This window comes from Cupressus sempervirens, chromosome 7 (assembly GCF_028749045.1).
Source record: "Cupressus sempervirens isolate cs-2001-9-10 chromosome 7, ASM2874904v1, whole genome shotgun sequence".
In the NCBI taxonomy this organism is placed as follows: Eukaryota; Viridiplantae; Streptophyta; class Pinopsida; order Cupressales; family Cupressaceae; genus Cupressus; species Cupressus sempervirens.
Window position 1 is genome coordinate 199,078,108 of NC_143124.1, and position 72,089 is coordinate 199,150,196.

Consider the following 72,089-nt stretch of genomic DNA (forward strand, 5'->3'; position numbering starts at 1 on the left):
AGGAGCACTAAGGATTGTGAGGTCCACTTTGTAAAAGGATTTACAAACATACAATGAAGTATGCACTCGGTTAAGAGATTTAGCAAAGACTATTAAGTCTACCCTGTTAAAGGATTCAACTGATTCACCTATTAGGATGAACCAGTGGTTGATCTCTGATCTACACGTCTAATTTTTTGGTTGAGATTCCTTGTATTCTAATGATCACATGACTGTACTAGATAATATTTTGTTGTCCCTTATACTGCTTGTAGACTTCTTCAATTTTCACTTCTGCTTATCATATATTCTTCTTATACATTATTTAGATATGATACAATACATTTCATATATACTAATCCAAATTACAACTTACTGGAATTGGCTATAATACCAATTTCATCATAATCCACAAAGCTAGCTCAATTGTTGTAACTCGGGTTCTGAAGACAAACTCGGTGATATTGTCAACACTTTGCAATCTTTGGCACTCAATTGAACTTTAAGCTCAATTCATACTACTTACTTCCAAGTAGCTTGAACTCAGTTAGCATTGTGTGACTCGGTGAACTTTGAGAAACTTGGTAGCAACTAGATCACTCAGTTGACACTACATGACTCAATCAACAATAGATCCACATTGTTAATTGTGTGATCTTGGTAGACACTGTTGGACTTGGTTAACACTATAGAGCTCGGTTAACACTATGACCTTCTTCACTTCCACTGACTAACTTAGTAGCCTCTACTATGCTTGGTTTGCATTGAACTTTGTATCTAAAGCTTGGTAGCTCAGTAAACACTGAAAACTGACTACTTAGCTTAGTAAACATTGCGTAGCTTGGCAAACACTAGAAATTGACTACTTAGTTCGATAAACACTACAAACTAACTACTTAGCTCAGTAGACACTATGTAGCTTGGAAAATACTACAAACTAACTACTTAGCTCTAGAACAAGTGAAGAGATTAGTAACAATGTAACCAATTGACTAAGTGTTGAGTCATTGATAGACAAATTGACTTTTATGTCAAAATTAACATAATGGCTGAATATATTGATTCCCTAGATGGTTTTAATGTTCTACCTCTAACTCAAGCCCCCCAAAACTTTGATCCTACAACTTCTAATAGTAAGAGGTTGTTGAACAAAATTCAATGTAGTAAATCCATAGTGGTAGCCATGGAAAAATGGGTGGATGGTACAATTAAGAAATAAAATGGATTCCTTCAATAATGTGACATAGTTTTCAATGATGTTGATTCTTTGTTGAGTGAAGTTCAAACACAACTGCCCATTTGAGAAATGGAGGAGGGTAAGTGGTCTATTGTAGTAATGCAAATCTCAAATGTGGAGTAGTACAATGTAGAGAGGTTCCTAGCCAAAACCCCCTCAAAATGGTGGATCCCTATGTGATGTATGTGAGATTTACTAATGCTTAGAACATTAAAATGGAGAGTAAACACATGTAAAATGGTCTCACCAAAGACATGCAAATTATCAGTCCTAGTAGTGTAGCTTAGTTTGATAAAGAGAACCTTGACATTGAGCCATTAGTAAAGTCTTTTGAGGAAGATTTGAAAGTGATTAAGGAGTCAACTCATCCTAGTACAACATACCTCATGAAAGTGGTGTAGATTGAAGCTATGTTGAGCCTTTACATGGAACACCTCCCAGAATAAATAAGATGAGTCACCAGGATGAAGTCATATAGGGACATTTGGAAAATGCAACTACTGAGCTTAAGGAATGAAAGTTCCAACACCCTTCAAGAATTCATAGGTGTTAGAGAAAAAGGTTAATTTAATCTCATTTGTTAAGTTACCTTTTATCCCTTCTTAAGATTTCAGTTTATGCACTTTTACATTCACATTTAATAATTAATTAGTAATTATTAAATGGATTTTATCTTTTAGGTTACCCTTTTACCTTTTAGGTTACCCTTTTTGGGTTTCGATCTCTTTCTATAAGGGTAAATCATTTGTAATTATCTCACATCTTTTTCATTTATGAGAATACAATTTTCAGATTTTTAGAGAAAAACCCTTGCCTCCTCTTGTCTTTTTCTTCTATGTGATAGATTTTTACATATAGGTATTCTATGGGCTTTGTGGATTTGTATTGCTCAAATCCTACATGGTATCAGAGCTCCAAATCTCATGCCCCTATTTTGTTTATGAGAAGTTTGGCTTGGCTTTCAAATCTATGCCCTTTTTTTAGAGGGTTTCATTTCTTAGAGTTTTTTTGTAATGAATTTGGGGATTCACTAATTTTTTGTGTACTTTGAGCCCAAACAGACATGAACGTTGAGCTTGGAGCACCCCAAAACCCCTATTTTCATATAAAATTTGTCCAATTTGGACACAATTGGAATTTGAGATAAAATAATATTGCTTCTAGATTGGGATGTTTCCTTAGGCGACAATTTTCTATTTTTTTTGGCATGTTACCTGAGGCATCAATTTTATTATTGTTTTGGAAAGCAAATCAAGATTTTCTATTTGAAAATTGTGATTTTTTGATATGATTCCTGAGGTGGCAATTTTCTAATCTTTGGCACACAAATTGAGATTTTTAGGTTCAAAATTTGAGATTCTCGCATGTTTACCGAGGCATGCAATTATCTACTTTTTGGCACACAAACTAAGATTTTTGCATGCAAATCAAGAAAATTCTATACAAAACTGGCATGCTTCCCAAAGTAATTTTTGGTGCTAGTCGATATGCTTCTCGGTGCATTTTGGCATACCTACCTATGGTTTTTTGGCCGTAACTTGCTCATCTAGACTCTATTTTTCGCAAACAAAATATTGTTAGAAAGCTAGTTTTGAGCCCCTCATGATGGTGTAGTTTATTTGGACTCTTGATGTTGTTTGTTTTTTGATTTATGCTGTCAAAGTCAATGGTTCTATTTTTCACTCTAAAAGACATATTTTGAGACATTCTATTTTCCAGATTCTACTCTAGGCACATCCCATTCAATTATTTTCTTTTTTGCATTCTAGTGGATATCTTGGTTGCTCTAGGTCTGGGGATTGATTATATTTCTTCAGATTATTTTTTCATGGGTTATACCATCTCTTTTATCAACCTTATGTCTCTTTTGATGTTTATTGACATCCGTTTGCAGTATTTTTTCAAACGCACTGTGATAAAATGTCACTCTATTGTATTTTGGGATCTTGCACATCTTTGTGTGTTGTTGTAATCACACTACATTATAAAGTGCCTTAGGAGGTTTAATGTTGGCCATATTCCTTTGTCAAGTGAGTGTTCCTTCCATGACATTAGCCTCATGATGTGTCGATGACACGTGCCATTATAAGTGTTTCTACTTCTTTTTCACTCTCGATGTTCCTAGTTCTTCTTTTTGGAGGAGATATTGTATCCAGTTTCAATGTTCAAGTTTTACCTCTTAGCATTATAGGGGGGGTTATGTTGGTTCTATTTCTTTCTTTGTTATATGGAGTGAGCTATGTATTCAATATTTGATCCTATATACTACATGATTATAGTGACTGGATACCTACGCACTTCGATGAGATGGATCACTTACCATATACACATTCTTTCATTCCTATTTTTGGAGGCCTTGAAGATACCTTCCATCTTCAATTAATCAACTCTTTAGACTTACTCTTCTCTACCTAGTCATATTCTATATAGTGGAGACTCTTCAAATCAATAGTTTGGTAGTGTTTGTAGCTTCATGCTTTAGTGGTGTTCTTCATGATGATCCTTTTGTTCTTATCTTTTGAAATATTCTTTCCATCTCTTTTTGTAGTAGGGTTTTTCCAATGTCATTTTTTCTATTTCTTCTCTTTACAGAGATTTGGTTGTGCTTGGGTACCTCATTAGGCCTTGTTGTTGGGACCCAAATTTTCTTTTAGCAATAGTTTCTAGGTTTTTAGCTACTCCCTAAGTTTATCTTAAGGGGGGGTGTTAGAGTAATAAAGTATTTTATTATTAATTAAACCATATTGATTTAATTATTAAGTCACTTATTATCTCTAGTTTACTTAAGCTAAACTTTGGGCATATAATAATTAATTCTTTTATTATTTATTATCATGCAACCTAGGTTTTACCTATTAAGATTTTGATCTCCTTTATAAGGATAATCTCTCTTTGTAATATTCATTCACTTTTGATAATAGAAATTTATCTTTTTTCTCATCAAGAATGTCTCATCTATGGATCTAGAAATTCTGGCCTCTGTAGCTTTTGCTTCTCTCTTTTTGTGATAGGTGTTTGCATGTAGGAGATTCTTAGGAGTTGTAGGGTTGACCTTTCATCAACTTCAACATGTAGGAGAAGCCTCAAAAGAAGAGAATAGATCCGAGAAGATGCCATATGATGTGAATCACATGATTACTCTTCAACATTGCCTACTATTGCAACTCTAGTCATCGAGCCACCTATTGTAGTTGTTGAGGATATATCAGAGGACACACATCTCCTCTTAGATGGAAAATTCAACACACCTTTTATCCCACCTCCATTGGAGATTCCATTTTAGGATTCCCATGCTTTCTCCTTTGAGCATCAGCTAGGACTTCTAGTTGCACCTTACATACATGAGTTTTATCATCCTTGTCCACTACCTTTTTTTCCTTCAGATTGGATCCACATTGTTATATTCATCAACATAGGAGTTCTACCATTTTGGGTTGGCTATGGAGTCTCAAGCTTCTATCATGGAGGCTTTCATTATACTTATGGTCTTGAGAAATTCTCTTGAGATGTTTCATTTATGCATCTTTTTTCTATCTCTTTTTGGAGTAGAGTTTTTCCCACTGGGTTTTCTCTATTTCTCTATTTCATAGAGATTCAATTGTGATTGGATACCTCATTAGGCCTTGTTTCCAAGACCCAAGTTTTCTTTTTGCATTGTTTCTAGTTGCATTGTTGCTCATCTTAAGGTGGGGGAGGGGGGGGGGGGGGGGTTATAGAAAAAGGTTAATTTATTAAATTACCTTTTCTCCCTTCTTAAGATTTCACTTTATGCACTTTTGCATTCACATTTATTAATTAGTTAGTAATTCTTCAATGGATTTTACCTTTTAGGTTACCCTTTTTAGGTTTCAATAGCCTTTTATAAGGATAGCTAATTTGTAATTATCTCACATCATTTTCATTTCTAAGAATACAATTTGCATATTTTCAAAGAAAAACCCTTGCCTCCTCTTGCCTTGTTCTTCTTCGTGACAGGTTTTTACATGTAGGTATTCTTTGGGCTTTGTAGATTTGTATTGCTCAAATCCTTCAATAGGTGTATATTACAAATGGAAGCTAGCATCGATGATGACAACTAAATTGAAGATGAAGGCTACAATTCACCTGTATAGCAGGATTTTCCATATTTATTTTATTATATTTTAAACTCAAAGGACACATGTCCTATTTAAACATATCTTTTATAATAACTTCTGTTGTTAACAATTTGGGGATATAGGACTATATAGGACTAATATGGTCCTATGTACTAATATGGTCCTATATGGTCCTATGGACATTATGGTTTTTGCTCTTTGTTAGTATATCTTGAATGTTATCTTTTTGATGGTGGTGTTGAAGCTGAATTAATATTTGATACTTGGAAGACCTTTTTTATTTAACTTTGAAGAAAAATAAGGCAAAATGGTAATGTAGAGGCAATCCAAACCCATGTTATTTGATGTTGCATTGAAAGGCATTACTTAGTGAATATTTTCTTCCAAATTCATGCGTCTTTTTGATTTCTATGGGTTAATGGTTTGATTTACTTTGATGTTGATATCATCTTATAATGAAGTTTTGAATTGTAAGGATCTTAAAGGGTTTTGTTATCTTCCTATTCTATTCATCATTCTCATAAATATTCCATTATTGGCCACTCATCCAAGAATGAGTTGTGTTACCTTTTTATGTTTTTAGGTTAAAAGCATGTGCATATGTTGTAGTTTAAGGATTCATTGAATATCCAATGAGGGAAATCTAGCTCACATGATTTAGAGGGAGGTAGTTATTGAACCCACCCTACTGTTATGAACTCTTGTGTCTTCATAAAAGAGGTAATAAAGTTTGTAAATAAATATTAATACAAAGACTAATCTGTTCAGTAGTATATGTATATAAATGAACAACTGACACAACACTATACAAAATAGACAACTACCAAAATACTAACAATTAAAAAAAACAATTTGAACCTCATTCATATGAATATGTCAAATACCTTTAAGTGTGTGAGTCTTCTCAAATTTGTGGTACTTTGAAATACTTTGACCCTATATTTGTAGGCATAAGTTCAACACATGAGAAGGTTTATGCATAGTTTTTAGGCAAGTTTAAAATACTAACAAAAATAGATACTTAAAAAAAAAAAAAATTCTTTTTGAGATTTAGGAATATTATTATTATTTATTCTAATTTGGTATTTTTATTTAAAAAATAGATTAATTTTGTTTGGTTTTATTCTCAAAATTATTTAATTTTTTTTTTTGCAATTAATATAAATATGTTTTATTTAATACAAATATATTTTATTTATTATTTTAAAGATTTAGATATCTTATTATTATTTATTTTAATTTTGATATTTTTATTTAATAGAAAAGATAATTTATATTGATTATTTTAATTAATAATAAATATATAACAAAAATATTTTACTATCAAAATAAAAATTAAATATATATTTCTTTAATTAAGATTAAAAATCTATTTGTAAATTATTTTTTGATAGGAAATATTTTATATTGTATTAATTTAAAATGATCTTACAATAATGTGTTATAGTATGTAGAGGGCACTATAAAAGCCCTGCATTTGACCCCTATTAACAACAAAAAGTTAATGCTTACAAGTTGCAAAAGGCATTAACACCTTCAAACTACACCCAACCCATTACATTTGAACAAAAAAAAACTTGTAAAGCCACCATACATGTTGTAAAATGCCCTGCTGATTCAAGCCTTAAACTAGTTTGTAGCTTCCTCCTCGGTGAAGTTTGAGATGGAGTGATCATCCTCCACTAAGTGTCATTGTCTATGAGAGCCATTCATTTTTGCCTCCCTTATGAGAGACATGCCAACCCACATCCTAGCTCTCATCGATGCCCTACTAGCCTCCTATCTTCCTTTACATAACTGGTGATGCAACAACTCACTCGGTAGCCTCACACTCTTCCATGGAGTTTTCTTCATGAAACCCTACTTCCCTTCCTCTAGAATCCAAATCTTCTCCTGCAGAAAGTTAACCAATTTCCACCATTCTTCTATCACTTTTGGCACATGCACCTCACAGGGATTTTTAGTTGACCACACAACCAAAGGCTGCAATGATGAGTCTCCTCCTCTAATTTGACTCTAAGGTTCCTTCCCCATATCTAACCCTTTTTCGAACTCAATCATGTCAATAATCTCATTGACTCCCAAAATCCATTGTGCATCAATACACATAGCTATGACTTGTCAAATTTCCTCTTCTCTCTCACCAACAAGAAAAGATAGAGAGACAAAGAGTGATACTATGTCCAAATTGGTCCTCCTTCTCCAGTAGGAATCCAAGTACTCTAGGCTAAACATCTCCATAACACACCTTATGAATTCCTAGTCCTCAATGAAGAAGATTTTCTTCAGGCACCACACCAAAATTTTGCTTTCATAAGCCTACATTTGGTTATTTGACTCCAAGGCAAAATTGGCCTCCATTTTAAAAAAATCAACTCAACTGCATTTGAAAATGAGGCCCTTCTCCTACTTAAAAACACTCCCATGAAGGATCTAGAAGCACACATTTCAAAATCCTCCTGCATGTAGATCCTTTGTCACACGTATTGGATCGATTATTAATAAGTGTCCTCGATTGAGGGTTTAGAATTATAATTTTCTCCTTCAAAGGGAGGCACATAGATATGATGACACTAAAAACACACCATCTTCGATCAAGTTTGAGAAGACCAAATTCTTTAAAAATTTCTTTATGTTTCCCAAAAGGGGAATTCACACCCAGGTTGTCCAATTTATCGGTCATCACATTTGCCTCTCTGTAGACATGGGAAACTTTGTAGTCATCAAACTCCAATAAAAGGTATTTAATTTGGTTAATGTACTTGTCTAGATGCCAAGACTCCAGTTTGTCTTGTTTGATACCATTGATGATAATCTCTGAGTCTCCTTTTGAGTGTAGTCATCTAATGCCTAGCTTGACTCCTGACAAAATGGTCTCTTTTGTCTCTTCACATTTTTCCATGTTATTAGTTCCATCCCTTAGTCTTTTTGTAACAAAGGCCACAAAATTTCCTTCATGATCCCATGCAATACATCTGCATCCAAATATACTTGGGTTACCTCAGGTAGCCCCATAAAAATTAATTTTAATCCAACCTTCCTCTGGTGGCTGCCAAAAACATATTTCTTTCCTTTGTCTAGGATTAACCCTTGAAGACCTATTAATAGGCCAAATCTATTTTATTTATTATTCTAGAGAATTAAGAATCTTACTATGATTTATCTCAATTTTAGTATTTTTATTTAATAAAGAAGACTATTTTTACTAATTATTTAATTAGGAAAATGTAGATAACAAGATTTTTTAGATTTTGTTTTCACTATATATATATTCAATTAATAAAAATCAAATTTATTTATTATTATAGATATTATTTTAAGACTTTTTGAATTAATTAAATACATAATTTTTTTAATGAAAATAGAAAATATTGATCTTTTTTATTCATACAAAGTTTTTAAAAATTAATTAAATAGATGATTTTTTAAAATAAAAATCAAGTATTGAGAAATTATTTATTTAATTTTTAATAAAAAGTAATCTTAAATTTAAATACATTAAAAAAAAATTAAATTAAAGAAGAAATAAACTTGTTATACCATCATTTATCAAGAAAACATGCAAATATTTTTATACCATCGTTTCACTATAATTTTAATACTTTCTTCGATTAATACATATCTCTTTCACACATAAAACCATAACTTTTAGATTTTATACACTATTGTAATTATTTTTAAGTTTCAAATTGATTTTAAATTTTCAAATTGATTAATAAAAATATGTTTATACAATCATTCCATTTATACTTTTAATACTTTATTTGATTAGTACATATCTTTTTTACATAAAAAGTCACAACTTTTAGGTTTTATACAATATTATTATTTATTTTAATTTTGAAATTAATTAGTCAAAAAGGTAATTAGTAATGATTATTTTAATGAGTAAAAAATAGACAAGAAGTGTTTAAAAAAAATAAAAATAGAAATATAAAATGTTGAACATCATTTTCTTACCATGAACATATTTTTGATTGTTGTAAAATGGTTTTATGGTTTCATAAAAGTTATTTTGTGGCTTTTAAAGTAGTTCACGACATTAGATTATTTTTTTGGTAAAAAAGTACAAGGACAGCCACACATTAAAAGCCTATCATCTAGTTACATAATCAACCATCAATTCTTTAACATTTGACATTTTTAAAGCTAACAAACCAAAAAATCCATTATAGCTCACCCAAACGACCTACAGGTCATCATTAAAAAATGCTAAACAATATAAATCAAAATCAAAAGACCAACCATCATCAACACAAAAAAATAATTTCATTGAACAAAATGGTGCTAAGACCAAACAAAATATCTCCTTTATTTAGGTTCTCCTTCCATATTGTGATTGTATTGCTACCTTTATTGTATTGCTGCCTTTATTGTATTGCTACCTTTATCTCAAATTCACATCGTCTTATATTTAGCTTTACCCTCTTCCATTAAATGATAATTTATAACTTATATCCTTCCTTGTCAACTTTCCCCATTCACCTAATGAAAGGGATTATTCCAAGCTGCCTTACTTCCTCATGATATGTAATCTCTTCTGATATGTTTCTTCATATACACACACAAAAGAGTACACTTCTCTAAGTCCTTTTATCCAAGGTATCTTATAGATTGAGAAGCTTGAATGATGAAATAGAGCTCCCTAGTCATGACATACAAATGTTGTAAAAGGAATGTTGTGGCTCTAAAATGAGATTAGATATGAAACCCCTTGCAAGGTGCACCATGAAATGGGAGATTCAAAGACACAAGAAATGGTGCTATTGTCGAAGAACCAACATGAAATTCTATGCAAGATGAAACTAAGCTAAATGGAATGTAAAATGAAAACTAGCTAACAAGAATGAGAGTGTTACAAATCCTTCTACTTAAACTAGATGAGCTAAAACTAAAGCATAAAGAAAAATACACTAATGTAGGTATGAACTATGATGCAACAAGTCTTCAAAAGCTCCAAAGAGTACCTAGAATTCTTGCAACATAAGGTTAGTACAAAAATGAGTGGTTTTGATATGAGGAGAGAGCTCTCCCTTTTAAAGAATAATAGATGATGGAGATCATGAGGCAAGAGGGATCTAACCAAGGGTGGAGGATAAAAGTGAAGTGATCCAAGTACACAAGCATTTCCACCAATCATAGTCAAGGGTTGACTTTTGTGCCCCATGTGAGACAAAAAAGGTTATTCTTTTATTTTAAAGTGGGAATAATAATTTATGTCCACACAACTTAGGATAAGTGGAGAGTGGGGTCTTTTATTTAGTAAAAGGGGGAAATATTCCTTTTAATTAAATAATGACTTAGGACATACTGGTCAAACTATAGGATAAAATCAAATAAATTATTTTTTGAAGATTTGATCAAGAATGGGTGATTAATAATTTTAGCAAAAAATGCTAGAAAGGGAGCTAATAGTCTAGGTGACCATTTTTATGGTGATTAAATTTGTCCCTCTTTGAATAATGTATGATCAATCTAGGAACACATTACATCAAAGAATGAAGAAGTCAAGTTGATAGTAAAAATTGACTTCGAAGAACAACATGTGGAAAGATATAGAAGATCCTGGATGTGCAATTTGTTAGCAATAGTACTGAACATTAGGGGGGGGGGGAGGGAGGGAGGGAGAGAGAGAGAGAGAGAGAGAGAGAGAGAGAGAGAGAGAGAGAGAGAGAGAGAGAGAGAGAGAGAGAGAGAGAGAGAGAGAGAGAGAGAGAGAGAGAGAATCAGAACCTAAGACAAGTAGTAATTATTGGAAATATAAGAGGAGTAATTAATAGGGGAGGGATGAATTAGTTATTACAAACATAAATCCTAGATCCCTTAGATGTCAATACAAAAAAAAATCTGATTAAAATGTATTCTATTGTAACTTGACAAACACACATGTACTCAGTTTACTCTAGCAAATACTGAAACTCAACATAACTAAATAACAATAGTAACTCAAAAAATGCAAATCATAAGATGTTTTCTATGATTAGCCTTATTTAACTTAGTTGCAAACACATAAAAGAAATAACATGAACACAAGTGACACCAAGATTTAATGTGGAAACCCAATGTAGGAAAAACCACCAATTGCAACTAGTTACTATTTTCACTCTTCTAAAGTGAGCCCTGTTAGAAGTCAACCCTAGTAAAGGTTACAAAACACATTGTTAGGTGTGACCCTATTAGAGGATTTAATCACCCTATTAGGAGTGGCCTTGTTAGAGGTCTTTAGACACTTTAAATAGAAATTCCACCTTGTTAGAGAATTTACAAATAGTTGTTAAGACAACTCAATTAAGAGATTTAGATCACTGCTACAATGGTTAGAAAGTAACAATGAGATGACCTAATTTTTTTATGCAACTGAATTTCTGATTATAGATCTTAATTCTGGCTTGTATACTTGATCCTTCCTGATCAAATGTGTGTTTGCAACTCAACAAGGATATTCTTCTTATCCTTCTAATTTTTTTCCTCTAAGCATCATCAAATCTTCTATTCACTTCTTCCACACATTCAATCCTCAACTTGACCTTATATTTATATCTTACATATTGTCAAGCCAACTTGAAGATAAAATAGAGTAGTTAATATTCATCTCCTCAATTGGCTAGAACCAACAACTAAATCAATTGAACTATTTATGTCAAAACAAGAAAATCCTTCGTTAGCCGACCATGCTCAGTAGACACTAACTCAGAAATGATTTTTCTATGTTAACCAAGTGAACTTAGTTAACAATGCATATTCATAAAGTTCCTTTGGTAACCAAGTGAGTTTGATTAACACTGGTTCCATCTAAAATTTTCTTCATTAACTAAGTGAGCTTAGTTAACACTCAACTTCTGCAAACTTTCCTTTGACGATTGAGTGAACTCGATAGACACTATCTTCTGAACTAGGAAAACTCTAGAATGCTTGAAAAACACATAAAAATGTCTTCATTTCCCAAGTAAGCTCGGCATACACTAACTGGCAATGATATGACATTTTGTGTTACATCAAAGATAATACACAATTAATTAATTATTTTCAACAATCTCCCTCTTTAGCATTGATGTCAACACAACATGTCATAATTCAATGAAATTTTTAGAGAAATAATAAAGTAAGGAACATATCCTTAGTTTCATTCTAATTCTTATCCATGAGAACTCCCTCTATCAGTGTGAACTCCCTCTGACTTCAGTTTCTTGCTCTATCAACAAAACTTTTTCTTCAACAACTTCTTCTAATATATCTAAAGTAATAAAATTTCTGTGAGATATAACAAAAAACTTCTCCCTCTTTGACATCTCATGCCAAAGACAATATTCAATGAATATCAATGTACCTCATATATTAATTCATATGCAATGTGCCTTTGTCAATACTACATCAACTGTATGATCTTCAATATGCTTTGGTTGATGCATCACTAAATTGCATTTGGTGAGCTTTAGATAGGGGAATAACCCCTAACTTACCTCTTAGATACAAGAATGCATCCAAAATTATAGTGTGATTTGGATCACATCTCATCTCTTGAAGAGCAAACACTCTGATTGCATAGATAGGAATAAGGGTTCTGAGTACCTTTCTTACCACTGTTACATCATCAATTGTTCCTCCAAAGCCTTTGATAGCACTAACACTAGCTTTGATTCTATCAACATATTTTGCAATATTTTTATCCTCTCTCATTTTCATTTGATCAAACTATCCTCTAAGACTTTTAGCTTTGTCTCTTCTTAAATTTTAATCTTCTCCATAGATTTCTTTTAGCTCGATCCACATTTCATAAGAAGTTCCACAATATTTGACCTCATCAAATTCGACATAGTTGAGAGATGAAGCAATATCAATCATCATGATATTATGACTCTTCTTCTCTGCAATTTCTTCAATAGTCATAGATCTAGTAGGAGCCTTGTATTTGGCATCTAGATTCTTTAGCCCTATATCTCTAATGGTTTCCAAGTGTAGCCTCATGAGTTCTTGCCATGCCTTGAAGTTATCTTTGTTCAAGTTTGGAATCTCCCTTTTGTAAGACATCTTGATCTTTAGCTTAGGTTCTTGAAACCTTTTCTACAAGCACCAAAAGCTCTGATACCAATTGTTGGAAATATAATAGGAGTAACTAAGAGGTTAAGGGTGAATCAATTACTGCAAAAATAAATCCTAGATCCCTTACATGTCAATACAAATCAAAACTCCGATTAAACTATATTCTTCCATAAATCGACAAACACACATACACTCAATTCACTCTTGCAAATCTTGAAACTCAACAATAATTGAATAACAGTAGTAACTTGACAAATGAAAATTATAAGATCTTTTCTGTGATTAGTCTTATTTAAGTTAGTTGCAAACTCATAAAATAAATAGCATGAAAATAAGTGACACTAAGATTTAACATGAAAACCCAATTTGGAAAAAACTACCAATTGTAACTAGTTACTGATTTTGACTCTTTTGAAGTGAGCCCTACTAGGATCCAACCATATTAAAGGTTACAAAACACATTGTTAGGTGTGACCCTATTAGAGGATTTAATCACCTATTAGGAGTGGCCTTTCTAGAGGTCTTTAGACACTCCAAATAGAAATGCCACCTTGTTTGAGGATTTACAAATATTGTTAAGCCAACTCGGTTAAGAGATTTAGATCATCGCTACAATGGTTAGAAAGTAACAATGAGATGACCTGATTTCTGATGCAATTGAATTGCTGATTATATATCTCAATTATGGCTTGTATACTTGATCCTTCTTGATCAAATGTATCTTTGCAACTCAACAAGGATATTCTTCTTATCCTTCTAATTCTCTTCCTCTAAGAATCATCAAATCTTCTATTCACTTCTTCCACACATTCAATCCTCAACTTGACCTTATAGTTATATTTTACACATTGTCAAGTCAGCTTGAATACAAATTAGAATACTTAATATTCATCTCCTCAATCGGCTAGAACCAACAACTAAATCAATGAAACTCAATATGCCAAAACAAGAAAATCCTTTGTTACCCAACCATGCTCGAAAGACACTAACTTAGAAACTATTTTCCTGTGTTATCCAAGTGAATTAAGTTAACACTGCATATTCACAAAGTTCCTTTGGTAACTATGTGAGCTTGGTTAATACTGGTTCCATCCAACATTTTCTTCATTAGCCAAGTGAGCTTGGTTAAACTCAACTTCTATAAACTTTCCTTTGATAACCGAGTGAACTCGGTAGGCATTGTCTTCTAAACTAGGAAAACTATGGAATGTTCAATAGACACAAGAAATTGTCTTCATCACCTGAATGAGCCCAGCATACACTGATTGGCAATGATATGACATTTTGTGTAACATCAAAGGAAATAGACAATTAATCAATTATTTTCAATGGTAATATGTCAAGCCAACTTATATATCAAGAGAAAATGGAAAGGTCAAGCATATGCTCTTGAGAAATAGATAACCATGGCAGAAAAGAAATTTATGATGAAAATATAATATTCCTACTCCCTTGGGATAGAAATCAAAATGAGATAGATAATATGTAGAAATCAGTTGAATATGATCAAATCAAGATAAAAGGAAGGTCTGTGATGACAAATAAGTGATTAAAACCAAAGAGTGACCACCAAGAAGTGATATTATGCCCTAGTTTGACTAATTTTGACCAAAGAAGATGAAGCACTAAAATCAGGTCAAAGTGAGAAGAAATATGAAAATGTGGTGAAATGGGATGGATAAAGAGAGTATATGAGAGTAAAAATGATAAAGGAATCAAGAAATGATGATGCCTCAATGAGATGTAGAGATTAGGCCTAAAAAGGTCAGCCAACTATGTAGAAGGAAGAAATTTTTAAAATGTGATTTTAACCATCAAGATGAACTTGGATTTCGATTTCAATCTTGAAAATGGATCTAGGACATCAAAAGTAGCTAGGGGTGCAATTTTTGCACAAATCTAAGTCAACCAAAAATGAGGTCAAAAGGTATAAAAGGGGCCCAAGGGGTTATTTTCAATTTATTTGTCTTATTTGGTTTTTGATAGCTTAGAGCACCTAGAGAGAGATAGTGATGGCTCAACAGGGAATTCTAACCCACCAACACCAATTCAAGCGCAACTAGTTACATAATTGGCCTCCACAACATGGAGCACTGATAAGTTTTCATTTTTTCAAACATTTTGAGTGTTTTTATGAGTATTTTAGCACATTTTCCTAAGTCAAAATAGGTTGTCATCAAAAATTCATGTGAGAGTTTAGAAAGTATTACATGATGGTTTAGAAATTACCATGTAATACTTCTAGCATGCATAAAGTATCACATGTGTTGTATACAAACTATCATATGAGCCATGCCCATATATCGCATGATAGTGTGCGAAGTATCACATTGAAAGATAGTATTGCATGACTATAGTAGAAAGTATCACATGATACTTGTTCAACATCTTGTTGAGTTTTATGCTTATTTCACATGTTGCATTAGATTTGTGTGCTTGAGTAGCTGAATTATGATCGATTTAAGACTTGTGTGATGGTTAGATGATGCTAACAGGGGTAACAAACCATGGGGTTTGGATGGTTATTGTAGATGCCCCATATCTAGGAAAACCATGGTCTCCTTAAAATCCTCATAGAGTGGGGGCACAATGAACATAACACCTTTCACTTGTCAACTAGAGAGGCCACCATTACACTAGAGGATGTGTATCATATCCTGTGAGTACCATACCATAGAGATACAGTGAGTATATTGAGTATGTTTAGCAAGTGTATCGTACTTAAGAATATTTTGTATGAGTACTAATATGAGCTTATGTGTCATGGGTGTATTACAACCACACCCCTAAGGACGAAAGAGCAAGACTACAAGCATTATTCTAGGAAGTGGCAATCTTGGATAGACACATCAGATGGGATTGACAGATCAAAGACTATGGAGATTAGTATCGAGTGGAGTGTATAGTGTGCTCCCTAATGGTAGATGAACTAGTTACCGATAAGAATTAGAGAGGCTTCCCTTATGGCTGGGGTAGACTGGTGATAGACTTGGTAGGGAGGCCATAATAGATGGCATGGGTTCCTACTATACTAGTAGATATGTACCATGACCTACACGAGATCATGTACTGAGAGGGATAGACCTAGGCATGTGGGGCCATCTTGGCACAGATATATGCATTGGATCACATTGTAGTGATATAAATGAGAGTACAACTAAGGGAGAGATGATATCCATACATCTATAGGTACTGTGAGTTTATATAACAACCACACATTGGGGATGTGACATATTATCGACAAATTTTTGACAATTTGGGATAAAGTGGTCAAACTATAGGATAAAATCAAATAAATTCATTTTTGAAGATTTGATCAATAATGGGTAATTAATAAATTTAGCAAAAAATTCTAGAAAGGGGGCTAATAGTCTAGGTTACCATTTTTTGGTGATTACATTTGCCCCTCTTTGACTAATGTGGAGCGATTTGTGATTAGTCGGGTATGGAGGTAGTTTGGGTAGAGACATCGGCTACCGATAGAAACCACTATCTATGTCTAGGTACAAGAGGACAAGGACATGGGTTGGTTTTTGATGTTGGATTATGTAGCATGTCTCTAAGAGACACATTGTAGAGGCAGGTTGGGACTATCTAACTACACAGACAAATGTAGGGATGTCACCAAACAATTTGTGGGAGATGAGGAGACATTTTTTTTCCTAGGTTCACAATACGATATGAACTCCCTAGTGATGATAAAAGGGAGAAGATGATAGGGTAGATGGGGGTGATGGAGGAGGAGGAGAGGTGAGAGGAGATAGGCCTTGTAGATCTAGCAGAGGGGGAAGATGAGATAGGTCTAGCAACTTTAGGGGTCCATTTGGTAGTTAGATGAGGTCTAAGAATTGGGCACATAGGATAAAGGAGGAGAGGTTGGTTAGAAGAACTTGGGTGGATATCCAACAACCAAGGAAAGAGTTGAGACAGGTGCCACATGTACTAGATGGATGGGGAGATGATCTAAGGGACCAATGCATTATAACATTGGAGGTGGAGCTACAATATGCTCATAATATTATTGTTATGTGAGACTAGCAACTCATAAATGAGTGAGCATGGAGTAAGGATCAGTTAAGTTAAGAACAAAATATGGCTAGAAAAGAGTCAAAGCATCATGGAGTGAGGTTAGACTACTACACAACTTATAGAAGCATTGTGCCACAAAGGTAGGGTTTACTTGACTATCTAAGAGATTCAAGAGGTCAGAGGGCATCGTATAGCTGCCATATAGGACATAGGAACCATTGTTGTAGCCTCCTCCCACACATGAGGGAGGGAGTCAATCCTAGGTCTAGGTCCAAATCAAGTTTTTGGTTTCCATGTGACATTTGATGTATCATTTTTGAGAGACATGGATCTAGATTTTGGTCTCACAGTGTATTTGTACTTCTTCATGATGGATATGAGATATTGATCTTTCACATGTGATGGATGTTCATTTTATTTTTGTATACTCATGGATGTGTAGATATCTCTCTCTCGTATATTTTTTAGCTCTCATGTTATGATATAGAATTATGATCTAAAACTTAACACTTGGATAGATTAGGCATGATGATGAGATTAACCCCTTGTGCTGGTAGGAATTACATAATCATTAATTTGATAAGACTAACAAGGATTGAAAGGCATGATTAAGAGGAAATGAGAGGAGGTGAACACGGTTAACTGGCATGTCTACGAAAGATAAAGAGACAACTCTCTCATCATGAAAAGTGAAAAAGATAAACTAGAATGACCCTTAGAATGCAAGCTAGTATAAAATGTAAAATTGCAAGGGACAGATAAATAAGCCCTAGTTTTCATCATTGATCTTTATTAGGGACATCAAAAGATTATACAATCATCACTAATATAACTATGAGAATATGAATATAATCTATATTAGACTGAGATGTGGGATCCCAACCTAGGCATCAAAGACATAAAGGTCAAGATGACTAGTGTAGTTAGATTCCCTAAGTTTAGTATAGCAAGATTACACCTGTACCAAGGCATGAGCACCAAGATAACCCCCAAGTATGGTCTTGCAAAAAAAGGCAATGACGATACTTTGTAGATCCCAAATGTGAAGTAGGAAAAGTATGAATGCTCATGAAACTTAAGATCAACAAAGTATACCCACAAGTAGAAAACAAGAGAAAAAATGCCCCATGCCCCTAGTCCTCTAGTTCATGACATCCTTGAGAGACTATTAGGGAGGGAACACTTAGCAAAGAAACCATCATAGATAAAACACAAAGAAAATAATGTTAATTAGTCTCAATGTGTGTGTAAGTCACATGAACGTCTCTTTAGGACTCAAATCTACCAACAAGAAATATCATAACATCCTAGACCATAGATAAGGTATCTGATAAGTGTTGAGAAAAAATCAATGTCGAGGGGATGTTGAAAAACATTGTTGAGTAGGTTTCCAAAGAAACACCTACACACAAAGAGACTTTAATAAGCCAAGAATTTTGTGCCCCCTAGACCTAGATGATAGTCAGTTCCAAGCCAAACAAGGAAAAATAAATATGAGATGAATGGATCATGAGTGTAAAGCATGAAGATGATATACATAGATACAAGGGTGTCAAGAAGCACATGTTTCCAAGTTTTCACTACTTGACAATTATGAATAGCTCTCAAGCATGATCACATCATTTTGTCCCAATGTCAAGAAAGGTGAAGAGTATGATGAAGTAGAAAGTTGGTAGATAAGAAAAGATGGATAGGCAAGGAGTATGAGCACAAGTGAAAGACATCTTAAAGGATAGAATCCAAATAAATTTTGGGGCAAGACTAATGACCCCACTGTCCAAATGATCTCTATATTATTCCTTGCAAAATAATAGAATTGAATTGTACTTGTACTTCCTCTTCCTCTATCCTATCAACTAAAATTCTCTGCTTCTTTTGATCTTGATACCAAATCACCAACTTCACATCCAATAATCTCTTGGATCACTTACACCCATTTACCAAACACTCTACTCTTGTTTGCACTTCTTCACAATCAATTCACTACACTCAAATAAGGAAAACATCTTTCCTTTATACCATGTCCTCAAAAAGATTCCTTGAGTCAGCCTTGAGGCTTTCCCAATTAATTATAATAGGACCACATTAAGATAATTAATTATTTCACAATCATACAACATTGTTGGCTCACAGTCTTTGCAACTTCTCACATGTGTGACTCCATAACTTGCACACTTGTTGATGTCATCATCAAAATATCTTCTATCATTGTATAACTTTACATATCATGATTTTATATATGTTAGGAGATACTATTAGAGTAAATAATTAATAATTAATAATTTATTCTATTTACTTAAGCTTACTTAGGTTAATGCATTTATTTATTAGTTGTAGTCTAAGAGTTTGTTATAAGTTGTTGACAATATAGGAGTTTGTTCTCTCCTAAGTCATACTTATCCTCTCACCTTGTTCAAGGACTTTCCACCTCATGTGGATGTATGATTAGATATCACACTTATCTCCTAGCATCTTCTAGCTTGTTCTAGGAGATTCCTTGAGCTCTTTATATTCGGGCTCCCTCATTGTATTTTCACATCAAGACATTTAGCATATTGTAAATACATATTTTCTTATGTTGCAATATCTTCTTCTCTCTCATGTCCATTTAGGGTTTTTCCCTTGCTCCACGCTCTTCCTTCCTTGGCTTCTCTTTGATAGGTTTTCCCATGCAGGTTATCTTGGGCATCTTCAGAGTTGGATTTCATCAACTCCAACAGATACAATCCAATCATCAAAAACTTCTTATCATGCACTTTAGCTCTATATTGCTCTCTATAAACCACACATATCTTCTGTATAACTTTGACTTACTCAATGTGCACATAACCTCATCATCAAGATATCATGTAGAGCACATCCTTAACCACACTTCACTTTAACATCAAACCTCTATTTGTATGACCATGATCTTTGTTTACTACTCTTCCAGTCTTCATAGAAAACACACTATGTTGTCATTAATGACAAACATAGTCATGAATGCAACATGTCAATCATGCCACATGATCACAAAGACCACCAAACTCACAAAGACCATCAACATTCATCCTAACAAAGACCACCAAACTCACTATCCAACTGGCCATTATATTATTCCTTTCAGAATAGTAACATTGATCAATTGTCCACTATCACTCTCTACCAAATATAATCATTGTGTTTATTCACTGTGTCTTTGTTGCACCAAATACTTCTACAATCTCAATCTAGATCAAAAAAATCACATCACATTAATCCCTTAGATTGCTTACTCACATATATTTTACATTTACAATTCACTTTCTTACTTCAACACATCACTTGCATATTCATCAATCATAAGAAAAATAACTTTCCTTTATACCAAGTCCTCAAATTAATTTATTGAGTTAGCCTTGAGGCTTTCCCAATTTAGAATTTACAATAAGACCTCATTAAGATTAAAAAAAAAATATTACATTACATTTTTTCATAATTACATAACATTTTTGGCTCATAGTCTTTAAAAATATTTCAGATGTAAAACCTCAGAACTCATACACTCACTACTATCATCATCATGATGTCTTCTATATTTGTACAACTTCACATAACTTGATTCTATCCTTGTTAGAAGTTATAACCCAATTACCAAAAACCACTTCTTAAGAACTCTATATGTATATTGTTTTCTAGAAATCTAAAAAAAAATTACTAGTCTTTGACTTTCTGCATGTTCTCTTAACCATAACATTATGACACTTTGTGGAACATGTCCTTAACTACACTTGACCTCATCCCCAGTACTCAAACCACACAATCTCAATCTCTATCTACTACTTTATCAATCTTCAATATTATGAACACACAAACAATCTCCCAAATACTAGGATACTCCCCCATAGGAATATCATCAACATTCATGCTAACAAAAGGGTGTCTCTTTATACCATTATCTTCACAAAAAATATTAATATTTAAAAAAATAAATTCTCCACCTCTATCGAATCTCAAGCATTTAATATTCAAACCATATGTATTCTCAACTCTGCTCTTAAATATCTTCAATTTCTCAAATTATTTAGATTTACGTCTAAGAAATGCAATGTTTGGTCTACCATGGACAACATACTATAGCTTCCCAATAATAGGTATGTGTAAAGTTTGATCTACTTCAATAGTAGTATCTTCCTTTGATAATTTGACTCCAGTCACCATAGGTGTACTAACTAGCTTAGACTCATCCATCTCAAATGTCTTCAATATTTCCTTCACATACTTGGATCGAGTGACATAAATACCTTTCACTATATGATAGACTTGTAATCCAATGAAAATACTTGTAATCCAATGAAAATTTTAATCTCTCCAAACATTGACATTTAAAATTCAATACTCATTTGATTAGAAAATGTCTTACTCAAGACATCATTTCCCCCAAATATTATGTAATCGATAAATATTTCAGCAATCAACACTGTATCTTCAAATTTATTCTTCAAATATATATTAATATTCTCACTTGTTCTAACAAAATTTAATCTATATCATTTAAGAGTGTAACCATTCATACCATGCTCTCGGTGCTTATTTCAATCCATATAGGAATTTTGTTAACTTGCAAACCATGTTCCTCTTTTCAAGTTCAATGAATTCTTTAGGTTGTTCAATGTGGCCTTCTTCTTCAAGTATTTCTTTTAGAAATGCAAATTTAACATCCATTTGATATACTTTGGATTTCTTGTATGTAGCATAGGATAACAATGTTCTTACTCCTTCCAATCTAGAAACAATTGCAAAAGTCTCTTCATAGTCAATTCCTTCTTCTTGTACATATCCTTTGAAAACTAATATTGCCTTATTTCTTACCGCTTCTATATTCTCATTCAGTTTGTTTTTGAAAATCCATTTTTTTCCAATAACATTTTTATCAGTAGGCCTTGGTACTAAACTCTAGTTATTGTTCTTCTCTATTTGATCAATTTCTTTATTCATAGCATTAACCTAGTATTCATCATCCAATGTAGCTTTTACTATTCTAGGTTCAAATTCAGCTATTAGGCATCTACCTTCTCTTATTTTGCTTCTTTTATGAACTCTGGCACTTTTGTCTCCAATTATCTATTTAGGTGAATGGTTCTTTCTCACATATTTTGTCAACACAAGTTCATTTAGATCTGATTCTCCTAATTTTCTTCACTTGGCAGGGGTTCATCTTCTAGCTTGGGTTGTACTAGCTATTGCTTGGGTGTAGCAATTTGTAGCTCAGTTACAATTGTCTATGACACATTTACTACTATCGGGGCTCAATAGGTCTATGATATAACTCAAGTAGAGTATTTGGGGCTTCTTCATATACATATATAAACTTGTTATAATCTTTAGGTTCTTTCTTGATCTCCACATCATTCTTCTCTATAAACTCATCAAATCTCACATTTGCACTTCCAATCATCTTGTTAGTAGATTTGATCAAACATCTATAAGCTTTACTCTTAGAAGAATAGAGAACGAATATTCCTTCATCTCTTTTAGCATCTAGTTTTTCATTCCTAAAATCCTTGTGAACATAACACCTACTTCCAAAGATCTTGAAATAACTTACATTCAGTGTGTGACCATACCATATCTCCAATGATGTCTTATTTGTTCCTTTCTTTAATTTTACTTGGTTGAGTGTGTATATTGCAATACTAATGGCTTCTCTCTAAATATATATTATACCTCCTTCTCAATCATTAGTGTCCTTTCATAGTCCATGATGGATCTATTTCTCCTTTCAAAAATACTATTTTGTTGTGGCATCCTAGTGTAGATAGTTATCTTTTGATACCATTCTCAGCATAAAAGTTAGGAATTCAAAAAACATAAACTCACCTTCTCTATTAGATCTCAAACATTTCAAATATTTACTAGTTTTTTTTTCAACTCTTTCTTTATACCACTCGAACGTATCAAAGGCATGTGATTTCACCTTCATGGACATTGCAGTCATTATCCTTGAATAGTCATCCATGAACAATATGAAATATCTATCGTCATAGTAACTATCAACTCCAATTGGACCACATAAATCAGTATGTACCAATTTTATAATATCATTAGAATTGTGTGCCTTGCTAGAGAAACTTGACTTTTTCATCGTACCAAGTTGACATTCTTTGCACATAGCATTTTAGGTATTTCCAAATTTGGTAAGCCTCGTACTCTTTTCTTTCTACTTATGTTCACAATATTCTAAAAATCTACATGACACAACCTTTTGTGGCATAACCACACATCTTCAATTCTAGAAAATGAACATGTCCCAACTTAATTATCAAGGTAGAATAAGTTACCTTTTATTTGTATTCCAATTCTAATTAGGTTTCCTTCATCATCAAAGATCTTGACCTTCTTTTTCTCAAATTCCATCTTGTGACTTGAATTGTTTAATTGAGCAACACTCAAAAGATTATATTTAAGTCCTTGTACCTAATATGCATCATCACATTTGATCTTATCATTCAACATGAGTGATCCTTTACCTTTCTCTAAATATGGAATATCATTTCCAAATTTAATAGTTCCACCATCATTAATTTCTTCAAGCTTATCAAACCTACTTAGATTATTAGTAATGTGATGTGAATAACCACTATCAATTATCCATGAATAATTCTTACTAGCATGCAACAGAAATCATAGTTTCACTTTCATAACTCTGCCATTTGGATCTTCTTTGACTGTAGCATAAACCATTTCAAATAATGCATTGGCATCATCTAAACTTGACTTGATGTGCTCTTCTTCAACAATGTAACATTACTTCCTTCATTTTTCTTTATAATCCCTATTTTCAAGTACTTGTAATATCTCTTGTCATTTCTATCACTTTTATTGGACTTTCTTTGTTTAGGACATTGAGTAGCAAAGTGACCAACCTCATTAAATTGAAACATATCAAGGGTGATTTACCTCTATATTTACCTTTATCTCTTGATAATCTCCTTGTAAGAAATGCTTCAATCCCATCCATATCATCTTTAGTGTTAGACTCACTTACTTCTTTTCTTTCTTTTCTTTCTTTGGATTACTAATGGTGAGTGAAGACTTAAATGCATTTCCCATTATAACCAAATTGTTATCATTTTTACTCAACTCAAATGTAGTTAACAGACCAACCAAACTATTCAATATTAAATCATTACTTGGCATAGCTATTAATTTTTGAATAGCATAAAGTTTCATGGCATATATAGGTAAAAGAGTTCTTAAGGCTTTTCTTAGACTTTTAGAATCCTGGATAACTCAACCAAAAAAATTGATTGCACTTACATCATCCTTAATTTAGCACACATATTGTGCAACATTCTCTCCTTCCTTCATTCTCATGTCATCATATTTTCCAAAAAATTTGATTGCACTTACATCATCCTTAATTTAGCTCACATATTGTGTAGCATTCTCTCCTTCCTTCATTCTCATGTCATCATATTTTCCTCTAAGACTCTCAACTTTAGCTCTTCTTACATTGTCATCTCCACCATTTACAAGCTTCATTTTATCCCATATTTATTTTGCATTAGCAAAATTCTTGATATCGTTAAACATGACATCATTAAGAGAGGATTCAATCTCAATCATCATGCTATTATAATTCCTTTTCTCATTAATTTAATCCACAGTCAAAGGATCGGCATGGGTAGTGTACTCGTTGTCTAACTATTGTGTAATATTGTCTACAATGCTAGAAATATACAATCTCATTTAGTCTTGCCATGAGGAAATGTTCTCCTTGTTTAGCTTTGTAACCTCTTGCATCTTAAATCTTTAGCACAAGTACCTTTAAAATTCTTTCTCCAACCACTATGCTCTGATACCAAATTGTTAGATAACTAAGAGGGGGGGTAAATTAGTTATGACTAGTTATCATGTAGTCCCTTGAAACATTCCAACATCAATAATATAATATATTTTTCAATAAAAAAACACTCGGTGTACATATCCAACTTAATATTTTACAAAATTATAAATTTGTGTTCCTTCTATTATCAACTATCAATAAACTTCTAGTTATTACTGATTAAACTTAGTTATTACCAAGTTGTTGTATAATGTAAAACAACATGCAATATTAATAACAATCACACAATTATCACCATAATTTTTGACATGGAAACCTTGTAAAGGGAAAAACCACTTGGGATTGGCAACCCAAATATTTTCACTCTTTTGAAGTGAGCCCAACTAAGAGAAAACCTTGTTACTTTGTTAATGTGACCTTGTTAGAGGATTTCACCAAAAGATCATCTAGACCTTATCACTCCTTGTCTACGACCATAAAGAGTGGTATGATTTAAATGACTTATAAACACCACTAATTGATGTTACCATATAGGATTTCATAGAATAGTGAGGTCCATTTTGTGCTTCTAATATTTTCTTCTACAATGGATAACTAGTAATAGTATAGAAAGGATCTGTCAAATATAACAACTACCTTTTCTTGTTCATATCTCAATTCTAGCTCTTTCTCTATTTTTAATCACTCAGTTTTCCTTTCACTCTTGACTTGGTCATTTCCTCCCTTCTCCTTTCTATGCTTCACTCAGTTCACTTGGCTTAAAGCTTAGCTCTTTTCTATTCAACAAATTTGTAGTTCACATAATCCTTATCAACATTATCAACTCTTGATCAGCAATATAAACTAACAACATAATAGAACCAACAATAGTAACCTAGAACTATCTAGGTTACCACCTTAAATAGATTTCACAGTCCTTCTATATCCTTCCATATTTTCCCGCTTAATTAGAATCATCAATATTGGGTTTACAACATAATTCCTTCAAACATTGAACTTAGACACTCAAAAAATAGAAATTTTCATAGAACTTTGTGTCCAATCTTATCCTTCTTCATTTTATGTCGTTAGATCCTTCTTAATATTTCTTCACCTTAGATCTTGCAATAAACATTGACTATCTTCTCAGATCTTCTCGAGCTTTCCAAATCCATCCAAAGTTGGCCTTGTGAGATCTCAATTTCTCAATCTAGTTCATTTGGATTTCACTTGATAAATATTATATTTACTTAGGCAATACATAACTCAGTTTATACTAACATTCTTGGGCAACAATGTGTGTTCAAATCTCTCATGAAAAACTTGTGTTCACTGAGTGAATACAGTCTCTTACCACTAACCTTCTTACTTGGGTAAGCTTTGTACACTTCAATCCTTAACAACAACACAAGATTGTAAAATAATCAAACCAATATTACATAATAATTTTACAACTAATTCAAGTACCCATTGAATACCTTACAAAACAATCTTTATCTTCATCATTCTCTTTTCAAATCTTCTTCATCAATCAAATGATATGGTACTTTCTTGAGTTAACATAATGTCTAGTCAACCAAGGATTTGACATCAATGATAATATAAAAATTGATATGAATCATTTAAATATATTCATTGCATCATCACTTAATAATATCCCTCTATCAATTACATTATTAGTTGGAGCTAACAGGGGTGAATCAATACCTTCTAATACTTTAACCTTTAACAATTTGATACCCTTCTTATAACTAATTTACATTGGCATACATATCCGTAAACTCATAAATTGAAATCAAAGTAAAAAAATCTAATCAAATTAATTATAAGAACATTAACACATTATCATACCAATACACTTTGTTGGGTCACAAAATTGAAGCCCTAATTTTGAGTACCTTTCCAAACTTTTGAGCCCTTATAAGCACATTTAATGTATGTGTACCCAGATGTCCTATTGAGGCATATGAAGTGTTTAATGTTTCTAAAAATTTTCATTCAACATATCCATTCATCCCATGAAGATAAATTGCTATTCCTAGTCATTTTGTGAAGTTTCATTTTGAGCAATGTCCAGGTATACATTTTTGCCAAAATTTCAAACATTGACAAGAAGCCTAGTTTGCATTTTAATATCTTGCACCCAGTAATGTTTCATGACTCACTACTTTGGGAAAATTTAGTACACATATCAATGAACCTATGTTTCAATTTTCAAGTCATTTCAATATTTTTTGACTAGGTTTTGAATCCCTCAAAGTTTATTGTTTATTGTTGTCATGCTGATGTAAATTGTTTAAAATTTTGGGAGGCCTTGTTTGACTAATTATAACTTCAACCCAATTGACCAAAAAGAGAAAATTCCTTTTACATTGTATTCTAGAGGTCAGAGACATTTTTTTCAATTTAAAGCCCTTGATGAATCCATTTAATTTGTTTTTGAATGCGATTCCAAATGCAATTTCTAAAGTTTTATTGGTGTCAAGAAATGTAGATTGATTAGTACCCCTATTCAAGATGTCATTAATTTGAATTTGTGATTGCTTGAACCAAATGGATTGTATCATTATTTTATACTTTAAAAATACTTTAAGTGTGCCATTTTTCAAGTCTTGACAAATCTATCTGCACACTTTCTTAGGTCTATTCCTTTTGCAAAAATTGCTTTTCTACCAATGTTTATTCTGCAATTCTGAGTAGCCCACTTTGACCGTTTGCCAAATTTACCTAGTTATTTTTCATGAGACCAAATCATAGAGTTATATTCACCTCATGATACTAAATTAATACCCCAATTTTTATGCCCTTAAGTGTCAGTTTGACCTATTTTCGAAGCCAAAACTGATTTTGATTTATTATTTTATGAAATGCTTGCTTGCAGGAAATTTCATGGAGGTAACTTTGATGGTCAATATCTTTTGACCTAGGTGTCATCATAAGGTAAGATCTGATAGGGTAAGAGAACATGGAACAAAGAATTGGTATGTCAGATCTTAGGGCCTAGTTATCTAATGGTATTTTGTCGAAAAGGTTAAAAATGAGGTTTAAATGATGGTTTAGTGATCAAATTCCAATCTGATCAACTCCAGATGATTTTTAAGGGTTAGGCATTTCAATTTTATTTTTTTTAAAGTTTGACCCACTTTGGGGCCTAATTGATCTAATCAAATTAAAATCCACGTTATTATAGGAATGGAAATGAAAACAAGGTCGAAGATATTGTCCAGTTAGATGGATTTCAAACCAACTCAAGCATTTTCCAAGTGATAGTGACACATATGCACATTGTGATGAAGAAGATATGTTAGATGAAGGCTCTAGGAGAAATGATCAAAGATATTTTTTGACAAAAAAATCAAATCAATGTTGAACCAATTGAAGTAAGAGCATGAAAAATTTTCTGTAGAGGTAGAGACATTTTAAAAGTAAAGCTTAGGGGAACAAAATTTCTAGAAGGATATTCTATTCCTCTTGAAAAGTCAACGAGTAGTGATAATGGAATTTCACCCAAGTATGTGAAGAAATACCAAGAGGAGTCCATTTCAAGCAACCCAGAGAAGCTAGGCTTTATAATTTGCCAAGAGATTAGTTCAAGTACTATAAAAAAAGGAATTGATGGATTCTTTGGTGGTTGTGAAGAAAATCATGAAAATAGATGCGACAAGTGAGAAAATTGAAAATTGATATCACTCTTATGGCGATGATAGGAGAAATAGATGGATGGTGATAGGCAAGAGTGAGTTGCATTGAAGCATCAATGGTTAATGCTTTTGGGTTTCCATTCTTGTTTTCCCTATCACCACATGGGTTTCACACTAGTAAATGAAGCTAGACAACCATGGGAGGATTATTTATAGATATCCTTCTCTAACTCCCCACTTATTATGACATAATAACTAACCGTTCCAGCTCGATATGGTAGCAAGGTATCATGTAATCTACTCACCCTTTTGAAATTACATTGCATGCTTACCCCTTTCTAGCTAGTAACACCTTGACCATGCAATTTATAGATGATGAGCCCCATGCACTAGACGTGGTGTGTTCTTTCTTCTTGGATGGGCAAAAATACAAATTTTCTTGCAGTTGGTTTGGCATTATGTTAATATGCCTTGAGAGACATTTTGAGTCCAATGAAATAATAGCCTTGCTTGTTGACCATTTGTCTTTTTGCAATTTTCAATGTACAAGAAACATGAGTGGTCCTATTGCTAAGATGAGGAAAGGAAATTAGAAACCCCAAGAGATAAATCAAAGGTAACACGATAGTGGAGTCAAGGCATCAAAGAAATTCACCATAATTCTTGTCCTCAACCTCCTCCATTATAAAACTTGCTATGTAAGGAGGCATCTTTAGCACAAGGAAAATAGGAGCAATTAGAGGAGTGCATTAATTAGTGGCTTGTTTTGATGTAGAGATGTTGACATTTTAGTCTCAAAATTGGGGAAAGTCATTTATTCACCAGACGATGACTCTGATCCCCATAGCCACTATGATAAAAAATGATGAAAGATCTTCAAAGGCTAGCAGGTGTTGATTAAGTGTTGAGTTAAAAAAATATGCATTGAAGGAGATTCAATTTGGGGTATTGATTTGCTGATATAGTGGGAATTTTTTTTCCTAATGTAGTTTCGAGCCTTGTCTTCAGCTGGAAAATGTAGTAGGGGTTGCAGAGGTTTCCACTGGAGTGTTTAATATAGCTATGTTCATTTCAGAGCTTACAGGCAAAGTTTTTAAAGAAAAAGGGATCATCACCATTTAGTCCCACATTGCTTGTGCTAAGGTATATTGAACTATTTATATACTTTTCCACTCTAACCCATACATGTCTTTAAGACACAGGATTTTGACAAGCTATCTCAAATGCACATGGGGCCCCGCTGTAGACGGTGCCGGCTGGAGGCAAAAGGAAGATTTTGAATGAATGTATTGATGTACAATGTTGGACCTATTAAAAGGAGACACATGACAAGAGGCTTTTGGGCTTGGCACAAAAAATGAGGTGGTGACATGGTGAAGCAAGACACGTGGTAGCTTGTCGCATTCCTGATAAGGCATATTAATGTCTCAAATTTGATATAGTTTTATATAGTTTGAACTTACTCTTTGAGCCTTGTGAAAAATATTTCCAACATATTTGTTTTAAATATCTTGTGCACTTATGCTAGATATGGCTAGAACCTATTAAACTTATGGATAGTGGATATGACATACCTTGTTTGATATTATACATAACGTGCAATATTTCATATAAATATTTTTAAGCTATGTTCTAATATTTGAATAAGAGTAGAAATATTGTTGCTCATATGTTCTAAATGTTTCTAATTTTTAGGAAATGGAGAAGTGGTGCAAAGAGTGATGTTACCATATTAAAGGAGGAAGTAACGAAGACTGATCGTGGCAAAAGAAGTGCAGATCAGTTTTAAATGATAAGCCACATCTGCAAGGAGAGTAATTGTTTTAGAAAAACTAGGAAGAGCCAACTTGCTATATTTATTGCGGGCTATTATTCTATTACTTAATCAACATTTTATGTCATGGTTGACATCTTGCCTTGTTTTCTAGTGATGTTTGTTTGTAGCTTTTATGTCATGTTTTCAATAAGTACCCAATCCTGTATATATAATGGATTTGGGGGGATCATTTATATATGGAGAAAAAAATGTTAGTTTGAGATTCAAAAGTTATCTTGTTCTTCATGAATTGTTTAGTCATGTAATCAAAGAAGAGTTTTAATGAAACAATGATTTTAGACTACCTGTTGTGTTCTTAGTTAGTTGAATCCAACCAAGGGGGCCCACTTGGGAGGTGGAATAGATTTGGGTAGAGTAGATTCATTCCTTGTAATTTCCTATTTTAAGATAGATTTACTGAATTAGTCCTGTAGCATTGTTACTATGAAAGCTCTTGCAACACTTGTGGGAAATGGTCATGGTGGATGTCTGAATTGTTAACTAGTTTAGAATTCCTTTTTCAAAGTTTTATGTAGTTATCTATTGTTAGTCCAAGCATGTCTACTATTCTATATCAGTAGTATAGGTTCCTTTCATGCATTTTACTTTCCTACAACATAGGTGTTAAGATTCTTAAAGGAACTTAGTGCACATACTGTGCTGACCCATTTCAAGTCCTACATCCCTAGGTTGACAATTCAAGTTTACTTCATGATGAAGTAGATAGTTTTCAAAATAGAAATAGTATCCATGAGAGGAATAATTGTGTGCTTATCTTCATCTATTATGGAGCTGTACACTTTGGTACTATTGGTAGGGATGGTGTCAAACTAGGAACCTTCATGAGTCCTTTATTTTCAAATTAGTTTGTTAGCTAGAAATTGCAAAATTGTGGGCTTGACTAACAAGTCACCAATTCAATTGCATGCATCGGAGAGGAAGAAAACAAGATGAATATGGGAGATTTCTTCCATAGGAGCCTATGAATCTAAACAAAGAAATTGAAGAAGTTGTGTTGCCTTTTGAGGATGCAAGCCCTATTTTTCCTATAGAATCATCCTCTAGAGTAGAACCTTTAGACACAAGTGGTCTTACACCTTTTGCTAAAATTTTGTCCAATTTCCTTGATAGTACTATTCCAAATCCACTAGTTGTTAAAAATCTAGTACCTAATGTTCATTTTTAGTAGCCACCCCATACTCTAATACTTCCAGTAATGGCACAACCTACTTTTCCATTTCCTCTCCCAAGCCTCATAACCAATGCTAATATCTAAAATATACTTGCAGCTACTCCTCCAAAGTTCTATGGCCTTGCAACTAAAGATATTGATACTTTCTTGTTTGAGTTTGACATACTCTGTCATAGCTTTGACTATAACACTGATGCCCATAAGCTCAAGTTGTTTCCAACAACACTAAAAGAATAAACTCTATGATGGTTCATGGGCTTAGGAGCCAATGTAGTAGGTACCTGGGATGAAATGAAAACTCTATTTATAGATAAATACAAAGAGTATTGCAAGGAAAATGATTCAAAGGGAGATAATATCTTTAGAATATCACAAAAGGAGGATGAAACATTGGAAGACCATGTTTCACATTTTTTGTATACACTGAAGAAGAACCCTCAGCATGTACTGGTAGAGGATTCACAAAAGCTAAACATTTTGAGATGAGGGGACAGTTAAAGAGGTATGCGCCATTCATTCATAATATTTTACTCATGGATGTTGAAGCAGTTTGGTGATTTCATGCTTGTGGATGGCTTGGCTATTTCTTACAATTAATTGAGTACAATGAAGAAGTGGCAATAGAATTTATGACTACATTTGATGAAGGGGAAGCCATAGTATGGGGACTAAGAGTGATTTCTATTAAGGAGCAGATAACATAAGTCATAGGATTATTAGTAGTTGGGGAGTATTATCCAAATGAACATGATGCCACGTCATCACAGGCATAGTTCACTCAACTAGATGACCCTCAACTAGATATTACAAAGCAAGGGTGTAAAAGACTTTCTCTTCTAACTCCATATTCAGAATTGGCAACCCACATTATCAGGTATTTAACCTATGAAGGTAGGTTCTCAAACTTGCATGCTCATCATTTTAAATTGCTCAGTTTCATGAGACATAACATGCAAGTTATTGTCCCCAATTTCCTTTATAACATGTTGTGTATTAGTCTTGAAGAAACTCAAAGAGGTTATGCAAATTATATTTCCCATCATGCCCTCATTAAACTTCTAGTTGAAAGATTTCTTAGGGATTCTTCCCCTATTTCATGGGTAGAATTTGTTGAATTTAAAACCTCACAGCCACAAGCCAACCTTGTTACTCAAAATTTAATAAATGAGGAAGAAATCACAAAGTTGAGTCAAAATCTAGCTGAAATGGGAAAAGAACCCTCTCTTGATAAGCCTGTTGAACCTATTTTAGAGGGTGTTATACCAAGTTCTTCTACAGATAAGGGCAAGCATAAGGTTAGTAAAGAAATCCATAACCTTGAAAAAGAAGAGAAAAACCCCTCTGTTAAAGTAACAAAAAGAAAAAGGTATGTTCCTACAGCAACTAACCCTACAACATCTACTCCAGTCATGCCTAAACCAAAGCAGACCCATAAAATGGTCGAAGCTAAAGAGGCTCCTGTGCGTAGAAGCCATCGTATGTGAGGTTGAGTATCCATAGTTTCCATTGAAAATCTAAATGCCCCAATTTCAAAGTCTCACACAGAATCAATAGTTGAGAATATCCTAGATGATTCTCTTGTGAAATTAGAACCTTAAGATGTAGAAACACATGAAAATGAACCTGTCAATGAGACACCCCAAGAGAATTAGGAAATGTGTAAATCAAACCCTATTACTATTCTAGAAAAATCCCCTAGTAATGATCAACCTACAATGCTACCAGTCACTAAATATTCCTATGTTTCTCTTATACCTTATAAGTCCTCTTGGTACACCCAACATTTCTAGCAATTTTCCAAAGAATAAAAGGCAATCTAAGGCTCAAGAATTTTTGTTATCTATAATTCAATAGATATTATTTGGTCTATACAATAATTTTATTTTTCAAAAAGCCTTGTGGAGGTAGGACAAAGACCGAATGCAGAAGGCAATATTTGATAGAGATGAGGAAATTGAATCATTGAAGAAACAACTTGAGAAACAAAAACAATAGATAAATAAAGCTTTAAAGCTAGCCGATTAGGTAAAGGCCTGTAGACCACTCCTAAGGGTGTATGCTATTTGTTTGAAGGAATAGTTTTTGTTATTTCAATTAATAAACAATAGATAAACAAAGCTTTAAAGCTAGCTGATTAGGTAAAGGCCTATAGACCACTCCCAAGGGTGTATGCTATTTGTTTGAAGGAATAGTTTATGTTATTTCAATTAATGATGACAATGAGAGACATTGATTGTGAATTTAAAACTGCTCAAGATTTTTATAATGTGTACCAGACCTTGCCTTTGTGGAAAAATAATTTTTTGTGTGAGCTCTATTTGCATAATTTCATAATTCCACATGAGACATAGTGGAATCCTCTACTTTACATAGGAGATGTTCACCTAAGAGCTCTAAAGTCATGGATGCACAATGAAGAAAATTATGATAGGCTGTTGGATACTTATAGAGATCTTGAAAAGTCTAAGCCATTACCACTCTAGGTTGAATCCCATAAGCCTTATGACCTTTTAAGAGATTGGTTCAGATTAACCTGTGGGAGACCAAAACCAAAAATCAGGGAGAAAGTGTTTGAAGAAAGGGAAAAGGTTTATAGAGAATACTAGACACTATTAAACTTCACATAGTAGAGAGAAATTGTAGGGCTCAGAAGTTGATGGAAACAACTGCTAGAAGCTTTCAAGAAGGCTAAACCACATAGCCCTATCAATTTTGAGGTAATAATTAATAGAGTGTCTAAATATATGCAACTAGGAAGACAAGTTAGAAAAGAGCTATGGATGCCACTAACTTTTCAACCTCCTACACTTCTCTGGCCTCTGTATGAAAATAATGTTACCAGGTTAGACCCATTGGTTGAAGGAAACTTGGATGAACATTGGAGATGAACTAGAGGATATTTCTACACCTTTAGAAGTGAGAAATAGGGAAAGAATATAGTGGGAGATTTCAGAGTCATGGCAAAGAAATACAATGCTTGAGGACAAGCATTAGCATAGTGGGGGGCAGATGATGAGGCATATTAATGTCTCAAACTTGATATAGTTTTATATAGTTTGAACATACTCTTTGAGCCTTGTGAAAAAAATTTCCAACATATTTGTTTTAAATATCTTGTGCACTTATACGGAGTATAGCTAGAACCTATTAAACTTATGGATAGTGGATATGACATACCTTGCTTGATATTATACATAATGTGCAGTATTTCATATAAATATTTTAAAGCTATGTTCGAATGTTTGAATAAGAGTAGAAATAATTTTGTGTATATGTTTGGAATTTTTCTAATTTTTAGGAAATGGAGAAGTGGCACAAAGAGTGATGTTACGTTATTAAAGGAGGAAGTAATGAAGACCGATCATGGCAAAAGAAGTGCAGATCAATTATGAATGATAAGCCACAACTGCAAGGAGAGTAATTGTTTTGGAAAAACTAGGAAGACTCGACTTGATGTATTTCCTATGGGCTATTATTTTTTTACTCAATCAATGTTTTATGTCATGGTTGACATTCCACCTTCTTTTCTGGCAATGTTATTTGTAGCTTTTATGTCATTTTTTCAATAAGTACCCAATCCTCTATATATAATGGATTTGGGGGGGATCATTTATATATGGAGAAAATAATGTTAGTTTGAGATTCATAAGTTATCTTGTTCTTCATGAATTGTTCAGTCATGTAATCAAAGAAGAGCTTTAATGAAACTATGATTTTGGACTACCTATTGTGTTCTTAGTTAGTTGAAGCCAACCAAGGGGACCCACTTGGGAGGTGGAATAGATTTAGGTAGAGTAGATTCATTCCTTGTAATTTCCTATTTTAAGATAGATTTATTGAATTAGTCTTACAACATTGTTACTGTGAAAGTTCTTGCAACACTTGTGGGAAATGGTCATGGTGGATGTTTGAATTGTTAACTAGTTTAGAATTCCTTTTTCAAAGTTTTTTGTAGTTATCTATTGTTAGTCCAAGCATGTTTACTATTCTATATCAATGGTATTGATTCCTTTCATGCATTTTACTTTCCTATAGCATATGTGTTAAGACTCTTAAAGGAACTTAGTACACATACTATGTTGACCCATTTCAAGTCCTACATCCCTGGGTTGACAATTCAAGTATACTTCATGATGGAGTAGATAGTTTTCAAAATAGACATAGTATCCATGAGAGGAATACTAGTATGATTATCTTCATCTATCATAGAGCTGTACAATTCCTACAAGCGACATGGTAGTTGCTGACTATGCATGCACAAAAGCGATAATGTGCCATGTGGTAGTTGACAGTGACATGGCAGGCCCAAAATCAGAGTTCACCACATTGTGACACATGTCACATCCAATGGTTAGTGCTTCCCCATATTGTGAAGTTTCTTGATCATTATAGAAAGTGGAAAAGTGCCTTGCCACTATGTGGTAGCAAGACTAGGTGGCAGGTGACATGGCAAGGGAAGATTTTTGGCCAATTAGGAGGTGTCATGTGGTAGTGACGTAGCGAGGGGCCATCAAGCAAATGATGTGGCAGTGATCGTACAAGAGGGGGTCCAATAGTAGACTACCACATGGTACCCAATATGCCAATTAGAGGGTGCCACATGGAACCCGATGGTAGGTGATGGAGAAGATGGTAAATAAATCACATGCTAACAAATGGCATAGGTGGTCAAAGCAAGTGGACCCATATTGAAAATTGGAGGGAAATTTTTGAGTTTAGAAAATAATATTTTTATTATTTCTTTTTGGTTTCAATGTGCATGGATATTTTAAATCAAAAGGCATATATTATATAGTTTTGACATTAGGGAGAAAATTAAATATTTGAAATAAGATACAGACATGAAAACCAATCTAGGAGCCTAATTTTCAAACTGACATTTTGGGCATCTCTGATAAGAAACATGGGACTATCATATATCATTGGAATTAAGAGAGAAAGAAATTTCCATATTTGAGGTTTATTTTTGCATAGGAAGCCATGCATTTAAGTTATTCATGGTTTTGTACCCAGTGCCTATTTTTCAACCTCATTCAATTAAGGCAGTTCAAATCTGATTTTTGGTAAAGTGGTGAACTAGGTGAACGCTAGAGGTAGTAGGGATGTAGTTAGGGATAGATTTTCTCACCTCCAAATTAGTTTAGTGAAGATTTTATCAACATTTTAGATGCATATCTGATGTTTTAATCAGGACAAGGGTCTCTCATCAGTTAGAGAAGATATTTTGAGTTTGTTAAAGCTTAATGATGAGATTCCTTTCAGATTTTGGTTGTAGAGAGAAGGGAGATGCTTTGCAACAGTAGGGAATGAAGATTCAAGTGGATACATGTCATTTCCATATCAAATCTAGTTTCTTCTTCCTTTCCTATATCTTTCTCTTTCTCTTTCATTGTAAGGGTTTTAGTTTCTTGGATGTTTTTCACTATTATGATACCACAAGGAAGGTTCCAGTTAGGTTGAAATTTCTATCATGGCTTTGATCCCACCATTCTTCAACATTATCTCTTGTATGAACAACATTAATGAAGCTAATATAGATAGTTTTGATCTATTTTAGTGGTTTCAGGAGTTATTTACATGCATCTAGAATGTATAGTTTCAAAGAAATGAATATAATGAGCAACAAACTTCTTAGTTTCATTCTAATTCTCATCTTCTATCTCTATAATTTGTAATGTTTTGTAGTTTAGGGACAAAGAACTTAAACCCTTTTGCATCCCCTTAAGGTTGTGTGTCTTGTATGTTTTATTTTTGGAACAAAGAGCCAAGTAAATGCTTGATGTATTTGATAGGGTTGCTAGTTATGTGAGAAAGATATTTCATGAGAATGGGGTCTATTGGTGTTTTAAAATGTACTAAAACTACTAAGTGAAAAAATGCTTAATACCAGAATGACAGTACATACACAATCTAAAGACTAGCCTATTCTTATTAACAATTGCATATGTAAAGTATTTGGACCCAACTTCAACAAAACCATAGATGGTTTTCTACTCTTTTGGCTCTGCAAAACCAGGGTGGGTATACCTAGGGATGATTCAAAACTGGAACAACTGTATGAAGATTATTCTTAGTTTCATTCCAATTCTCATTTCAAGATCCTCAAACATATACATATTTCTTACTAACTTGGTAAACACATCCCATAAAATAGATATGGCCAAGAATTCTTCTATAGATCTGCAGATGTTTTTAACAATAGTGGCTAACTGAAGCTAAAACATTCCATGCAAACAAGTGCTGGCCAACTTTGAAGATCTACAGGAAATAAAAGTAAAGTTTGATTTAATGCTTCATTTTGATAACCATTTATGATATCTCTCTCCTTCAGCTGAATCAATTTGATCAGTGCCTAATCCATTGGGGTTCAAAGTCTATAGCAAGTTCTCAGATCTAGTTTGTTGCCTTACAAAAAATTCTATCAGTAATTCTTATTAGAATTCATCATTCAAAATCCTTTCTACTACTAAAGAAACCTTATCACATTCATCAAAGCTTTTATTTAATCCATTGAATTAACAACAGTGATAAATAGATATACAACCTAACTAGATTGCATTCAATTGCACAAGCCTTTACTTATACAATATCAAGACAACCAAGTAATTGAAAGGAGACAAGATTTAGAAAGAATAATATGGGGACAGTTCACAATTTGTATTCATCTTCTTTGAAAATGGTATATCATTTACAATAGACTCGGAATGACCTTCAGAAAGAAACACATCTCATTCTATATTCATGTATTCTAAGAATTGATAGAGAAAATACATCATAAACTTGCTTTCAAAATTTGGACCAAAGATAGACTAAGCATATCACTTAGAAAAATAGAATTCAGACCCTTCTTTAGCCTTGGGATCTCACTTAAATAGTGTGAGATGCAACAAGCTTTAGGCTAAAGACAAAAATGACAGGTGTCCTTTAAAAGACACTTACATATACATCTATCATAAAAGACAAAACAAATAACAGAAAAGCTTATTACATCAAACATTCCTTGGTGGGTCCCTTTCTGTTATGCTTCTTAGTTGTTGAGACAAGAAAATATGATCTGATTTTACAATCATTCTTCATCCTCGGAGTACATAGTCATGAGGTCTGAAAGTGATGTATCATCTTCAGTTACCTGCAAACTTACTTTAACCTGGGGATTTTCCATGTCTTCATTACTAACTACAAGGGTAACTGTTACTTTTGCATCTTCCTCCTCATCTTCTCCTGACATCTGTTCTATAAACTGATTTTTCCATTTATTATAGGCAGCATCATCTGGCCAATCAAAATTTAGAGCCTCTCTTTGTATAACCAGTAAAGAATTTGCAATTTCTTCTAAATCATCAAGCTCTTTTCTGATGTCATTATAATATAATTGTATTTTTACCAATTATTCATTTGTCCTTGCCGAAAACTAGTGGCTAGTTTCACTCATGATGTTCCTGATCCTTTCATCAGATATTTCATCTAACTCCTTTTTCCATTTTTCTTTTTCCTTTATTGTATCAACAGATTCTAAAGCACAAGGAAATAAAGTGATTTTTTTAGCAATATATTTGGAAAAATAGAGTGTTAATCTTTTTTGTAAAGAATCCCTTTTATCATCAAAATCTTCTAGTTTATTTAACAAATCAAAAATTTTCTCTACTTGATGATATGGCATTTGGACGACAGATATACATATAATTGTAATATCATTATTCCTATCACTCCACTTCTGTGCTAGGGGAGTCAATTTATCCTTATCTCTGTTCAACTCATCCATAAGGGTTGCAATTCTTGTCAACTGGTCAAAGAAGGTTGACCATTTTATTTTATTCCTTAAATACATTACACCCTGCTTTAATTTTCCTTCATACCGATTTTTTAATTCTACCTACAACTCATGTAATTTTGTTTTTTCTTCTTCAAAATCTTCTACAGTATAGAATTGGGGCCTTTTAGGGGTGTCTGGTATTTCAATAATAGGGGTTGCTCCAACAAATGACTGTGAAGGGTATGCAATTCTAGGTGCACTGGATTCTTCCACTTTTCTTTTCCCAAGTATCTTCTCCATTTGAGACATCTTGTTTTGAAGTGATTGTATCTGTATACCTCTTTCTTCATATGCCTTTAACACTTCTTCAAACCTAACATTAAGTTGGGTAAACTTATCTTCTTCCTGGCCAGATACAACACCACCCAATTTTAGCACTTCTGAGGCCATTCCCATTATTTGTTTACTACTTACCTCACTAGCCCTGTATACTGTCAATGTACCAGTATGCTCTGTTGCAGGAAACTCATGCATCCTGGTATTTTCCCTCTTATCTATGGACCATATAACAAGGGCTTGGTGGTCATCACTAAATTTGACCCCTCTATGGGCCTGTAGTACTTCTTTAGCAGTTGTTAGTTGAACATCCTTCTGCTTTCTTATTGAATAAAAAAAATAGCATTTGCTATATCCCATTCCGGCAGAAAGAGGACTCCTGATTGTCTAACTATTTGCCTCCTGGCTTCAGGAGTAAATTGGGAAAAATCATTCAAAAATTTTGACTTTACCTCTTCTTTAACAACCAAGTCAAGTTTTATCTAGTTGCTCAGCCTTGATCTTCTCGTAGGCTTTCTCAAAAATTTTCATATTTAATCTCCACAAAAATTGTGCAAAGGCTCTAGATCTTACAAAATTTTCATCATTAATAAATCTTTCAGAGGCCTGGGCAACTATTGGGTCAATTTCCTTACCTTGGTAATTAGCAATGGTTAGGTCCAAGGAAGGTATAGGAGGTTCTTGTGGTTCTCCAATATCCAGGTCTGTAGAAGTGACAATCAAATCCCCTTCTCCACCCATTTGTCTAAACTGTTCCCTTAGAGATGCCTCATCATCTATCTAGATTGGGGACTGGCTTGGGGAGTATTGTTCTTTTTGAGAAGAAGAAGACCCCTGCTCTAATTTCTGTCTTTTTGGAGAGCTGGCTGCAGATGGACTTCTTGACCTTGATTTCTTATGAGGGGGTTCCTGTTGCACATTTTAAATCATGACATAACCTGCCCTTTTCTGCAATGTATATTGGCCAGGAGCTACCATATTTCTACCACTTATTCTTCTTTGTATTTCTACTGCCTTTTTTGGATGTGCTTCAACAAATGTAGCTTTCTTTTCATTCATGGTTTGAATTATTACAGCAAAATTGTTCATTAATGCCTGTATTTTGGCTCCCTAGTATTTCTTATCTTTCAATGGGTCATACTGGGGGTCAAAAGCATTAATGAATTCTAGGGTTTTACTGAAAACTATCCATTTCTCTTTCCTCAATTCTTGCTCTTGCAATGTGAAGATGTTTCTGATTATATCTTTTGGATAGTAAACTTGATGTACCATAAGGGAAGCTCTCACCCTTTCTCTGAATAGTTCATAGAATCCTTCAGGGTCAATGAATTGGGTGTGAGACTCTGCCATGATGTACCTATCCAAAAACAAATTTAAGTGCTTCCACCCCTTTTTTACAAAGACAAAATCATGCACCACAACCACCATTGGAAAGAAAGTGCCCTTCTTAACCAATTCCCTCTCATCTATGGTACCTATCTACCATAAGAGCTCAGCAATCCCTATCTTCAAAGGCACATGAAATGGTAGCACATGAGGTTTTCCCAAAAAACCATAAACTTTTATTACTGTTGAAACATTGTAGGGAATTATATCCCCCCAGTTATGACTGACAAGTAGCCCTTTAGCATGGTCCTTGGGTCTGACCAATTCTAATAATGCTTGTGGGATTCTAGGGCTATCTCCTCTTAAAAGTAGTCTAAGTTTGGATGCAAAATACCTGTCAAATCTTACATAGCTAGCATCTGTGGCTTCTAAAGTCATATCCACACTCCACAACTATACTGGATTCCTCTCTCCATATTTTGTTGTTTCCAACTCCATACCCTTGGAAAAGAAAGTATATCCTTTATATAAGCACACATGCATCATCAATGAATACCAACAGAATGGTTTGTTTACTTTTCCCTTTGCTATTCCAACCAAACCATTGTGAATCTCTTTTGCTAGAAAGGTGGCAAAATCCAGAATGGTACTCATTCCAAATTGAAGGGTTTGAGCAATTACAAGGACAATAGAACCTAGAATTTGATCACCTTCATCTATCCCAAAGATCTTGCAAAGAGAAAAATATAGTGCTTGGGCTCTCAAATTGAAATGTCTTCTCAATAATGGCTCTGGGGTACTGGCTGTAATCACAGGCAAATTACTAACCTTGGCAGCATGCTCCTGTAGTGGCCTTGTTCTTAAATACATTTGTTGTGCATCATATCTGGCTTGTAAATCATCCATATCTATGATTTCATGCACAACATGGTTAGGGTTAAGGTTGAAAATCTCACTGAATAGCTCAGGGCAAATCCTAAAAAGATTGACTCCAGAATGATTTTTTACCCATCCCGTGATAGGATCATACTTCTTTGCTAGGTCCATTAATAAATCACTATCAAAGAAAATAGTGGGGACTATTAATTTTCCAATATCAAATTCCCAAACATTTCTCATAGGAGTGTCTAGTTTTTGCTCTGAAAACCATTTCTTAAACAACTCCAAACCTCCCATGGAAACCTGGGCATCCCTTATCCAATTAGCTTTGTCATAAAAGCCTTCTGCTACAACTATTCTAGGATTTTTTGGAATGAGTTCCCTTCCCTTAGTTAATTCATGCACTGATAAGGGGAATTGTTCAAGAAAATCATCATGCAAGGAACATTTTAAATAATCTTTTTGACTAGTAAACTCTTTTCGGGGAGGCATTTTGAATGAACCCTAGGAAATTCACAACAGCAGATGCTTCAAGTTTACTTAGAAAGTCACAGAGCACTTACCCGCTAGAATTCACACTTCTGCACTATATGATATCTTCTACAATTTTATTGGAGTAAAAACCAAGAATTTTCATGCCCTAGCTCTGAAATCTTGAATGCCCTAATGTTCTTTCTGCACTTCGATGGTTCATTAATGGTGAAATTGTGGGCTCTTTTCATAAATTAAAACTGCACGCACAAGGTCTGAATCACATTTACTCTCAGTAACCGTTGCCTGCAATTTGCATTCAAGTTTGAATGCCATCCATAGATTTTATCATATCGGACGGTTCTGATTTAAAAATAACAAGCTTTACAGTTTTAAAAAAAAATGCTACGTGTCACAAATGTGCTTCCCCGCATTACTTAAAAACCTACAACTTTATAATGCGGGGATGCACCGTCCGTTGATCAAAACAAGATCAACGATCAGACTAATCTACTTTTATTAACAGCCAACTAGCTAGGCTAACCAATAAAAAATCACCATATGAGCTCATACTGTCTGACAACATTCCACACTAGCAGATCTCATATCTTCTTCTGAGCAAGCAAGTAATTGACATCATCTAGTCCATGCGTCACAAATGCGCTTCCTCGCTTTTCTTAAAAACCTACATCTTTATAATGTGGGAATGCGCTGGCCCTTGATCTCTGATAGATCAATGGTGTTTGAAAAAACTCTTCAACCTGGCGTCCTAAAATACAATTAAAGGCACATGAAAGGTTTATTACAAGGATAAAAAAAAATATTTTGATGCGAACAAAACATTAGGATAAAACATCCCGCCAAGATACTTGAAGAAAATCCCCACCCTTTTTTTAAAATTTGAAAATTAGGGCAACATAAAACCAAGGTATAAGGTTTTTACGCACTTAGGGCCTTTTTATGGATAATTTGAAAACCAAACCCTGAGGACTTTAAAGGGAATACACAACTTACAGAATAGGGCATAATTAGGGTAATCTAATAATTTTCAAAATTTCACACAATAAAACCCTAGTCTGCAAGAAAAAAAAACTTAACTGATTTTTCATCCAAACATCAAAAATTTTTTATATTGTGAAAAATCAAACCAACAGGGTCTTTATGAATACTAATGTCAGATTTACAAAGTGATAGGATAGATCTGATATCTTGATGTATGTAATATGCCACTGACATCATAGATGTATGTGTGTGATTTATGGAACTACCCAATAGATAAGGAATTGATCAACTTTAGAATCAATTCATTCTTACTCTTGCATATTTGGGGATTTTCTAAAACCAAATTTATAATCATCCATTTTCCTTTCCATTTAAGAGCTAAAAGGATACCATCACTCAGCTTGTGGATTTCATAGAATTACAATTTTCTACTGCACATCTTTGTTATTGCATAAGTATAGGTGAAATAGGTGTTTTATCTAATTTGTTTAGATTCAGTTCTATGCATTTAACACTAGTACCATATGAAGAATCTATAGGTACACTTGCCTAGGTTTTGTAGAGCCTGAAGTAGAAGGTTCTAGCCTTATAGTTGGCCTGATGTCTAAAAGGATATGTTGTAGATGGGAAGTCCCTACCCCTAGATGTATTTTGTTCTCATTGGGATAATTTGAAGCATAATATTTTAAAACATTAACACACTTGACATAATAATTTGGTAATGCAAAAACCCTTGGTTAGAGGGAAAATTGTAGTGGGGATAATACCCACAAATCCTTCATTTTTGTAGCATAAAGGTTTTGCTATTAGGGCATACAATGATGTCACTTATGGTGACTTACTTTATTAGGAGTAACACAAACAAATCTACTAAATTATACATTTTACAAGGATTTTTCTACACTCTTCAATTGTGCACTTTTTTAGGAGATTTACAATAATGAAATATCAAGTTCACTCTTTTAAGAGGTTTTATTACTACAATGGATAAAGTGTAATAGTAGTGACCTAATTAACATGAAACTAACATTATTGATTCAGATCTCCTTCATTCTTAGTACTAATGTATCAAATTTTGTAATTGATGTCACTAATTCCTTCCTTTGTTGTTTCTTGATGACTCTGCTCTACAGTAGATTCTTCACCTTTTCATTCCATCAACATAACCCTCTCAACGTATTAATTTTACAACACTTGATCTATTCTTGATATGTCCTTATATAGAGATATTTTGGCCTCTGCATATATAACTTGATTAGGGTTTTAGAAACTTTTGGAGTTTGCATCTAATCAAGATCTACAATCTATATTCATCCTTACCATCTCATTTATCTTCCATTTATTTTATTAATTTACATTCTACCTTGGTGTCATAAAAAATAATATCTCTCTTCCTAATGAATCTCTTCAACTATTCTCTTCAATCTTGAAAACATATTTTCCTTCTTAGTAGAATAGAAATACATTGATTTTTGTGAATTCTCAAAGATTTGGGTCCATCATGTGTAGCTCAATAAACTCCATATTCTTTCTTGGTCATGATGTTGCCATTCTATAATAGAATTGCTTGGTTTTAGGTAATAGCATTGCTTGGTTAACATACTTGGTGTGTTCAATTTAAAACTTTAATTGGTTAATATATATCTACTCAACATATATCACTCAATAATAACTATATTCATATCCATTTTGTTCATAACTCATACTTTTCCCTTCCAGTACTTAATAACTATAGAGTGTCTTGATAACTATGTTTACCAACCAATCTCTCTATTACTCACCAACCATACTTGTTGCACTAATGACAACATTTAATGCTTATAGGAGTAATAATTGGAACCCATCTATGAATCTATCAACATGATACAAATCAAAAGGAAAGAAAGATTCTTCCACTTTAGGTTCATCTTATCAACCACCAAAGAAGGTTATCTTCAAGGGTGTAAACCCTTTTGTTATGCATTTGCAATCTCATATATCAAAATCTGAAATCTCAAATTTAATGATCCAAAACCCGCCTAATATCATTATCAAGGGAGTTGGTGTTGAAAAAAATTATTCAATTGTATATTTTCATTGATGTTACACAAATTTCATAGTCTAACCAAGCACAACTAGCGTTAATCGAGCTCAATTGGGCACTAAAGAAGACTCTAGTATTAGCTAAGTAGAATTTAGAAGGAACCAAGTTCAGTCAGTCATCGAAGATAATCATTGTAAACCAAGTTAGGTTGGTTAATGAAGGGAGATAGTTTTAACTAAGTTAGGTTGTTTACCAAAGGATTTAAGTGTTAATTGAGTTAGGTCAGTTACCAAAGGGATTTAGTATTAACCAAGTGATTCATTTCAATGTTAGTTGACTATTAGCAGAATACTCTTGTTAATTAAATGGTTAATACAAGCTGACCTAGTGGATGTTAAATGTTTGTTTGAAAGGGTATTCAAGCCAACTTGACCTCAAGTTTCATATATATGAAAGATCAAGTTATGGATTGAAGTGTGGAATAGTAAGAATGAGAAAAGATGTGAATTAAGAAGGATATCTACTTAAACACAAAAAATTCAAGGAGATGCAAAGAATATTATGGTTAGGGAGAATCCAAAGGATAAACTAGAATAGTGATCTAAATCTGCAAAGATAGTTGCTTCATCAATCAGGTTAATCATTGTTACTCTCTAACAATTATAGCAATGAAGAAATCTCTTAAGAGAGTTGACTTAACAATCATTTTGTAAATCCTCTAACAAAGTGGTATTTCTAAATTGAAGTGTCTCAAGACCTCTAACAAGGCCACTCCTAATAGGGTGATTCAAATCCTCTAACGAGGTCACACTTAACTGTGTATTTTGTAACCTTTAACAGGGTTAAATCCTAACATGGCTCACTTTAGAAGAGTGAAAAAGTTATAACTAGTTGCATTGGTGGTTTTCCCAAATTGGGTTTCCATGTTAAATATTGGTGTCTCAATAAATCAAATAAAAAAGCAACAATATCACTTTAGCACAAATCAAGATGGTCTGCTATGGATGCAAGATCAAATTTGAGAGCTCCTACTATGCCAAACTCACCAAGATGCAAGATGAAGACTCCAAGAAGAAAACTTGTAGCATAAACATAACATGAACTCTAGATGGATATGAGAGAGTGAGGAGAGGCCCTCCTTATAAATAAAAATAGATGATAGAGATTAAAAGATAAATCCTATGTTGGAGGATTAATCCCATGTTGAATTTGTGTACAAGCTTCCAAGAGGAAAAATCAATACATGTGTTTAATATGAGAAATATGTGTGGAGGAGAATAAGAGGCAAAAGAGAGATTCCATTTCTTTGGAAAGTGTGTAATCACATGTGTAGACAAAATCTCTTTTTCTTTTTCATGTGCATACTTAGGATAAGGGAATTTGGGGACTTTATTTAATTAAAAGTGGACACAATTATTTTAATTAAATAGGAACTTTGTATAAGGTGGTCAAATATAAATTATTTAAAATTAAATTGATATTTGATCAAAGACGATAGATAAAAGAGATTTAGTCTAGCACTTAGGAATTTAAAAATGTAGAAAGGGGTCCTATAGTTTACTAGACCATTTTTGGGTAATTACATTTGCCCCTCTTTGACTAATGTGTGAGTGACCTGGAAATACATTAAGTCAAAGAATGATGCTGTCAAGATAGCTAATAGATAAGAGATCTAACTCCAATTTTAATTGAATAATTCATAAAGGGATGGATCAAGATGAATTAGAACCCATAATGATAAGATAAACACTAATACATCTAAAATAAATAGGTCAAGACAAGTCAGGACCATAATGATAAGATAAGTACTCGAATGTTCAAGATAAATAGATCAAAGATTCTTCCCCAAAATGAAGTAGTAAGATAGATAGATAAAGATATTTCCCTTTAATGAAGCAACAAGATAGATATATATAGAAAAATTAATTTGCAACTTTGAAAGATTGATAGGATATTCCTACCCCCTCAGGATCAAAATAAAAATGATGTAGAGAATATACAAAAAAAAGATAGATATGATCAAATAGAAAAAGGATAAGGTCCATAATGATAGATAAGTGATTAAAGATAAAGAACCAAATTTTGACCACCTAGCAATGAAGATATGCCCTAGTTTGACTAAGTTTGACCAAGAATGATAAAGGATAAGAATCAAGTCAAAGCAAGAAGAGTCATGATGAAATGAGGAAGAATATGGAGAGAAATGAAAATAAGAAAGATGGAAACAATATACAAGGAAGAAGTGATGATTTCCTCAGAAAGATTTGAAGATTAAGCCTCAAAAAGTCAATAAATTGCGTAGAAGAAGGTAGAATTTTAAATCATCACTTTAACAAGCAAGATGAATCTAAATTTTGATTTTGATCCCAAAAATGGGTCCAAGAAGTTGACATTAGGTAATGGTGCATTTTTTTGTGGAAATCTAAGACTTCAAAAAATTAGGTCAAAATGCTATATAAAGGATCCAAAAGGGTGGATAGATGTGATGATAAGATTAACCCTATTGATGACAAGAAAATAAAAATATGATGAGATAAAATTATCAAAAGAAGATAGGGACATGATTGAGAAGAATCAAGAAGATGAACTCAGTTGACCAACACATACATAAAAGATAGAGTCTCTCTCTAAACTCATATGCAAACTAAACTAAAATAAAACCCTAAAGATGCAAGTTAACATAAAAATGCAAAAGTGCAGCTTTGAAAGGGTCAATGAAGTAGGATATATATTTTTTATCATCAAGCCACATATGGGAACCTATCATATACATCAAAGAGATAGAGGTCAATATGACTCACTGGTACATTCCCTAAGTTTAATATTGTAAGATTACACCTGTACAAGGGCATAAATGCCAGGATAACCATGATTGTGGTCTTGCATAAGAAAACACAATGTAACAAACAAGGATGATACTCCAAATATCTTGTGTATAAGGGTTCAAATCAAGAGACACTTAGGATCATCATGTTAGAGTAAATAATTAATAATTAATAATTTATTCTATTTACTTAAGCTTACTTAGGTTAATGCATTTATTTGATATTTGGTAGTTATTAGTTGTAGTGATGAGTTGTTGAAAACATGAGAGTTTGTTTCCTTCTAGCATGTTCCATCTTGTTGTGGAAGAATTCTTAGTTGCCAACCTTATCTTCTACCACCTTCCAGCTTGTTCTACAAGCTTCCTTGAGGCCTTTATAAGTGGTCTCTCTCTCATTGTAAATTCATCCATTCACATAGCAATTTCATTTTCCTATTGTGAAATATTTTCTCTTACTTTGTTTCCTTCAAGCTCTTGCTCCTTAGGTTTCTCTTCGATAGGTTATTTGCATGCAAGTGATCTTGGTGAGCTGTGGAGTTGGATTTTATCAACTCCTACACATGAAAGCTATACCCACAAGAAGAAATCAAAGAAAATATGCCTCATGCCCCTGATCCTCTAGTTCAACAACATCCTTGAGAGACTGGGGAGGGAACACTCATAAAAAAATAGCACAAGTAGCATACAAAGAAAGTTTCAAGCATATCTCAGTTGTTGTTTTTAAGCATGATGTGTGCAAAGTTAAATAAAAAAGAAAGTTCTGACTCTTAAGGACTCATGTCTGCTATTGGAAACTACAATTGAGACAATTGTTATGTTGTCATTGATGTCAAAACTTATTGGTAAGAAAATGCTATCTAATTTGAATGTCATATCAAGATGATTGATGAAGAGAATTTGAGAAGAAGGACATAACAAAAGGACCTAGAGGAAAGGTTGAGCTATGAAAGGAAACTATAGTGGGCACTTGATTAGTTAGACTTTAACAAGATAAAGTGATTGTTTAATCATGCTACAAGTGAAGAAGATAGATGTACTCAATCCTTGAGGAAGTGATTAAAGAATGACCAAATACGTAGGCTTGACCAAGAAAAAGTACAAAAGATTAAAAAACTTGAAATATATGTTGAGTGATGCTAGTGTTGATCAAGTACCAATATGAGCCACATAAAGATAGTGTTAAAAAAGCATCAATATTGATCGAGTGACAGTATATGTGTCAAGTTGAAAAGTTAGTAGTGACTGAGTAATCCATTGATGACCAAGCATTAGAACATAGTGTTGGCTAAGGGACATCATTTGATAGTTTATGAGGAAATCATGATTTCTAGTTGACACATTTGATTTCTTGGAAAATTTAAACCATGTGGAAGATAAGGATGGATGACCTAGAACATTTAATTTAATGAGAAGTTTTGAGAAGTTTCTAGAAGATAAAAGAGGAGACAAATTGTTGAAAGGATTTGACGAATCTAACTAAAATCTAAGATCTATGATGATGTTGAAGAGGAAAAAGATCAAAATTACCTTTTTAACAAGGTGTAAGGGCTAACATTAGTGTATGTTGAGGTTAGCAAAGCTAGTGAAGACCTAATCAAGGCAGGAACAATTGTTGATGTTATTGATTGGCGAACTTGAGCAGAAGATTGAGAAGTGTTGTGAAGAGTTAAAGTGTGATCACTTGAAGGAGTTCCATGGAGATCAAAGATAGAGATGGAAATGAAGGACAATCAGTGGATCAGCATGTGAACCAAACTATGATATGTATTTACAAAGTGAGTTTTATTTGTTAGTCATTATACCAATATTGAAATATTTTAATCAAGGTTGACCTAATAATCATATATAAATCCTTTAATCAAGGTGGAATTTAATAGAATGTTCTAATGTACTCTAGTAAGGCCACTCCTAATAGAGTGATTGAATCTTCTAACAGGGTCACACCTAACAGTGTGTTGTGTAACCTTCAATAGGGTTGGCTCCTAACAAAGTTCACTTTAGAAGAGTGGAAATTTGGTGATATGTTACTAGTGGTTTTTCCAAATTTGGGTCTCTACATTAAATCTTGGTGTCATACTTGTGTAGGTGTCATTTAAGATGTTTTACTATTAATGTTTTATATTCTGCAAGTTTGATAAGTATTAGGATAGTGGATTGCAACTTTATGGTGTTGATTATTTACTATATAGACCAAGCTATTAAATGTTAAATCTAAAATATTTGAAGTGATTAAAAATTCAATTGGTACATCAAGACCTTGGATAACTAATTTATCCCACCCCCCTCTCAATTATTCTAAATATTATAACAATCAATACTTGTAAAGAAAAGTTTGAAGTTACTTGGAGCTAAATATGAAGATGTACAAAAAAGAGGTGCCAAAGTTGAACAAAGAGAACTTCACTGCATGGCAGAGTTTGATGAAGTTGCATCTAGTAGGAATTAGAGATGGTGCAATATACTATACAAAAAAATGCATATGTGGCAATAACAAAAATTCCTCTAACAACTTAGCAAATGAAAGGGAAATAAGAACACAACTAGGTTGTGTTGGAGATTGCATCATCCCTTAGCTATACCGAGTTTGATGACATAAAAGATTGCACTACTACAAAGCAAATGTGGGATACACTACAAACCATCTATGGAGGAGACACAAATATTTTGAGAGCTAAATCAAAAAGCTTGAGAGGTAAATATGATGAAATGAGAATTATGGAAGGTGAGAATATTGTCCAGTATTATGGAAGAATCAATGAGGTGGTAAATGCTACAAGATGAAAAAATGAAAAGGTTGATGATAAGACTATGATCAACAAGGTATTGAGAAATCTACTTCTTATCTATTCTATTAGAGTTTCTGTAACACAAGAATTGAGATGTACTCCTAGAAATAACTTAACCTTGGAAAGTGTAATTGATAGGCTTACTACTTTTGAGATGTCAAATTTTGATAATTTCAATCATACTTCTATTGAATCTTCTTTCAAATAAGAATTGGTTATTAGTAAGAAAGGAAAATGAAAATGTGTGAAAAGTGACAATGATATTTTTGATGATGAACTTTATGATATTGAAGCATTAATGGCTAGAATAATTTCAAGAGGCAAAGGAAAATTCAAAGGTAAACTTCCTATAATATGTTATTCATGTAACAAAGTTGGTCATATTGCTAAAAGGTGTCTTGATAAAGAAGACAATGATGAGGAAAGGGAAAGCAAGTACAAAATAAGAATAGATGATCAAGACAATAGGAGAAACAAGGACTACAAAGAACAAGGTAATAAATCTTTCTATATTGCAGAAGAAGAAACTGATAATGAGTATAAAATTAATGATGATGAAGTCTTCTTTGTTTCTATGAAAGAAAATTAAGATGAAGATGTGAAAACTACATTAATCTCATATGTGATTAAAGGTGATCAATTGATAATTGATAGTGGTTGTTCACATCACATGAATAGTGACAAAAGGAAGTTTGAAACCATGGAACCATACAAAGGTAGTTGTGTTAAGTTTGGTAATGATGCATCATGTCTTGTGAAAGGTAAAGGATCAATAAAATTGACTAATAAGATCAAGTGTGAAATTTTTTATTGGGTTGAAGGACTTAACTATAACTTGTTTGATGTTTCATAGTTGAAAAAATTAGGATACAAAGTTGAATTCCATCATAGGAAGGCCAATATATTTGATGCTTTTGGTGAATTGATTGGAAGTGGTGATCAAACAAGAGGTAACTTGTTTTATCTAGATTTATCTAATGAGACATGTTTGTTTGCACAAAATGAAGATATATGGTTATGGCATAAGAGGTTATGTCATGTGAACTTTGATAATTTAGTAAGAATTAGTAAGATTAAAAGACTAAGAGGATTACCAAAATTGAAGAAACTTGATAATGTTATGTGTAAACAATGTCAATTGAGAAAAATGACTAAGTCTAGTTTCAAGAGAAAGACCTATTCATCTAATGATATTTTTGAATTGGTTCATACTAACCTTTGTGTACCTATTGGTGCTCAAAGATACTATAGAGACAAATATTTCATTCTATTTTTTGATGACTACTCTAGAATTATGACTCTGATGTTTCTTAAAGAAAAATTTGACACTTCTTGGTTATTTAAGTGGTATTTGGCTAAAGTTGAAAAGGAAAAAGGTAAGATTTTGAAGTGCTTGAGATATGACAGAGGAGGAGAATCTAACTCTAATGAACTCAACATATTCTACAATGATAGAGGAATCAAAAGGAAGATGTCAGTACCTAGGACCCCTTTCCAAAATGGAATAGTTGAAAGGAGAAATGGATCAATCATGGATTGTTCTAGAACACTGATGATGGAGAAGAATGTGCCACACCAATATTGAAGAGAAATTGCAAGTATAACAGATTATACTTTGAACTAAGTGCAAGTCAAGAAAGCTAAAAATGTCACACCATATGAATTGTGGTATGGATACACACCTAATGTGAAGTATTTTAAGGCCTTTGGAAGAAAATGTTATATACTAAAACATAATAGAAATGGAAAAATTGATGCTAAAAGTGATGAATGCATATTCCTAGGATATTCCATGAAGAGCAAAGCTTATAAGTGTTTGAATTATAACACTAACAAAGTTGTGGAAAGTGCAAATGTGAAAGTTGATGAATATGTAAAAAAGGAATGAAGTTCAATGCAAGATAAAACCTAAAGATTACAATAGATTCATTTATGTGGATGAAGGTGTTCCATACACCTTAGCTAAGCAATATAATAAAGCTATCATAAAACAACAAGCTACTGAGCAATAGACTGTGGGTGTCAAATGTTAGCAGAACAATGCCAAGATACATGTAGTAGATGTTGAACATTAGGAAGACAATGTCAAGTAAGTAAAACCTTAAGAAAAGATAAAAAATGAACTTGAGATCAATTTTCAAGATGAATATGTGCAAGAAGAAAGAAGAGAACCTATATTAGAAAAATATGTGAGAAGATACCATGCAATTTAATAAATCATTGGAGACAAAGATTCTAGAGTTATGACAAGGAAAATACTTAGAATTGATACATGTTTACTTTGTGAGTTTGATCCTAAATGAGTAAAAGATGATTTGGAGAATGAAGATTGGATTCAAGAAATGAATGAAGAAATTTAAGAGATAGAGAAGGAAAAAACCTGGACATTGGTACCTAGACTAAATGATAAGAATATTATTGGAATGAAGTGGGTATTCAGGAACAAGCTAAATGAAAAAGGTAAAGTCACAAGGATTAACACTAGACTGATATGCAAAGGAATCGCACAAGAAGAAGGAATTGACTATGGAGAAATATTTGTCATAGTTGCAAGATTGGAAGGAGTTAGAACTCTACTTTCCTATTATGCTTATAAAGGATTTAAAGTGTGCCAAATGGATGTCAAATTTGCATTTCTAAATGGAGTACTTGAAGAAGAGGTTTACAAAGAATAAACAAAAGGATTTTTAGATCACAACAAGATGAATATGGTATGTAAATTGTATAAGGTACTATATGGATTGAAACAAACCCCTAGAGCATTGTATGAAAGGTTGCACAATTATTTGGTAAAGATTGAATTTTCAAGAACTAATGATAACAATAATTTGTACATAAAGACAATAATCTAAATTTGCAAGAACTAATGATAAAAATAATTTGTAGATGATATGAAGAAGGAATTTAAAATGTCTATATTTGGTGAGATCAAATTCTTTGTTGTTTTACAAGTATATCAGATATAGATAGGTATCTATATTACTCAATCAAAATACATCAAGGAGATATTGGAAGACTTTTGAAATGGAAGATTCAAGACCAGTGTGTTGGAAATATAATAGGGAAAGTAAACTCTGAGAGAGGGGCTGAATTAGTCCTTCAAAACTTTATCCAATAAAATATTCACCATACATCCATCTCACAATTTGCATACAAATTGAAATACCAAAATAAGCATGTTCATCCATAGCATGAAAAAAAAAAAACATTCAACCCATATATGACACAAGATATTTGGTTACCCAGAAACCCTCCAATGAGAAGTTAAAACTAGAGTGGAGATGACACCCACAAATCTTCACTACTGTAGTTGTAAAGTGTATCCAATGAAGGTTGCAATGTTTGATCATAAACTATGATCTACCCTATGAAAAGTATGACCTATTAAAGGATTACAATGATTGTTAGATATTACCCTATTAAAGGATTTCAACACCCTATTAGAAGCATGCCTAGTTAAAGGACTTCAACTTAAAATGAAGTAAGAACTCAGTTAAAAGATTTACACAAAAATCTACTAGAACTTGAAACTTGTTAAGGCTACTCTATTAAGAAATTTGATTGATTCACCTATTATAATGTCTCAGCCTTGATCCTTTGGTTAGCACTCCTTTTATAAATAATAGATCACCTCTTTCCTAATGTGTACTTGATCCTCTTTGATAAGATGCATACTTCTATGCTCTCTTCTTTCCTCTATTCTTTCTAACTGATTTTGCAATGCATATCTCAATTCACAACTCCTTAGTCACCATCAATGCTCTGTATGCACATGAAAACTTCTTTCTTTGCTCTCTAGCATCTTTAGGATTTGTCTTTCTTAAGAAGACCTAGGTGACATAGGGTTAGGTAAGAATCAATGATTGTGCTTCACCCATTTTTCTACTTAGAACATCCCTTAATCTGATTGGTTGCATGTATTACATTGGGATTCTCAATATAGATTCATTCTTATCATTTAGAATCACAAAAAAATCCTTAAGTTGGCCCAAAAATGGTTTACATAGAAGTTTGTGCCATTACAAATAACTCTGTCCAAAACTATTTACTTAGTACTTAAAACCTCCGATGTTCGACATCCATTATATCTTTAATGTTGTAACTCATCTTTTGAATGACTTGGTATTTACTATTCGCTCAGCATTTGAATCACTTAGCATCTGAAGCACTCAATAGTGACTCAGTACTAACTATTTTCTCGGCTTGCATTATCTAAAAACTTATGCTCATCATAGAATAATTACTCAACATGCTCTTTAAGAATATGCCTAAGTGTGTAGTTAGTCATATGTCAAAACCAATTTGAGATTAACATAGTGAGCACACCTAGGGCTATAGGACATAAGCTATCTAAGAATTATGATTCAGCTGATGTAAACCAGACATTGTATAGATCAATGAGTAGAAAGTTACAATATGTTGTTCACAACAGATCTAATATTGCCCTAGTATTTGGGATTGTTACAAGATGTTATGCAAACCCTAAGGAGAATCACATGATGAAGTGAAAAGGATACTAAGATATCTGAAAGGGATAGAAGGATATGGCTTATATTATAAGAAGAATGACAAGTTTAAACTAAATGTATATACTGATTCTAATTAGGAAAGCAATGTTGATGATAGTGTAGGGCCCATTTACCATTGCACCAAAAGCCATGACTGTTAGTGAACATGGAACACCACATAATTAACCACCTATGGGCAGGGGAGCACGTCACATCACCCAACAATCTCCCCCTCGACGTGCATACCAAGTGCTTACGCAGGTCGGGAAGGCACTGGGGAGATTTGAACCCATGACCAAGCCAAAACCAGGCTCTGATACCAATTGTAGGGCCCATTTACCATTGCACCAAAAGTCATGACTGTTAGTGAACATGGAACATCACATAATTAACCACCTGTGGGCAGGGGAGTGCGTCGCATCACCCAATAGATAGAAAGAGTACAAGTGGTAGAGCTTTCTTTCTAAGAAAGAGAATAATCTCATGGACAAGCACGAAACATAATTGCATTTCATAATCAATAGTTGAAGCTAAATATGTGGTAGTAGCAGTAAATTGTTCAAATATTGTATGGATCAAGAACTTGTTGAAAGGTATCAAGGAAGAGAAAACTGATCCAGTTGTTATCTATTGTAACAACATAAGTTCTATAAATGTATCAAAGAACCCTATAATGCACACAAAGACCAAGCATATTATTATCAATTATCATTGCTTGAGAGAGCTAGTTTAAGACAAAGAAGTGAGATTGGAATATGTAAATACTAAGGAGCAAATAGCTGATATTTTCACTAAGGCTTTACCTAAGGATGCTCATGAATATGTAAGAGGTAAATTAGGGATGGTTCCCCTAGCTAAATATACTTAAGCTAAGATGGAGCTCTACATCAATTGAGTTGATGCAAAAAGTCATACTTTAGGAGCTATCTAAAGTAGTGAAGGAAGAAGAGCAAAATGTTGTATTAGTCATAAGCACACATGAAAAATGAATAACTTGGTACTAACATGAAGATATCCACATAATGATGTCTTTAAAAGATGAAAATTCTTTGGCATTATTGTTAAAGAGGGAGATTACTATGAGGGAGAATGTGATAGTTACCATGAAGTAATAAGAAAGAGGGAGAATGGATGTAAGGTGTTTCCAACAATATAGAGAAATATGATTGATTTCATGATTTGATATGATAGAGGGAGTTTATGTCTTGTATATCAGAGCTATAAGGATGAGAATTAGAATGAAATTGAAAGAGAGAGATTTTTGGACATAGAGATGAGAATAAGAATGAAACTAAGGATATTAATGAAGAACTAATACTAAACATACTGAGAGCATATTTCTCATAGCATGATGCTTGAAGTAGTACATGTTTTGGATTATATGGTAACTAGACATGTTGTCATTAATGCCAAAGAGGGAGATTGTTGGAAACTACAATAAAGACAATTTTTATGTTGTCATTGATGTCAAACCTTATTGGTAAGACAATGCTATCTAATTTGAGTACCATATCAAGATGATTGATGAAGAGGATTTGAGGAGAAGGACATAACAAAAGGACCTAGAGGAAAGGTTGAGTTATGAAAGGAAACTACAATAGGCGCTTGATTAGTTAGACTTTTACAAGATAAAGTAATTGTTTAATCATGCTACAAGTGAAGAAGGTAGTTGTATTAAATCCTTGAATAAATGATTAAAGAATGACCAAATGCATAGGCTTGACTGAGCAAAAGTGTAGAAGATTAAATAACTTGAAGTATATGTTGAGTGATGCTAGTGTTGACCAAGTGCCAGTACAATTCAAGAAAATATAGTGTCAACAAAGCATCAGTATTGACTGAGTGATAATATATGTGATGAGTTAAAAATTTAGTAGTGATTGAGTAATCTAGTGATGATCAAGCATCAGAGCATAGTGTTGGCCAAGGGACAACATTTGATAGTTAATAAGGAAATCATGATTTTTAGACAACACTATTAATTTCTTGGAAAATGTAAATTTTGTGGAAAATAAGGATGGATGACTTGGAACATTTAATAAGGAGAAGTTTTGAGAAGTTCCTAGAAAATAAATGAGGGGATGAATTATTGGTAGGATTAGATGAATCTAACCAAACCCTAAGATCTAAGGTGATGTTTAAGAAAAAAAAAGATTAGAATTACCTATTTAAGGAGGTTTAAGGGATAACTTTAGTGTGTTTTGAGGTTAGCAAAGATGGTGAAGACCTAATCAAGGTTGGAACAATTGTTGATGATATTGATTGAAAAAGTTGAGCAAAAGGCTAAGCAGTGTTCTGAAGAGTTGAAGTGTGATCACTTTAAGGAGTGCTAAGAAAATCAAAGACAAAGATGACAATGAAGGCCAGACAGTGGATCTGTATGTGAACCAAACTATGATCTTTATTTGCAAATTGATTTTTATTTGTTAGATCAAACTTGTTGTTACTTTCTAACCATTGTATTAGTAATGAAATATTTTAATTAAGGTGGACCTAATAGTCATATATAAATCCATTAATCAAGGTGGCATTCTAATATAATCTTCTAAAGTCCTCTAACAATGCCACTCCTAACAAGGTGATAAAATCCTCTAACAAAGTCATAACTAACAATGTATTTTGTAACATTTAATGGGGTTGGCTCCTAAAAAAGCTCACTTTACAAGCATTAAAAAATTGGTGACATGTTACTAGCAGTTTTTTCCAAATTGGGTTTCCACGTTAAATCCGAGTGTCATACTTTTGTGGATGTCATTTAAGATTTTCTATTGTTAATATTTTACATTCTAAAAATTTGATAAGTATTAGGACAATGTACTACATGTTTATGTTGATGATTATTTACTATAGAGACCGAGCTATTGAATGTTTAGATCTGAAGTATTTGAAGTGATTAAAAGTTTAAATGGTACATCAAGACCTTGGATAACTAATTTACCACCCTCCCCCCATCTCTTAGTTATTCTAAATATTCTAACAATCTACAAGTGAGAAATATTGTAACTCAATATTGTTAACAAGGTGTAAGATCAAAGACATGAAGTGTCAAGGGTAGTGTTGGGAAACACTATTTTTGTGGTGTCATCCCAAAAGACTAGCACATCCCGGAGACCAACATTAACATAATTTATGCCCCCTAGACCTTGATAAAGACTAACTACAAACCAAGATACAAGCAAGTAGATGGAGTGAAATGGCTAAGTGTCAAAATTATGAGCTAATAGATAGAGGTGCATAGGTCTCAAGTAGCATTTGTTTCTAGGTTTTCATCACTTGAAATAGTTTTTTGAAGGACTTGTTATAATTTTTTTTTGTATTTTTAAGATTTTTTGATATTTTTGGGGAGATAAATCACAACACCTAATGCATGATTTTCATCAAGATGGTCATTTTTTCACAATACTTTACAATTTATAGGATTTTTTTAGGACCATTTTTTTGGGTATTTTTAGAATGATTTAGATATTACTAGTTCTTAAGAAAAATCACATTGTTGTGTTCCAATGTATAGTAAGGATTAGGGCATGATGTATTAGAAAGTTGATAAAATAAGATGAATAGGCAATGATGCATGAAGTAGGATGAATGTGATCCTCAAGGACCATTTGCTCAAGTATTACCAAGGTTGGGAAAGATAAAAAAAACCATATAAAGAATGTTTAGAAAAATTGATGGAAGCTAATAAGAGAGGTAGAATACAAGATAAATGAGTTGATGTCATGAAAGCGTATAGCCTAAAAGAGTGGAAAATTCAAGAGACTTCTAAGAACCATATTTTATTCTTCTTTTTTTGATCAAACCAAGGGGCCAATCGTAGGAAATATTGACAAAGATAAAAGGGTAAGGATGAAGTTTATTATAGAGCTTATGAGTAAATGATTTGGGATAAGAAGGATCTATTGGAATTATAGATGGAGTAATTGAGAGGGGGGGTGAATCAATTACCACAAAACATTTCGATAGATCCTTTAGATGTTTGATAAAACAAATTATTGTTGTCACTTGGTAAACATACTGAAAGATGTTGTAACTCGATAAATGTAGAGTATGTTTTACTTTTGACTGATCTTAAACATTCACTGTGATTAACTTGCAAGCATAAAAGAAATAACATGAACACATGAGACACCATGATTTAATGTGGAAACCCAATATGGGAAAAACTACCAATGTAACTAGTTATTGTTTTTCACTCTTCTAAAGTGAGCCCTGTTAGGACCCAACCTAGTTAAAGGTTACGAAATACACTGTTAGGTGTGACCTTGTTAGAGGATTTAATCACCCTGTTAGGAGTGGCCTTGCAAGAGGTCTTAAAAAAATTTAATGGAACTATCACCTTGTTAGAGGATTTACCATTGGCTATTAAACCAACTCTGTTAAGAGATTTTGGAATCACTGCTACAATGGTAAGAAAGTAACAATGAAATGAGTTGATTGAGATGCAACCAAATTGCTAATTATAGATCTCTATTCTGCTTCATACTAGATCCTTCCTGATTAAATATTACTTTATTGCTCCACAAGGATATCTAACCATCCTTCAAGTTTTCTCACACAATTTCCTCTTTAATCAATTAATACACTTGCATACTTTTTCTCTCATTAGAATCTCAACTTGACCTTTCATTTATACCATCCAGATTATCAAGTCAGCTTAATTACAAATTACAATGATCAATAAACATTATCATAGTCTGCTAGAATCAATACTTGAAATAATTAAACTTCCAACAAAATCCTTCATTGGCTGACCTTGCTTGGTAAACAATGGTCCTGACATGATTTCCTATGCTAACCAACAGATGCCTAGTTAACACTGCAAACTTGCAAAATCCTTTGGCAATCGAGTGGACTTGGTGAACACTAAATCTAACCAACTTTCATTCATTAACCAAGAGAACTTGTTTAACATTATTTTCTGCTAGAATTTCCTTCGATGCCTAAGTGAGCTCAGTAGACATAGTCTTTGCAAAGTAATCTTGAGGAATGCTTGGTAGATAAGAAAAACTGTCTTGCTGACCAAGTGAGCTCGGTAAGCATAGACTGACAACTGATATGAAATTTGTGTAACATCAAAGACAACACACAATTAGATAATTGTATCCAACAATCTCCCTCTTTGGCATTGATGGCAACATAACATATCATAACACAATGAAATTTAAAAACAAGATTTTCTCTAATAGAAAGTTTCTCTCCCTCTAAGACTTTTACCAAAAGCTTCTTCTTCTTTCATGCAATAATCTCCCTCTATGAAGGAATTACATAGATTATTTCTTCAAATAAATTTGAAAAAGATATGACAGTAAACACTGCCTCTTTGACAACACATGCCAAAGACAACACATACCAAATGAGTATTAGTGTACCTTGAGTACTAATTCATATGCAATGTTCTCTCTATTATGCATCATCAATTGATTGATCTTCAACTTAGTTCCTATTAATGCATCACTAAAGTTTTACTTACTGAGCTTTAGATAGGGGAATGACCCCTAACTTACCTCTTAGATACAAAAATGCATCCTTAGATAATGGCTTGGTAAATATGTCTACAATATGTTCTTTTGTATGCACATATTCCAATATGATTTCTTTGTCCTACACCAATTCTCTGACAAAATGATATTTTATAGCAATGTGCTTGGTTTTTGAATGCGTCACTAGATTCTTTGATATGTTAATTGCAATTGTATTATCACAAAACATGGCAATTGGTTCTTTGATCTCAACCTTCATGCCTTCCAACAATTGTTTAAACCAAACAATATTAGAAAATTTACTACTACTGCAACATATTTTGCTTCTACTATAGATTGGGATGTTTAGTTTTTCTTTTTGCTTAACCAAGATACCAACCTCTTACCAAGAAAGAATGCTCCACCACTTGTACTCTTTCTGTCATCAAGATTTCCAACCCAATCAACATCAGTAAATACTTTTAGGTCCAGATTTCCTCCAAGTTTATACCATAAACCATAGTCTTCAAAACCTTTCAAATATCTCAAGATTATTTTAATTTCCATCATATGATTTTCTTTGGGCTTTGTCAAGAATATTGCCACTATACTAATTGCAAGAGCAATATTAGGCCTTGTATGAACTACATACTATAATTTTCCAATCATTGATCTATATAAGGTCTGATCTACCTCTTTTGAATCATCATCTTTGGTAAGCTTTAATCTAGTACACATGGGGGTTCCAACTGGTTTTAAATCTTCCATACCAAACTTCTTGAGTATCTCCTTGATATACTTAGATTGAGTGATGTAGATACTATTCCTGCTCTGCTATATCTGAAGTCTAACAAAGAACTCATTATTACCAAACATAGACATTTCAAACTCTTTATTCATTTGCTCTAAAAATTATTTTCATAGATCATCATTCCCTATAAATAAAGTATCATCCCAAAATATTTCTACCAATACAATCTTTTATCTTGTCCTTTCTTGATGTACAAACTACTGTTATCATTAGTTCTCTAGAAACCAATCTGTATAAGGTAGTTGTGCAATCTTTCATATCATGCTCTAGGGGCTTGTTTTAGACTATACAATGCTTTGTGTAATTTGCAGACCATGTCCCTTTTATCTGGATCAACAAAACCTTTTGGTTGTTCAATGTAGACTTCTTCATCAAGAATACCATTGAGCAATGAGAATTTGACATCCATCTAATATACCTTAAGTCCTTTATCTATAGCATATGCGAGAAAGGTCTTGACACCTTCCAGTCTTGCAACAGGAGCAAAATTTTCACCATAATCAATGCCTTCTTCTTGAGAGTACCCTTTACATACCAATCTAGCTTTTTTTCTTGATACTTTACTATCTTCATTCAACTTATTCTTGAATAACCATTTTTTTCTAATCACATTTTTATCTTTAGGCCTAGGTACAAGAGTCCATGTTTTGTTCTTCTCTATTTGTTCAATTTCTTCATTCATGGCCTCAATCCAACTTTCATTTTCCAATGCATCTTTAACATTTCTAGGTTCAAAATCAGCAAGTAAAAATGTACCTTTTAGCTTACTTCTTGTCATAGTACCTTCTAATTTATCTCCAATCATCAAATTTGGTGTATGATGCCTTCTGACATACTTGGCCAATACAAGTTCTTTTCCTTTTGAATGAATTGCATTGTCATCCTCTTGAACTTTAACTTCTAGCTCTGGTTGCTCAAACTCGGTAGGAATTGACTCGATAGCTTTAGAATGTGACTGGGGTCCTTGTGACTTGATTTGATCTTCTTGCAACTTGATAACTAAGGAAGACTCAAGAGTAGAGGTCTCCTTATTGACAGATGTGTCTAGCAATGTATCAAGTTCGATGTAAACAAATCTCCTATAATCTTCTAGTTCCTTTCTACTTTCTTCTTGAGTCTTTTCTACAAACTCATCTATGATTTTATGAGTGGACACATTCAAGCACCTATATGCCTTACTTCTACAAGAATATCCTAGGAATATACCTTCATCACCTTTCACATCAACTTTTCCTTTTCTAGATTTTTTCAAGATATAACATTTACTTCCAAATACTTTCAGGTAACTTACATTGGGTTTATAGCCATACCATAACTCATAGGGAGTTTTATATGAGTCCGTCTTCAACTATACTCAGTTCAAAGTATTAACTACAATGCTGATAGCTTCCTTCTAGTATTTGATAGCAATGTTCTTTTCAATAATTATAATCTTTGCACAATCCATGATAGATCTGTTTCTCCTTTTAGCTATTCAATTCTGCTAAGGAGTTCTAGGGGATGATACCTATCTTTTGATTCATCTTTCAATGCAAAAGTTATTGAAGTCATTGGAGATGAATTCACCACCTCTATCTAATCTTAAGCATTTAAGTCTTTTCCCTATTTCCTTCTCTACTCTTGCTAGATACCATTTGAATTTCTCAAATGCTTTTGACTTTTCTCTAAGATACATAAAGTCATCATTCTTGAATAGTCATCAACAAAAAGAATATAGAATTTTTCTCTACTATAGCTTTCTATTCCAATAGGTCCACATAAATAAATATGCACTATTTCCAAGATATCTTCAGATTGATAGTTTTTGTTTTTAAAACTAGTCTTTTCCATTTTGCCAATCTGACAATTCTTGTATAAACCAACATCTGGTTTCTTCAAACTAGGAATGCCTCTTACTTTTCTGAATTTTCTTATTTTCACCATGTTATCAAAGTTTACATGACATAACCTTTTGTGCCATAACCAACTTTCTTCAACTTGAGAAATAAAACATGAGCAATCACCAAGATCAAGATAAAACAGGTTACCTTTTGTTTGTTTGCCTAATCCAATTAGTTTTCCTTTGTCATCCAATAGTCTTACCTTGCCATGCATGAATTCCACCTTGAATCCAATGTTGATTAGCTATTCCAAACTCAACAGATTATGTTTTAGTCCTTCAACCCAATAGGCATTGTCACATACAAGTTCTTTAGTTAATGAGATTCGGCCTCTCCCTTTTATGCAACAAGGTTCATTGTTTCCAAACCTTACACTATCACCATCATAGTCTTCAAAATGTTCAAACTTTATTTTTTCACTAGTCATATGATGTAAACATCCACTATCTATGATCCATGTATCATTTTTTCTTACAAGAGAGATAAGTGCCATCTTATCTTCTTCATCATTAGATTCATCTTTTACAACAATGTATACTATTTCATCTTCACTATTATCAAAATATTTAGCCATAAAACAAGTGTTCTTACCTTTGTCCTTGAATGATTTGTTATTTTTGAGATCCTTCTTGCCATTGCACTTGTGACTTTTCTTTTCATCCTTGCTTTCTTTATTTGGACACCTAGTAGTAATATGATTGATTTCTTCACATGAAAAATAGATTAGGGGAACTTTATCTTTGTATATTCCTCTTCCTCTAGAATATTTTCTTCCAAGTAGAGCTTCAACAACTTCAAGATCACTATAAGAACTTTCCTCTAATTCCTCTTCACTTTTTGACTAAATTTCCTTTATTTTCTTACCTTTCTCCTTAAGTAAAATCTTGGCCTCAAATACAAATTCAATATTCTTGAAAGTTGGAACATAATTGTCAGAGTTATCTAGCTCAAAGGTTGTCAATCTTCCTATTAAGGTATCCAAAGTTATCTTATGATTTGTCTCACATCTCCTTTCTTGAATAGAAGATACTCTAATAGCATAGATATTAAGCAATGTTCTAAGGAATTTACTTACAAAAATTTCTTCCTTGATGCCTCCTCTAGATGCTTTAATTGAATTGACACTTGCTTTGATTCTTTCAACATATTTGACAATATTTTCATCTTCTCTCATTCTCATCTGATCAAATTGTCCTCTAATGCTTTCTTCTTTGGCTCTCCTCACATTGTCACCACCACCATATATGTCCTTTAGCTTATTCCACATTTCAAAAGTGGTTTTACAGTCCTTAATATCATCAAATTCCTCATGGCTGAGAGCAAATGCAATATCTATCATCATGGTGTTATGGTTCTTTTTCTTAGCAATGTCACCAACAGACAATGTACTAGTAGGAGTTGTGTATTCTTCATCAAGGCATTTGCAATCTTGAATCACCAATGGAAGCCAAATAAAGTCTCATAAGTCCCTACCATGCTGAAAAGTTGTCTTTGTTAAGCTTTGGAATTTCTCTCTTATAAGACATCCTAATCTTTAGCATAGGTCCTTGAAACCTTTCCTACAAGAACCAAAAGCTTTGATACCAATTGTTGGAATTATATATGGAGTAACTAAGAGGGGGGGTGAATTAGTTACCACAAAATATTTCCACAGATCCTTTAGATGTTTGATAAAACTAATTATTGCTATCACTTGGTAGACATTTTGAAAGATGTTGTAACTCAGTAAATGCAGAGTATGTTTTACTTTTAACCGATCTTAAACATTCACAGTGATTAACTTGCAATCATAAAAAGAAATAACATGAAAACATGAGAGACCAAGATTTAACATGGAAACCCAATATGGGAAAAACCACCAATGTAACTAGTTACTATTTTTTACTCTTTTGAAGTGACCCCTATTAGGAGCCAACTTGGTTAAAGGTTACAAAATAAACTATTAGGTGTGACCTTATTAGAGGATTTAATAACCCTATTAGGAGTGGCCTTGCAAGAGGTCTTCAAACAATTTAATGGAACTGTCACCTTGTTAGAGGATTTACCACTGGCTGTTAAACCAACTCTATTAATAGCTTTTGAAATCACTGCTACAATGGTAAGAAAGTAACAATGAAATGACTTGATTGAGATGCAACTGAATTTCTAATTACAAATCTCCATCCTACTTCATACTAGATCCTTCCTGATTGAATATTACTTTGCTGCTCCACAAGGATATCTGACCATCCTTCAAGTTCACTCACACACTTTCCTCCTTAATCAATCAATACACCTGCATACTATTTCTCTCATTAGAATCTCAATTTGAACTTTCATTTATACCATCCAGATTATCAAGTTGACTTAATTACAAATTACAATGATCAATAAATATTACCATAGTCAGCTAGAATCAATAATTGAAATAATTAAACTTCATAACCCATTTCAACAAAATTCTCCATTGGTCGACCCTACTCAGTAAACACTGGTCCTGACATGATTTCTTGTGTTAACCAATAGAAGCTTAGTTAATACTGAAAAATTGCAAAATCCTTTGGCAAGCGAGTGAACTCAGTGAAAACTAACTTTGACCAACTTTCCTTCGTTAACCAAGAGAACTTGATTAACACTATTTTCTGCTAGAATTTCCTTCGATGCTCGAGTGAGCTCGGTAGACATAGTCTTCACAAAGTAATCTCCAAGAATGCTCGATAGACAAGAAAAACTATCTTGCTAACCAAGTGAGCTTGATAAGCATAGACTGACAACTGATATGAAATTTGTGTAACATCAAAGACAACACACAATTAGACAATTGTATCCAACAAGATCATGATAGGGAAGCTGATGGATAAGATAGCCAATGCTCATAGCTAGCTCAACATTTTCAAAATCAAAGAGGAAATATGGAATGGATGGATTATGAAAGAACTATGCATGACATTTTCTTTCCATATTTTCATCATGGTACTTATCCAAGGTGCTACATGAAGTGGTTTTCATCATAGGAAAAATTTATTTCTCTTTAAGTTTACTATTAAGGTGCTTGTTTACAAATTTTTCACCAAGGCATGTTTTCTCTTTTTCTTTTATTTTTTTATTTTTTTGTGTTTTGTTGAATTTTTATGATTTTTTTTTGGATTTTTGGATTAAATGGTGCAAAACGCACATTGAAATCATGCAAAAGGGAAAATTCATAAGGCTCAATTTTATGGATGTGTCTCCTTTTTTTTCCAAGTAGGGAAAGTTCTAAGCTTTCATGCCCATCAAACACACCAATAACTTATTCAAGTTTCTACAAGGATGTACAAGCTCAACTATGAGATGTCCTCGATATACACAAGGTATGTGAGGCCAAAATCCATAGAAGAAAGAGAATATTGTCAAACAGTCAAGAGGAAATGGTAACCCAATCTCCACCTTTACTTCCCAAAGGTATAAAATTATTTGGACCTTAGCCAAGATTTACAATATTGATACTTCCAAGAGGCCTATCTTTAGATTCAAGCCCCATCATTTATACTCTACTTGAACATGGGAGTTGACGTTGTCCACTAGAGTGATGTCTTCTTTAGGAAGGTCCAATAAAAATAAAAATAAAGATCCCTTATTTATGTTCCCTTCAAACTCCTTAACAAGGATGCTAAAATGTATGCACATTTATATACACCCTTCTATCTGGAAGATACCTAAGGAGATGAATTCTTGAATGGAAGCTCATAACTCTTTATCCATGATGTGCAAGAATCCAAATAGTTTGATGGTGGCTCTCAAATAAACTTAAAATAGAATACCATTGCAAGGTGCAGAATATAATGAGAGATTAAAATGAAGATTCAATGCAATGTAATCAAATATTGAGATGCAAGAGCATGTTACTAATCCAAGAAGGAAAATCACAATCAAAGCATATGATAAAGAGGAGAGATCTTCTAAAGTTCTCATGGTACTCCTCATTAGAGTAGGACTTGTTGAATGGGATGTGGTATATGAAATAATAGATATGCCTTTGGCATATGAAATCCTATTGGAATGACCATGGATCCATGAAATTTAACTAGTCCCCTCAATGTAACATCTATTAGAAAATAAAGTCCACAAGGATAACTTGGGGGGAGAGGGGGTGAATCAATTATCCAATCAAAAAAACTTTTATTAACCATGTTAAATCTGAAACATGTAATCAACAAGTGTAAGAAGATAACCATACACAATAACACTGGATTTGTTAACTAGGAAAAACCTAGTGGGGATGGTACCCACAAAATGATGTAATAATATATAAGTTGCTTACAAAAGGATGGACTCAATTAGGAGTTAATGAAATACATTCAGTACATATCAGTCCTTGCTAGGAGACTTTGAATCCCTATGAGGATATTCCAACTCTCTTAGGAGTTGTGTTGAACTTGTTAGGAGTTATGGAAGGAAGAAGGACCCATTTTCAAAATAGCTTTAGGGGAAAGACCACTAAAATCACTGTCCAACTAGCCTTTGTATTATTCCTTTCAAAGCAATACGAAAAGATCAAATGTCCACTAGCACTCTGTACCAAATATAAATAACTCACCTTTTTATTGTGCCTCTACTGTACCAAACACTTCTCATATCTCAATACCAAATCTACAAACTTGCATTACATGAATCCCTTAGATCTATCACTCACATGTAATTCACATTTATAATTTGCTTACATTATCTGACTCATTCATTACATACTTAATCACAAGGAAAATAAATTTCCTTTATACCAAGTCCTAAAATTAATTTTTTGAGTTTGCCTTGAGGCTTTCTCAATTTATAATTACAATAGGACCACATTAAGATAAAATAATAAATGTTACATTACATCTTTTCATAATTATATAACATTGTTAGGTCACAAACTTTCAAATCTTCACATATGCAACCTTGAACTTTGTGCTCTCAACCACATCATCATCATCATGTTGGATATCTCTATCTAATTGTGCTTAACAAGATCTATCCCTGTTAGGAGATATAATACAATTACCAAAAATCACTTCTTGGGAACTCTATCTATATACTATATGTAGTAAATCTTGAATAACTGTCACTAGCCTTAAAATTTTGGAACATGCACTTAACCATAGAATTAGGAAACTTTTTAAAACATGTCCTCAACTGTGCTTCACCTCATCTTCAATCCTTTAATCATAAGATCTCAATCTTTGTCTTTTGTCCTATCAATCTTCACAAAATAACTAGTATGGTGGGATCAATGGTAAACACTACCATGAGTGCAACATATGATCATACTAAAAATCTCTCAAATGCTCCAACAATGCTAGGATACTCCCCCATAGGAATATCATTAGCATTCATGCTAACACCATCAATGCATCAAGTTCCCCTACAAAAAAAATTAAGGTTACTATCCCACATAATAGTACTATTTCCTAAATTCCCTTTAACAAATAGAGGACACATGTATCCCACATAATGGAGAATCTAAATAATATGTTTCTACACTAGCCAAGTGTGAGAAGAGACTAAAATTACAATGCACTGGCATAGGAGAATATTGGTGAGGTTTTATCATGTCACTCTAGATATCACCTAGGAATTATGGAAAGCCTTATGAGGATATGTGACCAAAATCATCTATAATAACCATCCATTATGGATCATTTATCCAATATTTTATTCCTATTACAAAGGAAAATGAAGAAATAATTGTCCACAAAATGATTTACTAAAAAGATGACACAAAAAAAATAGCTCAAACTAAGATCACCCCAAAAAAATATGGGCAAGGATATAAATTCTTACAAAAATGGGTTACTTAAGTCAAGGACTCATTAGTGATCATCAAAATTCTCTTTTTGAGCCTTTAAGTGCCTTGAAAGAGAACAAAACAAGAGACAAAACTGGTGAGAGATTTTCCATTGCTAAGTTTTAAAAAATATTTGGCATTGGTCTAGTCTTTGACAAAGATCCATATTAATTAGAGGATTCAAAAGAAGTGGTTGAAGTCATATGCATATCTCACAAAAAATGGCTCCAGATATAAATAAAAAATCTTGACTATCAAGGGGAGTTCTACAACCTCTTTTCAACAACTAGATCTATTAAGCACACACACTTCATCTCTTCAATGTCCCTTCTCTAAGAAGAGAATGAAGAAACAACTAACACTAAGGGCCCTGAAACATCAACATCAACTCAAACTTTAAAGAATACTAGAAATAGCCAAGAAGAAGCATCTTCATCTCGACCACCCCTCACTGTTAGATGGCAATCCCAAGGTGGAACACATAAATATGGCCATCGCATGAATCCTAAATAGAAATAAAGGGAGTTTATGTGATTAAGAAAAGTGAGAATCAAAGTGCATTTTAGCCACTTTGATAACCAACTTGACGTAGTCAATGAGTCTTACATCAGATCAAATGAGTCTAGCTTCCGCATTGCCTTTGCAAATCAAGCAGACCACATTAGGATCCCTATTAGCTTAGAAGATTCTCTAGAGGACCTTATAAATCTTGACTTACCTATTGTTGGGTATGATGAAAATGTTATTCATATGATTGAACTCTCCACTTCCTTATCTCTTATGTATCCTAAACATATCGAATTCTCCCAATAATATCAACCAATTTATCTGCCTATATTCCAAAAGGACTATGCATTAGCTTTCTACCTAAATTTCATCAAACCTATACTCTCTTCCACTAGTGAGCTAGATACAAACATGACTAAGGTAGATATCAAGTATCTTAGCCACAAAGAGAAAAATAAAAGAAATAAGCACTCTAATGGAAAAAACCACATTAAGATTGTGTTTGAGCCTAAAAAGGTGTATCTAAAGGTAAAAACCTTCTAAAGTTGGCTAAAGATGAGATGCCTAGTAGCTTTTTGAATCACTTTCAAGACAAATCATTACTTCTTATTAAACCCATGTAGGTAGTGAATATCAGAACATAAGAGGTCCTTTACATCATCCACCTTCTTGAGTCTCTATTAGATGAGGAAAAGAAGGAATTCATAAATTTATTCATAGAGAAGAATATCAATTTTACCTAGACTTATTCTAGCATGTCAAGTATAGACACAAACTTGATAATGCATCATCTCTTTATAGCACTAACTGTCAAGCCTGTAAAGCAAAATTTCAAACGAATGCATATTCATTTTGCACTACTAGTCAAAGTTGAATTGGAAAATATTTTGAAAGCTATATTCATCAAAGCTATTGGATATGTTGAGTGAATTTTAAACATTATTTCTGTATCAAAACATTACAAGTCAATCAGAGTTTTTATAGACTTCCACAACTTGAATAAAGCTTTCCCTAAGGATGTCTTTTCACTACCAAACATTGATAAGATAGTGGATCTGATTGCAATATACATAATGTACTACCTAATAGATGATTTTTCTAGATATTATCAAATCAAGATTTCTCTAGAAGACCAAGAAAATATAGTTTTCACTTGTGCTCAGGGTAAATTTTGCTAGAACATCCTGTCATTTGGCTTTAAAAATGTTGGGGCTACCTATTAGAGGGCAATGACAAGAATATTTCATGATATGATGTTAAAACAATGGAATTTTATGTTGATGATACACTAGATAAAAAAGAAGGAGGAAAACCTCTCTAACATAGGTCTAATCATGGATCATATGGAACAATTCAAACTAGGAATGAACTCTAAGAAATGTGTATTTGGGATCACATCAGGTAAGTTTATTAGCTACATCATTTCAACTAAAGGAAATGAAGTGGGTCTAGAGAAGGTCTAAGAAATCATGGGAATTCACCTCCTAGAAACTTTTATTAGATAAGGAACTTATGGGGGGACTTCAGTTTATATGGAGATTCATCTCATAGCTAGGTGGTAGGGCTCAACCATTCACCAAAATGCTTCACAAGGGAGTTAAATGTATATAGAACAAAGACTGTAACAAGAGTCTCAATCAAATCAATTAGTATCTAAAAAATCCTTTAATTTTGATGTCACCTATACTAGGGAAACTTCTCATCTTGTATATCTTGACTACAACTACCACACAAGGGGCATTACTGGCCCATTAAGATAAAAAGAAGAAATAAAGGTCTATCTACTACATTAGTAGAACATGGGTTTCTGATGATCTCAATTATATTAACATAGAGAAGGCTTGCTTGAATATCATGTTCACTTCCCAACATTTATGACACTACATTACACAACTGGTGGAAAAATATTATGCACTAAAATACTT